We start from the raw sequence: 60,948 nt of genomic DNA on the forward strand, positions 1-60,948 counted from the left end.
GGGAAACAATTAATAACAAGCCTAATACAAAACACCACAGAGAAACAACCATTCTAGAAGAATTTAAACAAGAGAAAGACGATAATGTTCGTCACCCTCACGATCAGAGTTTTCATCATCCGTTGGCGAGGAGGTGGGAAGTTGACTAGCCAATAAAGGCATCTGCCGGGCGAGATCCTTATCCTCAGGAGTGAGAGCTGTAACAATCAGTCTGTGGATGAGGGATCGAATGCATGGAATACAACAGCAACCGCAGGTGACTAGGATAGCAACAAAAACTGAGATGGAAACTAGGATGGAAGCTACAAGGGCCTTATATTTGCCAAACATGTTAAGCCAAGAGTCCCACATGGCAGTATCAACGCCCGAGTGTTCCTTCATTTTAACAGTAAGAGCTGTGAGACCAGTAATAGCTTTAGTGAGGGAACCATCAGGAGCTGTGTTATTGGGGATATAGGTACAGCACTCCTGACCAAAAAGGCTGCAGACTCCGCCTCTTTCTGCGAGGAGAAAATCCGTTGCGACCCTGTTTTGGAAAGCCATTAGGGAAGTGGCAGATAACTGTGCATGCACAGCTTCAAAACCATCTCGAGTGTAATTAGCCAGCAGTTGCACATTAAAGTGAATGTAGTTAATTCTGTCTACATTCGCATTTATTTCAACCATCCAAAGTATCGAGGCCCATCCTGCTTTAACCTGGTCTCGCAGTTTATATTCATCGGGGACCCCACGGGGTATACCTACAGCATCAATATAGGTTGGATTATGAGCTGAACCTGGGATTAGAGAACGTTTAGAGCGGCGTTCAGAGGAGGATGGGAGGCCAACTTCGTGTACTTTTATAGAGAGATCTACTGGAGTGACTAAAACAGGTAAAATAAGAGTTATAAGAGCGCAAAGACCTGACGCATCCCGAGGGAAACCATCATATAACTTGTTATTGCCACACCACCACCACAAATCAGCCCTAGCCGTAGGTCGGAAGTTTGGTTTCATAACCGTCATCTCAGTGCACCAAGAAGAGTTCAAGCTACCTAGTTTTACTGCATTGCCAGTCAGGTTAATACAAGTGAAATTGTTCACAGCTACATCTGAAGAAAAGAAAGGTGGTTTATTAGAGACCGAGCGTTGAGTTTTAGGAAAGTGGTTTTCCAGATATGAGCAATGACCTCGTTTTGTATTGTTCATAAGATGCAGGAGGCATGCACTATTGACTGGCGCCGGTACCACCCGTAAAGTGGGGCGGGCTCCCATACAAACTATGCAGTCGGAAGCCGTCTTGTCAGCAGCTTGTTCAGCTAGTAGTAACCAGTTGTTTGTTGCTCCAGAAATACCGGTTAGAATTTGGAAGAGGTCATCTTTAGACATTTTATTTGTGTCTACAATGCGTATTCGGCCGTTTCTCCCCCCGTTTGTATATGTCACCGGAGGGCCATTAAAGGTGGGGTTATCATCTTTAACTACAGAGCTTGGAGCTGCACCAACGCTAGGGCATATTTCCATTTGCCAATACAGGGCGGTGCGATCAGTCCAAGGGGCAAGTATAAATTGTTGACAGGAGGTCAAGGCCAGATCCTTTAGGGTAAAAATTAAGCCTGAAAGATCCGGTTTTTTTGCTATTCTGAGCATATTTTGGTTTCTCCAGTGCAAAGCCTGACCCCTAGAGTGCTTGGACCAATCGAGGTCCGTTTCTGACACTAAACTGGACCACTTCCACTGATGCCAACCTCCCAGGGTTATATACCACACTGAGGAGGAGAGATGTACTGCAAGGTTAAAAAGATCCCCCCCTTGGTCTTTGGTGACGGGAGTGACTGGGAAGCTCGCGAAATCTATTTCGACTACCCAACTTTTATTGTTGGGGACACAGAGAGTAATCATTCTAGTCGTACTTGGGGTGCAGGAGGAAACCGTGTGTCGTTTTTTTCTAAATGGGTCGGGCGTGGGCAAAACTGGAGAGGAAGTGGTGGGCAAGACCCTAGGGGCTACATTTGTCAGATTGGGACTGTCAGAAGGGGGCGAAGCTTTTGAACTTGAAGGTGTCAGAAGTGTCGGGGGCCCTTCACAGATCAGGATTATGCCAATGGGAATGAGACCCAGGGCCAGGAAGCAAACAAAGACGCAACATCTTTGCCTGCCTGTCATTTCAGGGGGAAAGGGCCAAGACATGTTTACTTAGCTTGGATGTCGTCTAATAGAGGATGATGGGGCACAGAAAGGTGGTCCAGTTCCCCCCACCTCGCCAAGGGCGTGTTCTAGGAGTTAAAGAGCAACAAAAAGTATCAGTGACACAACTTTAAATGAGCTTTCAGCGGTTAAAACTATTGCAATGTAAAATGTAAATCTTAAAAACTCAAGCCAATATAAAAGCAAAGTCATAAAAGATGTTAAAAATAAAAAAAAATGTTTAGTTCAGTATGAAGAACACCCCCTTTTGTAACCAGCCGGCTTTTAGGTTGAGTTTTGGCTCCCTCAAGTGGTTGGTGATGCTGTTGCAGCTCCTTCTGACAGGTCCTTCTGCACCTCTCTCAAAGTTCTTCCTGGTTCGGTGGCAGCAGCGCACTGTGTGTAATGAAACCAGGTGTCACCTTTCCCTTCGAGCCTGACAGCGTGGGAGGTCCGCTCTGTTATGCGGTAAGGGCCTGTCCAGCGAGGCTCAGCCCACTTTCTCTTTGTGACTTTCAGGAGGACGTAGTCCATTCCAGGTGTAGCCACCTCTTTCAGCTCTTGCTGGTTTCTTTCAGCGACCTGTGAGGAATACTGGGCAACAAAACTGCGGAGCATGTTATAATATGTCCTCGGATCGAGGTCTGAATCAGCTTCATCCGACATTAACAGGCGAGAGGAGGGGCCAGGAAAAGGCCTGCCATGCTCCAACTCAAATGGAGTGTAACCAGAGGTTTGATTTACTGAGCATCTTATGGACATTAATGCAAGAGGCAATGCCTTAACCCAATCTAATTTGGTCTGTGCACAGATTTTAGCCAATTTAGTTTTTAGAGTTTGATTCATCCTTTCCACTTTCCCCTGGGACTGGGGGTGGTAAACTGAGCCAAACTTATGTTTCAAACCTAATGCGGCTTCAACCCTCTGCAGATCGTGGTTCCTGAAATGTGAACCATTGTCCGACCTTATGACCTCGGGAAACCCATGCTGTGGTATATAATGATTAATCAGACACTTCACCACAGTTCTACTGTTTTCACTTGCTGTCGGCCAGGCTTCTGGCCAACCTGAAAATGCATCCACAGCCACCAGCAGGTACCTGTAACCACCCACTCTGTCCACCATGTCTGTGTAATCAATGATTATTTCTTTCCCTGGGCAAAGTGGGATGGGGAAGTACCCTGCTATTGGCTTGAAGGCGGGCTTGATTCCAAATTGGTTGCACTCCTTACAGGTTTTAACCATGTATTTTGTCATGTCTTTTAGATAAGGGTGCCACCAGGCGGCTAAGTTCCTCATCATTTGTGCAGGTCCCACATGCCCCACTCCATGTGCCTCTTCCATTGCTGTCTGTCTGACCCCTGGCGGTAAAATGGGCCTTCCATCTGGGCCACGCCAAACATCTGTGTTTGTGGCCCCTCTTGTTACCCACAATGATTTTTCCTGGGGGCTGGCTTTGTCCTGTAACTCTCTGATTGTGGCTAGGCCTAGTTGTATGGGTGGTCTTTCTGGAGGGGGTGTGGCTTCTGGGTCCATTACCATAATCAGGGAGGGTAAGTAACCAGCTGTCTGCTTAGCTACTAAGTCGGCCTGTTTGTTACCTAATGCCACTAAGTCCAATCCGGCACTGTGTCCTTTGCATTTTACCACTGCCACCTTAACAGGTAACAACAGTGCTTCCGCTAATTCCCTCATTTCCATCTCATGTTTAATAGGCTTTCCGCTGGCTGTCAAAAAACCAGCTCTTAGCCACTGCTTGAGCTCCACATGCACTGCTCCCACAGCATAAGCTGAATCACTGTATATATTCACTTTCTGTCCCTTTCCCATCCTTAAGGCTTCAATCACCGCTCTCAGTTCAGCTCTCTGTGCAGACTGTTGTCCTGTCAACTGCTCTGCCTTCACTGTTTTCCATCTCATGTCTGTCTGTTCCACTATTGCCCATGCAGCCTTCAACATTCCACTTTCAGTTCTGAAACAACATCCATCTGTGAACCAATCTTTTTCTGCATCCATTAGAGGTTCTGCCTGCAAATCTGGCCTGATTTTCTCCTGTACCTGCACAACCTCTTCACACATATGTGGTTCCCCCGATCCCATGTGATCAGCCATGTTTATGCCTTCATGTGAGTAGGTGATGTGTGGTGCTTCCAAAATGGTACTGAGGCGTCTCTGCCTGAGTGAAGTGAGTGTGAAGGCCTGTGAGGAGACGTAGGCTACCACACTGTGTGATGTCAAAATTTTTAGTGGGTGGTTCATCACTATGTGTGCTGTTTTCTGAATGATTTTTGCAAGTCCAGAAACGTGTTGTGTGCACGGTGGGTGGCGTTTTTCAGTGTTGTCCAGCATTACGCTTACATATGTCAACACTTTTCTCTCTCCCCCTTTTTTCTGGAACAGGATACCATTGATATGGGTTCCAGTTCCAGAAACATCAAGATGAAAAGGCAAAGCATAATCTGGCACAGCAAGGTCAGAGGCGACAGAAAGCTGTTGTTTTAACTTTATAAACGCCTGTTCTGTTTCTGTAGTCCATGAGAGGGGAGCAGAGAGGTTTCTCATGCCTTGTTCATTTACCAAAGCGCGCAAAGGGGAAGTAAGGCCAACATAGTCTGGGACATAGGTCCTGCTGTAACCAGTCAGGCCCAAAAATGACAACATGTCTTTTACAGTTAGAGGTTTTGGATGGTGCAAAATGGAGTTCCTGTGTTCTGGGGACAAGGAAATACCGGACTGTGAGACCATGCGGCCTAGAAAAGAAACCTGTTTTCTTGCAATCTGTAGTTTGTTTTTGCTCACTTTAAAACCTGTGTTGGCCAGGTGTTGAAGCACCACTCTGGTGGCCTCCAAACAGATGTCAGCCGTGGGGGCAGACAGCAAAAGGTCATCCACATATTGTATTAACATACAGTCAGATGGTAGTGGGCTGGTTTGTAAAAGTTCTTTCAAACACTGATTAAACAGTCCTGGGGAGAGGGCAAATCCCTGTGGTAAGCGAGTGTAACGCCATTGTCGGCCTCTAAATGTAAATGAGAAAATGTCACGCAGTGACTCACGAAGTGGGAGGCAGAAAAAGGCATTAGCCAAGTCAATGCAGGTGAACCAGGCATGAGATGGTGGGAGGTTGGTCAAGGCAACATAAGGATTAGGCACAGGCAAAGTAGGAGTGCCAAGTAAGGCATTAATCCTTCTCAAATCATGTGCCATTCTGAACTTCCCCGTGCCTTTTTTCTCAACGGGTAGGATGGGCGTGTTCCACTTAGAGCAGGAGGGCTCCAAGACACCGGCAGTGACCAAACCAGAAATTGTTTCTGCAATCCCAGCCTCAGCCTCCGGTCTGTGTGGGTACTGAGGCTGCCACAAAGGGGTAGCAGATGACAGTTGAAAAGAGACTGGCTCCACATCAACTAAACCTACATCTGTGGGTCCAAGGGACCACAAACAATCTGGAAGAGAGTCGAGTAAAGGCGCAGCATCACAGTGGTCTGTGTGTTCTCTGCCATGTGACCCGCTGACCACTCCATGTTGCAGTGTTGAGGAATTAAAGCAATCATTTAAAATTTGGTATGTCTTGGTAGATGGAGAAAACAAAACCTGTGGGAGTTTTGTAGGTGTCCAGTCAGCGGCCGCAAGGGAACGTTTAACCATTCCACCCAGCTCCTTAGCCTGGTGTCCAGGATGTAAGGCCAGTGACACATGGGGAGCTGCCTCATCAGACATCATGTACCACTGTAATTGATCTGTTGTAAAAGTAACCGCTGCTGCCACTCCCTCCGGTGCCGCAAAAATGCACGACATGTTCAGAGACCAAGCCCGCCCCTCACACTGCTCTTGGAACATGTGCTGGTACCAGGTGGTGTCATGCCTGTCATAAAACAGTGTAACATGAGGTGGGTCAGGGGGAGGGACATAAGGATGTAGGAGTGAGAGCCACGGCCGCCATTGCTGAAAAGCAGTACAAACTCCTGGTTCAGCAGGTGTTTCAACTTCCAATAATGCCCAGTAGATGTCAGCAGAGTCCGTCAAACAGGAGGAGGGTTGCAGCAGAAACTGACCACCTCCCTCTGGCCCATTAGAACAGGGAAGCACAACCCCAGTAGGGAGAGTCACAGTTAGGCCTTGTGAAGAGCAGAGTATTGTGGCTCCTAATTTAATCAACAAGTCTCTTCCCAGTAAATTCACAGGCGCCTGTTTTGAACAAACATAGCTGTGTAACAAGGTCTGATCTCCAACCGTTGTGGGGAGGGGCACGGTGTAAGGCAGAGTTTTAGGTTCCCCAGATATGCCCACCACTGTAATCACTGTGTCAGTAAGTCTTTCACGAGCAACATCCTTAATGGTGGAGTACGTAGCTCCAGTGTCCACTAAAAAGCTGCTTCTTCTTCTATCTACAGTTATGGACAGCATAGGGTCCGCCGTTGTCCCTTCACCGTCCTGGGCAGTCTGTGGGGTGTCCTATAGCTGGGGACCACCCTCGTAGTACTCCCACCCCATCACAGGCATCTGTGGGGCCGGGGGCACTTCAACTAAAGCACCACGAGGTCCACCTCTGTGGCCAGGATGCTGATAGGGCCCACCACGGGCTCCCCTGCCTCTTCCAGCAGCCGGGTTCAAAGGGCACGCTTTAGCCCAGTGTCCAGGTTGTCCACACCGGAAACAAACATACATCTGGCCTCCCCTACCACCTCCCATCTGACCCCTTCCCCTGAAACCACCTCTGTTTCCTCCAAATGGGGAACCTCTCTGCCCATAAGGGGCCGGTGAGTGATAAGCACCATACTGGGGGGGCTGTGGATCAGTTGGCCATGGGTTCGGATACAAATCAGGGGCAACTGGACCAGGAGGGGGAGCTGCAGCGGCCACAAGCTGCTTTTTAGGCTTGTCACCTTTTCCACCCAGGTCGTTTTTAGCTTTCTGCAGCTGAACCTTCAACAGTTGCAACTGTAAATCTTCGACGCTCTCCGCTTTATCATCAGACTTAATCTGCACTTTGTTAAGATTAAAAATCAAATGTTTCTTCCAGATTGCAAAGTCACAGTCCTGCAAATCAGGATTATCCTCCATTTTCTGGCTTACTGACTCCGGAATGCCCCTCAGCACCGCCCTTCTAAACCACATGCTCTGTGAACAAGTCCTACTGGGGTGATGACCTGTATGGTTCACCCAGTCTTCAACAGCCTGATTTAGATAATGGGTGGGATTTTGCTTTCCCTCCCATTTAAATTTCTGTAAGGTGCCTTGATTTTTGGGTGGGAATTGTTTGCGCAGGGCCGGTCCAATAAACCTCAAGGCCTGCATTAGTGGCACCTCGTTCTCATGCGTGGTAGTACCCGCATTTTGTTCCAGGTCCGCTGCCTGAGATCGGGATGTGCACCTAGTTATAATAGCTCTAAAATCTCCCAGTGCGAGGTCCTGTCCAGCTGTGTATTTATCCAAACCAGCCAACCAGGCATTCCCTCCCTCCATTATGTCAGGGAGTTTGTCCACTAGGGCCTGGACATCTCCGAATGAATAAGGTTGATACACTGGTCTACGTTGCGCTTTAGTCTGGACCAGGGGAAACATGCCTGGAGGCTGAGGCACAGGGCCCTTAGATCTAGTCTGATATCCTAAACTGGGAGGGGTAGAGGGGGGTGTATGGTTAAGGTCACTGAGTTCATCATCAGTATCCTCAGTTTCTTCCCCGCCTGGTGGGGTATCAGTGTCAGCAAAAACGTGGGCTAAACTCATCTGTGTTTCCGGATCCTGACGGCCCACCAAAGACATGGTAACTGTGACATTTGGTGAAGTGCCAGGCTCAGTTTTTGCAGTAGCGGTCAGATCTCCCTTAACAGCGACAGGAGTGCTGGCAAAGGGGTTGGACCGGGAAAGAGGGGCTGACGCAACACGATTTTTCACCTGGACCACTGACCTATGTTCATTTAAGCAGCTGCGTAATGCTGCTTCTTGATCAGTTAATTGTTGTTCAGTGGGTTCCTGTCTGTTCATTCGAACCGCAAATGGTGCGCTCGCAAATGGGTCAGTTAGGCCCTCAGATCCGGTTCCAAAACAATGGGACATGGAAGAGGGGGCTCTACTACTAGCTGAGGATGTCGCCGACAGAGAGGAGCTTCCTGGGCAAAAATGCTTGGTATCTATGGGAGTTGGAGCTACGGGCGGTTCTTCTCCAATAGTCATTATTCCACCAGAGATATTAAGTACCGGATATATGCCTGCTGAGGGAGGAGTTGAGGCAGAATAGGGAGGTGGCTGAGACCTATTTTTCTTCATGTGTGGTTTTGCAGTTTCCCATAAACACACCCAGTGATTAAATTTAGCTTTGCGGCCTGCGTGCTTATCTGCTTCCTTTCTGTGTCTCACCCCGCTCATCACACCTGCACCTGCTGCTGCTGAGTTGGCTTCTTCCTCTTTCTCTTTTGCCTGCATAGCCTTATTCTGCCAAATTATTCCCCAGTTACCACTACTCCCCTCGTCCTTTCCCTTTTCTTTCATTAACCTTTCAGCTGTTTTCCTCAATGACTCTTTCTGCTTTTTTGCTTCTTTAGGCTGGTGTGTGGAGTTGATGACTGTCTCAACACATGTTAATTGTTCTCCCAATGTGCTAAGAATAACACCGGGACCCCAACCATCATCATTAGTTTCTCGATCTAATTCTCCATCCATTTTACTGTCAATGGAGGAGTGTTCTTTTATTGATTTTAAAGGAGAATTTGGGCCAGCTGGGTTTCTGCCTCTGTTAGGCACTAACAGCTGGGGCGCTGCTTTAAAGGTGAGTCAGCACTGAAATATCCCTTCAGGTGTTACCAAGCTTCTACCAAACCGGAGTCTGGCGGGTAACCTTGCCTAGAGCTTCCTGATAGGGGTGCTAGTTGGTTGTCACCTTGTTCACACGTCTCATTCACACTTCATACATTACCTGCAGTCACTCATTACCCTCCTTATGTATGTAATAAATGTGTAAAAAAAAATTCTATGTGTGGTGTATTATTTTAACCAAAAGAGGAACCTAGTTCCTTTAATTGTGTAATCTGTGAACAACGGAGAACCAAACTGTCCTGCCCAGTGTTCCACAGCAAGCATTCAGCGTGTATTTATGTGTGTCCAATATCAAACAGAACATCAAAACATTTAAAACACTAAAATCATCGGGGTTTTAAGAAGAGATCCGTTTTCTCCTATTGATCAAAGGGACCCCTCCTTTGGACTCCAACCAGTACTTCTCCTTTTTAAGTTTTAGAGGATCTTTTCTAATAAAGTCCTCTGGGCCTTCCTAACCCTTCTGTAGTTTAGAGAATATTACTAAAAAATATTCTCAAGGCCTTTAACCTTTTAATTTGTTTAGAAAGGCGTTACTAATAAACCCTTTCAAGGTCCCAGACCTGCACTGAGGTATTTATCCGACACCGGAGAGCAACCCGTCGGCTGCAACCGTGGTCAGACCTCAGTTCACTCTTATCTTTATTCACTTATTCACTTATTTCTTATTCACTTATCTCTTATTTACTTGTCTGATTCTCAACAAGCCTTAAGTAAGCCAGACAATTTTGGTTATGAATTACTAGGAGTTTGGACACTAAGTATTTTTATAATGTTCAATATAGCAGAAATAAAAGGTCTGCTTACCTTGTTTTTGTGTGCACACAGCTTTTGTCCAAACTCCGTTCACTCAGACCACTGCCGATGTCCTCCCATCCGTTCCAGTTGCCCTGGAGCGGATCCTGTTCCGTGACGCCAATTGAAGGATATAAAAAAAACAACAACAGCAATAGAATAATATTAAACACAAAGTGAACCCGTCTTCCTTCATTAAATAGGTTCTTTTAGATGTTAAGGAGGAATTGACTTAACCAGGCTGGCGGAGAATGAAGACAACCGGACACCTGCTGCAGATGGGGAATCAGTGAACTTTTTATTTGAGACAGAGACAACCTCTCAACACAGCTCACATCAGGAGATTCCTCATATTTGCTGTGAGGATGGGTATATATTCTCTAAAACTTACAGGAGGGGGTTGTGAGGAAAGTGCTGCATTAGCAGAAAAACAACTCCATAAAAGGAAAGCGGCCTTGGGTGTTCTAGTCTCTTCGCTTGCAGATATCTTGCACCTGCAGGATGAGGCGATCGCTTCTTATCGCTCTCAAGGCCAAAGTCGTGAGCACATTTTTATTACACAGTTGCACAGTAACTTTAAAGCTGAACAATATTTAAAGCTGAATAATGTTTGATCAGATTATATTTTCTTCAACAGGTCCCCGAGTTTTGTGTTGTAAAACAGTTTGTGTGTGTCCTGTTTTACTTTGTAGGGCTGTGTCTCGTTATGCCCATTAGTTCCAGCTGTGTCCCCTCCTGTGTGCCGTTTCCTGATTACCTGGTGTGTGTATTTATATTTTGTGTCTGCCTGTGCTTCTTGTCGCGTCATCTGTGTTTCTCTGTGAATCTCCTGTGTAGTCTACATTGTTCCATGTTTCTTCGTGTCTTTCTGCTCCTCGCTCTATGTCCTCCATTTCGTATTAGTTTTCCCAGTTTAGGTTTATGTTCGGTTCTGCCCACACCTTGGTTTTGTGCACTGTAAATAAAACCCACTTGCACCTCCGCCATTGTCTGCTATTGGATCCTCCTTTCTCACCCTCCACACGACTGCCGCCCCAGCCGTGACAGGCTTAACTTTATATGGACTGGCGCCACCCTGCAATCAATATGCAGGTGGGTTCCCAATTAACCTAGTGGCGCAGCCGAGAGCAAGCGCAGTAGAGCGAGCGAGGGAGAGAGAGAAAAAGAAAGGCGAGTAGCCCATCCGGCTACACTTACAAATTAAATGCAACTAAATCCCATTAAATTTGTATCACTGTTGACTTAAAAGATTTCTTGTCCAACAACACAATAAACAATATAAAAAGTGTATGTAAATATGAATACAAAATAATAATGAAAAACACTTCTTGTAAAGCGTTAAATCAGCGTAACGATTATTTTTAAACGCAAAAAATTGATCAGCCAACATACTGGAAACTGTTCTCCTGAACAACAAACCACCACTACTGCAGCTGGTGTTATTTAATGTTTTCAATGTTTTCAAATCAACATTTCATATTTTTTATTTTATATATGTATCTGTTACACGATTTAAACTTTAATAACTTCACAACCAATAAAAGCCTTGGATGTAATCCTTTTGAAACTACGTTCACATAACTTTGTATTGCAATTTACATTAATGATATTGGCTGTTGAAGCTAAAGGTTTCCCGAAGGAATTTTTCTGCTGTTTTCTGACCAGCGCATGGATTGTTCCCAAGATCGTTTGTGTCTCGGCATTTTCTGGATCCTGTTGATGTCTGCTTGATGTCTGTGTAAAAGGTTAACATCTGTGTTTAAGTTGAAATGTGTGGCTGGTAAATCTGGATTACACTAATAGTTAAAAAGTTAAGAGATAAAAAGGCTTATGGGGATGTTAGTTCAGTTTATGTCTTCATACAAGGAAAAAAGGGAACCCCCCAGTTATAATTTGGTCTTTATGGAAGCCCGTTTCCGCCACTAAAAAAAAAAAAAAAAGCTAGTATCCATAACTCGAAATTTCGAGATAATAACTCAAAATTTCGAGAAAATAACTCGAAATTTCGAGTTACTTTTCTCAAAATTTCGAGTTAGCTCTGTCAATCAAAAATATACGTGAATGAGGTCGCTTTCTTGTTACCCGAAAGCATATGGCGCAGGACCGCGCACTCAAAAACGGATCCCAACAAATTAAAGTATGTTTGCTGATAGTAACACCATGTGATTCAGCTAATAACACATCATTTGTGAAGCCAGGCTGAAAACACTCAGCAATCTGTGCATTCACGACTGGATGTAATACCGGTAGCTTAGCTGTAGCATTTGTAGCTGAGGGCTTCAGTTTCCGGGTAACATGGAAATGACGTCATTCACGTAGATTACTGATTGGCAGCGCTAACTCGAAATTTCGAGTTGCTTTTCTCAAAATTTTGAGTTAATATGTCGAAATTTCGAGATAATAACTCGAAATTTCGAGAAAATAACTTGAAATTTCAAGAAAATAACTCGAAATTTTAAGTTATGGATCCTTTTTTTTTTTTTTTTAGTGGCGGAAACGGGCTTCCATAGGTCTTTGTTATATCGTTCAGTGTTAAATCAGTATTTTCTAATTACACTTTACATCTTCCATGGCATTACTTAAAAAATACCACTAGGTGGCGCATAGCGGCCGGGAGGAGCGTAAACCCCCCTGGGAGGCAAATCTGCAGAATAAATCCTGCAGTTGAAACGTAAACAAGTTCATGATCTGTGCCTCTTTATTTCAATATACAGGTGGGTTACTAGTCCTCAAAATGACTAATAGGTAACACAGTAGAAGAAATAAGACTGTTGTGAACTCGTGAATGAAAGTATACCGTTATAAGCTGCAGGATCTAGGATCGCACCCCTCCCAGGCACCTGTCACACCAGGGGGGCAACATCTGCTTAGTCGTGGTCGGCTTTGATGACCTCCGCCGTGAAACCTGAGGCCGCTGCGTCGGATTTCTCGACTTGGTGAAGCCCGTGCTCCAGCTCCTGCTCCTGCTCCTGCTCCTGCTCCTGCTCCTGCTCCTGCTCCAGCTCCAGCTCCAGCTCCAGCTCCTGCTCCTGCTCCAGCTCCAGCTCCAGCTCCTGCTCCAGCTCCTGCTCCTGCTCCTGCTCCAGCTCCTGCTCCTGCTCCAGCTCCAGCTCCAGCTCCTGCTCCTGCTCCTGCTCCAGCTCCTGCTCCAGCTCCAGCTCCAGCTCCTGCTCCTGCTCCAGCTCCTGCTCCTGCTCCAGCTCCAGCTCCAGCTCCTGCTCCAGCTCCAGCTCCAGCTCCTGCTCCTGCTCCAGTTCCAGCTCCAGCTCCAGCTCCAGCTCCAGCTCCAGCTCCTGCTCCTGCTCCAGCTCCAGCTCCAGCTCCAGCTCCTGCTCCAGCTCCAGCTCCTGCTCCTGCTCCAGCTCCAGCTCCTGCTCCTGCTCCTGCTCCTGCTCCAGCTCCTGCTCCTCCTCCTGCTCCAGCTCCTGCTCCAGCTCCAGCTCCTGCTCCTGCTCCTGCTCCTGCTCCTGCTCCTGCTCCAGCTCCAGCTCCAGCTCCTGCTCCAGCTCCAGCTCCAGCTCCTGCTCCTGCTCCTGCTCCTGCTCCTGCTCCTGCTCCTGCTCCTGCTCCTGCTCCTGCTCCAGCTCCAGCTCCAGCTCCTGCTCCTGCTCCTGCTCCTGCTCCTGCTCCTGCTCCTGCTCCTGCTCCTGCTCCTGCCAGGATTGGCCTGGTGAGTGACAGATCGCTTTTGAACGACACTTTTGATCTTCGGGACTTTTTCGGTTCCCGTGATCTGGATTTCCTGTGTGTGACTGAGACGTAGCTGAGTGGTGGCGAGTCCAGTGCTCTGTCTGAACTTCTACCAGTGGATTGCTGCTATTTTAACTCGCCACGGACGTCAGGCGGAGGTGGAGGCACAGCGGCTATTTACAAAAAGGATGACAAATGTAAGCAGTGTTTTCTGAAGCCTTCATTCTCCAGCTTCGAACTTACCTCGCTTGAGGTGAGTCACACAAACCCGGTTTTCTGCGCCTCATCTATTGCATGGAAATAAAACAAGAACTTCATAAACGACTTCCATTTTTTCCAGCTGGGATTATGCCCAACTATGATCATGTTCTTATTGCTGGCAATTTTAATATACGTGTGTTGTCCTGATAAACCACTGGTAAAGGACTTTTTGGGCCTTTTGACTCTTTTAACCTGGTATAGTCCGTGCCTGGCCCTACACATGAGCACGGACACACACTGGACCTTGTTCTTTCATGTGGTCTGCCTGTCACTAACCTGGAGATCTGTGACTCTGTGCTCTCAGATCATATGCCTGTGTTATTCAATGTTGCTTTTACACATACTGCAGTTAAATCTCGCGCTGCCGCTCTGCACTGTCGGGTTATTAACCCCTCCACTGCCACGCAGTTTTCTGTTGCTTTTAATCAGCCCTGTGGCCCTTCTGACTTTGTCTCCTCTGATACAGAAGACCTTAATTCCTGGTCTTATTCTTGCTGTCAAACTATCTTGGAATCTGTGGCTCTAGATATCATTTCAAACTCTAAGACTGCTGGAATTGCTACTAGAACACTGCCAAAGAGGCAAAAAGGGAATACTTTGCAAATATTATTTCTTCCAACAGTCATAACCCACTTGTGTTATTTAAAACCATTGAGGCTGTTCTTAATACTCCATTGAATGTCTGTTTGGAAGTTTCTGCTAATATGTGCAATCATTTTCTGAGCTTTTTTATAGTAAAGGATGTCACCACCAGGGCTCTCATACAGCTTCTGACTCTGACCTCTCTGTCTCTGTTGTTTTTACTCAGTTTGAGCTTGTGACTCTCTTGATTTTAGGGGATGTGGTTCATCATATTAGGCCTGGCAAATAGAACTCTTTCTGTCAGCCTTCTCAGTTTTGTATCATCTTCTGCTCAGAATGCAACATTTTCATTATTTATTTATGATGAAATTAAAAAAATATTTTCCCAAAAGTTTACATAATGAATGACATACGACACAAAAGCAAATGTACTATGTACTAACTCATATCACCATCAATGAAAATAAGTTGGGGGTTTCTTATTATTATTTTACAATAATTTCAGTTCAAAGTAATTCAGTGAGTGCTGTCAGGGAACATGTTAACTATCAGGAAGGAGCAGTTAACAGGAAATTAGCCCACTTTAAAGTCCAGAAAGAGTAATTTATCATTTTTATAATATAATTCCATCCAAAATAATTTGAAACATATGCTGTTGGGTAAATATCATGGTATGCTAACTATATTTAAAAAATAAACTGGGTTGCACCAGCTACCTTGACCTCAAAACCTTTTTTCTGAAGATTAGTATCTATAAGTTGCTGCACATTCAGGACATAGATGTTGCAACACAGATTGCTCATTGCCATTCATTAACTAAAATACACACACACACACACACACACACACACACACACACACACACACACACACACACTTACTTTCTGTTTTATATGCTAGTGAGCTTATTTTTTAAACATTAGCTGTGAAGCAATTTAAACACACATGACTTTAGCCTGTACAAATACAACTGACTTGACTTTAGTAAAATACATAAAACGAATGTTACAGACAGCTTAGAGCAAAGAGATATAGGTGTGTTTTGTGCAGATTTTCAATATTTTCAATATTTTCAAACTTGTACTAGCACTGTCCCTTTGCCTAATATTGACATGCTTCTAGTTTTCAGGCTTTTAGTGCCTTTTCATGCTTTATTACATGAAATGGATGATGTTAGGGAGAAATATTTTCATGTATGGTTAAGATGTCCTTTTATACTTCTATATTTTTTGTAGAATAGAATAGCCTTTATTGTCATTGTACAGAGTACAACGAAATTGGAGTGCCACTCCCTTGGTGCAAGATTCAATAATAAATATAAATGTAAAATATAAAAAGTACAATAAAACAATCGCAAGTACTCAAACAATAGTAAGTATGATATATACAGGATAGCAGCATTAATATAATGACAGTATGAATAGCAGCATAATATAATGGCAGTGACGGTATGGTATAGCTAAGCAGGTTAAATTGTTTTGTGCTTATTTACTACGGTGATAGCTCTGGGAAAGAAGCTATCCCTGAATCTGTTTGTCCTGGTTTTATGTGACCTGTACTGTCGGCCTGACGGTAATAGTTCAAACAGTTGATTGCTGGGGTGAGAGTAGTCCTTGATGATATTGCCACCGAGAGTTTGCAGTGACCTCCAGGCTGGGCAGAGAGCAGCCAGTGATCTTCTGGGCTGTGTTAATGACCCTCTGCAGTACTTTCCTGTCCGCAGCTGAGCACCCTGCATACCATGTTGTTATGCCGTACGTTAGGATGCTCTCTATGGTGGCTCTGTAAAATGTCACCAGCAGCCTCTCCTCCAGGTTGTTCCTCCTGAGCACTCTCAGAAAGTGGAGACGCTGACGTGGAGACGAGCAGTCGGATGTGTAGAGCGTAAACAGGAGGGGACTCAAAACACATCCTTGTGGAGACCCGGTGCTGAGTGTGATGGTGCTGGACCGGTGGGGGCCGAGTCTGACAGACTGTGGTCTATTTGTCAGGAAGTCCTTGATCCAGAGGCAGATGGAGGTGGAGAGTCCCAGGTGAGACAGTTTCTGGACCAGGATCTCCGGGATGATATGATTGAATGCTGAGCTAAAGTCCAGAAAGAGCATTCTCACATAGCTTCCTCGGTGCTCCAGGTGACTCAGCGCAGTGTGGAGCGCTATGGTGATAGCGTCCTCGGTGGATCGATTTGTCCTGTAGGCAAATTGGTGGGGGTCCAGACTGGGAGGCAGACCGGCCCTGATGTGCTGACAGACCAGCCTCTCAAAGCACTTCATCACTACAGGCGTAAGTGCAACAGGCCTGTAGTCGTTTGGGCTGGCCACAGCTGTCTTCTTGGCGATGGGGATGATGGTGGAGGTTTTGATGCAGGGCGGGACGGTGTTTGATGACAAGGAAAGGTTGAAGATTTTAGTGAAGACTCCGGTCAGTTCGTCAGCACATGCTCTGAGAACCTTTCCATGTATTCCATCAGGACCTGCCGCCTTCCTGGGATTCACTGACCTTAGAACACACCTCACTTGGTGCTCCCTGAGTGTTAGTGTGCCAGTGCTGGGGGCGGGTGGAAGTGGTGTGGCAGCTGAGGGCCTGGTCGTCTCAAACAGCGTTAACAGCGTTCTCTGCAATAAGAAAGAGAGAATTTATTGTGTCGGTTAAAGCTGATATCAGCATGACAATAAAACATCCCTGATAACAACTGAGGTAAGGTGTTTTCTCACACGGGGCACTCTGTCAAGTGAGATCTTTCACTGTAAGCCAATGACTGTTGCCACGTGGAAAGACTATCAGGAGAACAAATCAGGGAGTGCCAATTCTTAACCACGGCTCTTTCCCTGTGTCATTCTTTCAACCAATCAGACAGATGCACATTCTCATGTAAATCTTTCTATAACTGCTAAGATAGTTTACTCTCTTTTGGAAGTTGACTGCTTGCAGACTGTATGTTAGAGAGTTATTTCTGGGATGCTGGGATGATAGCTCCCTCAGGACTTAAACTCCGGTCAGAGAGTGGGGCACAGAGAGTGATGTCCGGATATACTTTAATGGAAGTTAACAGCAGCTCAACAGTACAGCAGTAGGCATACTTAACGAATGTGGGAGGGGTGGACAGACGTGTGGTTCTGAATAACAAGAAACAAGGAGAAACAATTTTCACATGTAAACAACAATCGTCACTTCCCAACATCATGCCAATATAATGAACTGTAACACAAATAATCAGCTGAATGCTCTGACATAAGAAAGTCCCACAATCCCATTTGAACAGGCAGGAAACAAGAATATCTGCATATCTCAGGCAACAGAAAAGACCTAATGCCCCCAAATTAGGAAAGGTCAGCAATTACATGGTCTTCAGTGCCCTCTAGTGGCTAAATAACCCAACTGCGGTGCACAGATCCAACCCGCAACGAATGCTACGGTGGTAAGTCACATGCCTCTATCAATCTCGATAAATCTCCTAGCATAAACCCCCTGTAATTAACGTCAAAGTACAGCCCGTGCTATAAGTGGGAATGGACTCGTAGAACTGGAGGGATTTTGACTCACATTTGCACAGGAACGCACACGTCTGGAGATCGCTATTCCCCCGCACTCATGGAGAAAAACATGCCTAGTGCTCCTCGGACTCGTGATACGGCAGGACCGTAGCAAACAGTAAGAACAAAGTGGAACTTATCGGCAGAAATTAACACTGCACTTATAGCGATGCGATTGAAATAGAAGGAGACTTTCGGACACACTGTAGTTTTCTGAACAGAAGAGATCCATGTATGTGCTGATTTTTGATCATCCAATGCTTTAATAAATACACCAAAAGATGAAGCGTTTTGACTGCAGGTTCCTAAAAGTGGATAAATGATCATGATAACAATGGTGATAGCAAGACAATATAAAAGACTTTAAAATATAAAAACAAAAAAACATAAATGCATAATTTTGCCAGTTACTTTTTATTTAACCTTTAGCAAACAGCCAAAAAACCCCAGAAAGTGCCCAGATTAAGCTTGTAGTGCAGAGAATATTCCATTTATGACACCATTAGCTCATTATTACAGGAAATACTCAAGTTAACATGTTTCCTCTCAAGTCTGCAGCCTCTCCTGTGAGACTGACAAAGAAAGCAGCTTTACTTCTTGCTTTCTTTGACCAGTTGTTCCACTTCCTTCATGAAGTGCAGGCAGAGCTCATCCTGCCACGGCAGAGCAACACACTGAACCGCCACAGGTAGACCCTCGCCACCAGTCACTGCCTGAACACAAAAACACACTCCTGTCACTCAATGCTCAGCAGCTGAACGCACCACAGTCTCCTTCATCCACCTACTGTGATAAAAAGAAACTCTATAAATATTGGAGCCGCAATAGACTGATCTGGTTCAGTTCTTGGTTCTGTGTAAAGTCATGTTAAGTACATAGAATTGAAGTGAATGTCCAGAGTAATACATCACATTTTTAAATAACATTCCACAGAAAAAAAATTGCATTTCTTAATTTAGTTATTACAAGATAAAACTGATACTAAGGGAAAAATTAGATTCAAGCAAGTAATGTTTATTATTACTTCAACATGCACAGATGAGTAATAGGGAACATCAAACGATGAGCTCTACATAGCCCGAGACAGATGTGCTACAGCAGCTGATTGAAACCACATTAAAGTACACTGACGCACATTCACAAGTATACAAAAAAAAAATGTATCTGTATTTTAGACTTTACATCAGGGGCTCCTGACTTGTTGTTGCTGCATGAAAAGCTAGCCTGACACTGAGTCTAAGACACCAGATTTATGTGTACGCGTGTACATCTGTGATCTCACGTATTGTCAAAGTGCATGCAGCTGAATTTGTGTAGACCCACCAGTAATAAGTAATGGTGTTGGAGCACAGCTGATGTGCTGAAAACCGTGTGCTGTTCATGATCCTGGAATTATAACTGTTTAAGTGGAGTATAATAAAACTTTAAAAGCACACTTTTACTTAATAACTTTTATCAACATAAATACATTGTTTAGTATGATGTCCTTCAAAGGTCTGATTCTTCTGAGGATCAGTGCTGTCCTCCTCCCTGTCTCTCCATTTTTTGGCCGCTTCCCTTTGAACCCTATTGCACAGGCTGTGAAACTGAAGAGCTGGAAGCAGTTTTGTTGCCGCTGGCATTGTGTGACTCGTTTAGCTTGAAGGTTACAAGTCACCTCTGACTTCATTGAATAAATTTAGCATTAAGTGGTTTGGTAGTCAGTTCCTTGGAATGGTTAGTCTGCTTGCCTATCGATCTTGCTTATCGGTTGCACTTGCACATGAGATACAATCAGCTGATTTCAATTCATATGCCGCAGGGCGAAAATAGTGACACAGTCTACAACGTGGATATAAACATTACTTTTATTTTAAATTGCAGAAAAGAACGAGCGTTAAGTTACAGTGAAAACGTCCAGAACAGAAACAACTGCAACAGTTTTTAATCTACTGCACAATATTTTGAAGGCATTTATCTGCTATAAAAAGACAGGCCAGGAAAATCTGATTCACATTCTCTGTATTTTATCCTCAGTTACTTTGACACAAAGGCATCTGCTGTGATGCTTACACTTCTAATAAAGTCTCACATGTGTCAGCTTTGTTTTTATACATAGATATAACAATAGGAATATGTACTGATAAATGATCAGAATTATAATATTTCTGGATGTCTGCGATAAAACTGAATCAACATCGATACGCAGCACTAATTTTACTCTTACTGCACTTTCTTTACAAAAATCTACTTTATGCCTTTTTAATGCTAAAACCCAGTTTTGTCCTGAGACAACATGTTAGTAAATCTGGCTCTATGTTCTCACTCAGTCTTATCTCACTGGTACATGTTGCCTACCTCTTTGAAGAGTTTGTCCCACATGTCCTGATAACAGCCCTTATAGTTCTTGAGTTCCTCCTCATCCTTTGTGGTCACTGTGGAAACAGTGACTACACCCGCAGGAAAGGTAAGGAGATTGTAGAGCATCGTGTAGCTGGCAGCAGCTGAAAGTGTAGAAAACAAAAATAAAGAAACATAAACACCATTCTTAGCCTTTACAAATGCAATTATTGTTTAATTTAAATATAATTTAGTTAATGCAGTAATGCCTTTGCTTTGCTCTTTATCCAGATGTTGTAATCCAGGTTACCTTTTAATCAAGTAATGTCTGGAGACAGTTTCATGACTCTTACTGTGCTGCACTCTGTCCTGTAATGCCCAGTTTTCCCAGCAGTAGACAAAAGCAGTCGTCCTCATCTTTGATGAAATGTCTCTTTTTCTTCACTTTTTTAAGTCCTGTCACACTCTTGTATTGTAACATGTAACTGTTTTGTTTCTTATATGTATCCGGTTCCCCAGTGAGGAAACTCTCTGAATCCACTACAACATGAATTACACCTTTAGCTAAACTTCATTGTTTAATTTAAATATAATTTAAATAGAAGTACTAAACACAATAAAAATTAAACTGGAAAAATAAAGCGGTTGTTTTCTTAGTCCCTGCAATCTTTTGCCTTTTATAGTTTACAGCTATCATAATCAGCCATACTTAAAAGTTTGCCACAGTATAAGAAGTTGTAGGCTGGACCAGTCACAGGACACAGCAGCACATCGATGTTGCAGCTCCTCCAATGTGCTATTGTCTCTTGAATGTAGTCCTAAAGAAAACACAGGAAATCTCAATTTCATCTTCAGGCTTTCATACGTGACCATGCATCATCAGCTGACAGTACCTCAACAGCAGCATGTTGCTTCCACAGCTCTGGAACAGATCTAAGAATGAAGCAGAACGTTTGGATACAATTCCTAGCACATGGAAATGTAACAAAGAAACGATTCAAGCACAAAAATGAAAAATTTCAAGAATAGTTTCTCACCCAACTCCACAAAGAGCATCAAAGTTGGCAGAAACACGAGGAAACTGCCAAAAAAAAATCAGCATCATTATAAATGTTTTATCAGACTGAACTGTGAAGTTAACTGTTAAACCAAGGACTCACCACGGGTTTGAGCAAGAATGAAATGGTTTTCTTCAACCACTTGGGAAAGCCGCAAGGAAAAACCTGAGGCTCCAGACAAGGGTCCACAGGTCCCCCTTCCCTAAAATGAAAGAGATCATTGGCACAGGAGAAAACAGTCTGTTCAGAGACACTGAACTGAGAATTACTGTAATGGTTTCAAAAAGAACCACAACCCCATGTTGTTCATAAAGACAATGGCAGCATGGTGATGTTTAGTGGTTAGAACTAAAAAGAAACAAAATCTCTAAATGTTAAATGATTTAAGTTTAGAAAACAAATGGTACTAACTGACTTATTAAATGGAACAACTCACAGTTTTTGTAGCAGGGTGGTAGCTCCATCTGCAAATACACCCTTTAAAAATAGTTCAGGGATAGTTTGATCCATCTTCAGTGGACAGTAAGGGACGAGCTAAAGGCACAAATGACAGGATTAATGACCTATGACTCGTAGGGCTATGCGATATGTCGAAATATACCAGATGACGATATGAAAACATCTATCATTTCAAATTATATGCTATCATTTGTCATGGTGTCGCAAAATAAACTGTTTACAGCAATATTTTTTCATCGGGACACAGAGAATACCAGCTTAGCCAGTGAAAATGAGGCAACACCAGGTAGCTCCAAATGGAAGGACCAGTCAAAATAAATCAAGGACCTTATTACCTCTGAAGCATGGACATGGTTTGGTTATGAAAGGACTGACGCGGAGCGGAAAACTGTACTATGCAAATTGCGCTGCAAACCGCTCACCACCACAGACTCAAACACGACAAACTTTTTCTACCACCTACACAAGAATCATGTGAAAGCGTATGGAGCGAGTTTATGGATGGGAAGCAAAAAAGAGTCGTCAGGTGCTCAAAATAAACTTTAGACTCAAACATTAGAACAGGCTTTTCCCCGCAGCACGCCATGTAATAAATACATACAAATAGAAATTGGAGCCCCTGTCACAACTTATGTTTAAAAATGTATAACTTCATGCATGGCTCAAAGTACTCGACTCCAGGTACACAACGCCCAGCTGAAAATACTTCACGCAAGTCGAGTTGCCCGAGATTTACAGAATTTACAGAAAATGCCCTGTTTTGTGATATCTATTGTTATCAGGATGAAAAATGTCCTATATTGGGATATGAGATTTTGGTGATATCGCACAGCCCTAAATCACATACGTGGCTTGACAGTGATCATAGTGTGTGTGGTGACGTCTTACTGTGTGCCCTGCTTGCTCTAGCAGAGCTTTGACCTCTCTGACGCCTCGGGCCATGCTTGGAGATGGATGCGTGTAGCCATTGCTTTCCAAATAACCGATCCTTAGAGGTCTGGAGCTTCTGTATATCTAAGGGTGAAGAATTTTCATTTCCTGAGTCAATTAAATATAATCAGATGTTTTTGCGAAGTTTAAGATTACAGCCTGTAAAGCGTAATATAAAGTGAAGGATTAGGACAACTATGTATCGGTTTAATTTGTAGTTTTTAACCAAAAGAATAATCATTAACAGATTATATGAACCTCACAGTACAGGACACACCTCCATGTTAAAAGGTAATGGTGGAACAGTGGGGTCCAAAGAAAACATGTGGTCACAAAGAAGTGCCTGCATGCACAGAGCCAGGCTGTCCACATCTCTTGCCATGGGTCCAGGAGATGACGACACTAGTTTCATACGAAATATAAAGCAGTGACTCAAATATTTGAGACCGTTTGTGTCTGTGAAATATTGCTATACAGTGGTTATGTAACTACATTTACTTTATATGTAAAGTACATATGTTTCTTACCCGACTTTTGCCCTCGATAAATTGGACGAAGGCCCTGTAAACTAATCATTACACAAAAGTGTTAACAAAGACAAGAGTTTAACTCAGTGTAACTCAATGTGTAATAATTTTCCAGGAAACTGACTGAATGAGACCCACCTGAGCCGACCTGCAGTTGGCTTGAAACCACAGATTCCACAGAAGGATGCAGGAATACGGATACTGCCACCTATATCAGTGCCTATACCAAGCAGAGAGCCCCCTCCCCCGATGAGAGCCCCCTCCCCACCAGATGAACCTCCAGAGGTCTTCTGGGGGTTATGAGGGTTCACAGTCTGCCCGTAGATAGGATTACTGCAGTCATAGCTGTCAACAGACAGTTAATGAGTCTCTGAATATTATTTTCATTCATATTTTCATTATTTGCACATTTGGAATGGACAAAGGCAACTTAACACATGCACTCAGTTTTAAATGTGCTGTAGATTTTTATGTGAGTAACTGATAAAAGATGTACTTTAAAAGAGCTTGAGGCAAGTTGGTTCTCACAAAGGGAATAGCTCCTTGTTTCTTCAGGACTTGAACGAGCACACTGTCCTTTTCAGCAGGCTGGTCCAGGTTAATGACCACACCACAAGAACAGTCATGATTCTAGTGTTGGATTAAAACAAAGATGATAATGTTACATCAAATACCTGAGCTATGATGCTCGAGAATACTGTACCATACTTATAAATACTGATGGGAAATACTTTAACTGTAACTGAAATTTGCATTGCATAACCTTTGTAATACCTTAAATGTAATATTTTCTTTGACGCTAACTGGAACTCCGTACAAGAGACCATCCTTGTTGGAGCCAACAGTTGTCAGCTGGTCCAAACTCTCCAGCAAAATTTCAGTGCAGCAGTTCAGCTTTTTGTTTACAGCCAGAGTCTGTTGGAAAGGAAACAAGCACAGACAGTTTGAGATTAACTTATTCACCTAAAGGGATTTTAATCTTTGTAAAATATTAAACTCTTGTTGGAAACACAGACATTACTTGACACATCAGTCTGTGTTGCTTATATGAATATTTTTATCCAGTGTGTCTAAACTTTAACTGTAATAAGACAATTCTGTGTAAAAAGAACTAAAAAGCAGTGAGTTATAAGTAGGAGTAATGTCAAAAATAAACAACATTAAGAAAAGTCTGACTAATTTAAATGATTACTTGTTTAAAAATGACTTTTGCTGTATTTGATCTATTATGAAAGATTTGTGTCATGCTGGATATTGAACCTTTTCCATGTAAGAGTAAAGCACATCCTCGGGGCGCAGTAAACCTTCGTTCAGCTGCTGTGTCAGCTCAGACAGGGAGAGCGTCAGGATGAAAGCAGAGTCAGTTGTCGGATGCTAGGAGACACAGACCCACACAGAATCATTATGTTATTATTTCTTTTAAAGGCTGCAACAAAGAGACGGAACCACATCCATGTACAGATTCAGGATTCTTCCTTCCACTTTTTTTTTTTACAATCTTTCTCAAACACAGCAATGAGTTCACTGCACTTAAACGGTTTGCACAGTCATAACTTTCATTTTCATGCTCAAGCATGGAGACATTGCAAAGTGCCAGTATTTTGGTATTTAATAACTACACCTCTGCCAGGTTAAACTAAAAGCAGATCATTAGCTGAGATTATCGATAAAGAGAAACTAGAAAAATCCCCAAAGCTCTGAACTCTCACCGACTGTTTGTACCGGAGCACCGCCTGCTCTGCCCGCTGCAAGCTCTCATCTCTCCTGTTTCTGGCTCTCTTGATCTTTTCCTCCGCCTGTCGGAGGCTGTTGATCTTTTTCACCCGCACAACCAGGTATCCCACAATGCAGGCAACACCAGTGAGCAGAGCCGCTGTCCAGTTGTCCATCTTCACTCTCTTAATAAACAGTTCAGTGTTCTGCATGATTTTCGTCTTTGTCCTGGGGCTGCAAATGGGTTTAAATGCCACATGGTCCTAACACACAGCTGTTTAAACGCGACAGGCTTGCCTTGTTTTAGCTGTGAACTAAAGTGGGCGTGGTGAGCATGTAGGGTTGATTAACTTCAGGACAGACAAAAAGCCTTTTTTAGTTACTCATTAACCAGTAGCCACCAACAACTAATATGAGCGTGAGAAAGAGTGATTAACCCACTAACAAAAAATCAATATGCTATGTAATTAATAGCATAACACATAAACTTCATTCAACACTGTAAAATTCATTAGCTCCAAGAAATTATGGATACAACTACAAATGTAGTTATTTGGCTTATATAGTGATATATATCATTATCGCCTGAAATGAAAAAGCATATCGTGATATGAAAAAATCTTATATCGCCCAGCTGAATTAACAATATAGCTCCAAGCTACCTCATTGAGCTACTTAGATTATACACCCCTGCTAGAGTACTAAGATCATCTTCCCAGTCACTCTTGGTACTGCCGAGATCCCGGCTGAAGACTAGAGGTGACCGAGCGTTTGCCTTGGCTGCACCCAATCTATGGAATAACCTCCCCATCGCTGTCCGCGAGTCTGATTCCATTCAATCCTTCAAATCGTGGTTAAAAGCCCACCTATTTAGCCTTGCCTTTTTCTACCAGTTAATGCTTGTTAGTTAGTTTAATGCTTATTTCTATCTCCGGTCTATTCTTAACTACTTTTAATCATTTTTAAAATTTTTGACTGTTTTATCCTTTACATATATTGTTCTTTTATGCTTTTATATTCATTTCTTTTGCTTCTATGTTTTTAATGCCATTTAACCTGCTAGCATGTTGGTACTTTGCCATAGCCTGTTACGAACTTGCACGTTCATGTGTTTGTTTTGTGCAGGTGATGTACCTTTTTATGTTAATTCAGCTGTGCCAGGGCCCTGCTCCGATTGGTGCGTGGATACACCGCCCCGACGTGACTGGTTCCAGCTGGAGGACCCGCCCATTAAAAGGAGTCTGGAGTGCTACTGCAGGAGAGGTCCTCGCGTTTCTCCTCATGACCCAGCAGTGTAACTGTGGCAGCCGCTGGCTACAGTGCGGCTTAAAAGTTGTGGAAGTGGAGTGAGTAGGGGTGAGCTGCCGTTTCTTTTGATCACCCGTTTTTTCCTGTTTTGAATTAGTTAAGGAGGTCAGACTCTGTCTTTACTTTTGACTTTGTTTTGGTAAGGTCAGGGGAGCGGGATTTGTGTAGATTTGTTTTTGTTTATTATTTTGGCCTTGGCTCACCCTGAAGTGTTGACACTCCCGTTTTGTTGTTCCTTTTTTTCACTTTGTAAATAAATCACATTATAACGAACGGATTTGTTTCCTGTGGCTGCTTGGGTCTTGGGGTGGGAAGCGAGTGCCTCACTCATGTTATTGCCTGGCCCTAGACGGGTCGTAACAAGCCTTCATCCTTCCCTGTTACTTCATCTTACCCTCTTGTATGTTAAGCACTTTGGTACACCACTGGTTTTAAATGTGCTGTATAAATAAAGGTTATTGTTGTTGTTGTTGTAAACAAAAGCAAATGTAGTATGTACTAATTTGTATATGTATACAATGTAAATCGTAGAATTATGTGCACAAACAGTAATATTACTTTACATACTTATTATTTAATGCTAATTCTTAACATTTTTACACATGTACTAGCACTGTCTCTTTGCCTACTGTTGACATGATTCCAGTTTTCGTTCTTTTAGTGCCTTTTCATACTTTATTACATGAAATGGATGGTAATACGACAAAAGACCTACAACAATAAGAACAAAAAATGTGTAATTTTAACAATTGCCTTTTATTTAACCTTCAACAAACAGCCAAAAAACAAAAAGTGCCCAGATTAAGCTTGTAGTGTAGAGAATACTCCACTATTTATGACACCATTAGCTCATTATTACAGGAAATACTCAAGTTAACATGTCTCCTCTCAAGTCTGCAGCCTCTCCTGTGAGACTGACAAAGAAAGCAGCTTTACTTCTTGCTTTCTTTGACCAGTTGTTCCACTTCCTTCATGAAGCGCAGGCAGAGCTCATCCTGCCACGGCAGAGCAACACACTGAACCGCCACAGGTAGACCCTCGCCACCGGACACTGCCTGAACACAAAAAAACACTCCTGTCACTTAATGCTCAGCAGCTGAACGCACCACCTAAATGTGTAATTTACTAAACAGGGCAAAAGAGCACAATCCCCAAATAGTGCTGAAAGGTGTTTACCTAGAAAAAAAATGGATTTGCTGAATTCATGGGGAAGTCATGTGTGTACATGTGTTCATCCGTGATCTCACGTATTGTCAAAGTGCATGCAGCTGAACTTGTGTAGATCCACCAGTAATAAGTAACGGTTGTTGGAGCACAGCTGATGTGCTGAAAACCGTGTGCTGTTTACACTCCTGGAATTATAACTGTTTAATTGGAGTGTGATAAAACTTTATTAAGGAAAAATGTATTTTTAAAGTTTATCAACATAAATACATTGCTTTAATGTCCATCAAAGGTCTGATTCTTCTGAGGATCAGTGCTGTCCTCCTCCCTGTTTCTCCATTTTTTGGCCGTTTCCCTTTGAACCCTATTGCACAGGCTGTGAAACTGAAGAGCTGGAAGCAGTTTTGTTGCCGCTGGCATTGTGTGACTCCTTTAGGTTAGAGGCTCCAGGTCATCTCTGAAGCTATTGAGCAAATTTAGCATTAAGTGGCTTGGTAGCTCTGTACCTTGGAATTGTTAGTCTGCTTGCCTATCGATCCTGCTCAATGGTTCCACTTGCACATGTGCTGCAATCAGCTGATTTCACTTCATATGCCAGAAGAGGAAAATAGTGACGCAGTCTACAGCGTGGATATAAACATTAAACACGTGCAAATGGATCATTTACAAAAGTCTCTGAGCCCCCACTTCTTAACTGAAGTCTTCTTACTGCACTCGCTTTGGAAAAATCTATTTTTTTTCATGCCAAAAGTTTGTCCTGACACAATGTGTTAGTAAATCTGGCTCTATGTTCTCACTCAGTCTTATCTCACTGGTACATGTTGCCTACCTCTTTGAAGAGTTTGTCCCACATGTCCTGATAACAGCCCTTATAGTGCTTGAGTTCTTCCTCATCCTTTGTGGTCACTGTGGAAACAGTGACTACACCCGCAGGAAAGGTAAGGAGATTGTAGAGTATCGTGTAGCTAACAGCAGCTTAAAACGCAGAAAAGACAAAACAATTACTTACTTACTTACTCTATATCCAGACCCAGGTTACTTTTTAAATCAAGTAATGTCTGGAGAGTCGTCCTCATCTTTGATGAAATGTCTCTTTTTTTCCTCTTTTCAAAGTTCAGTTGTATTATAACGTGTAACTGTTTTGTACACTAAGGAGCTTGGAAATAAAAGTGTCTGGACTTCTTTAGGTTTCTTGAAGACGTTTCACCTCTCATTCGAGAAGCTTCTTCAGTTCCAAGAGCAGCTGGTGGAGAGTCCCAGATTTTAAGCCCCATGGAAGTGTCCCCAAGAGGGTCATGGACCACCCATTGATCCTATACCTAATCACACCATCCAAGGTGTGGAAACGGGTGTAAGTCACAAGCAGCAATGACGTTTTTCTTTCCAAGCTCCTTAGACTACAGTGACCTGGATGACTGAGTTCACAGACATGTTTTGTACACTGTCATTCTTTTTTTTTATCATGTCTATCCAGTTCCCCAGTGATGAAACCCGCTGAATCCACTACAACATGAATTACACTTTAGCTAAACTTCATTTACAAATAGAAGTACTAAACACAATAAAAATTAAACTGGAAAAATAAAGTGTTTTTTTATTAGTTACTGTTATCTTTTGCCTTTTATATTTTACATATCTTTGTAATTTTCTGAAACTATTAAAGTAACAATATCTGATCTAATTTGTGACTTTTGCTTCACACTTTAAACATCTTTAAAGTCCTGTAATTACATTTTTTTGAAAACAAAGTGATAAATACAGAAACTAAGTTGTCTGTCATACTGAGTTAATCATACTTGAAAGTTTGCCACAGTATAAGAAGTTGTAGGCTGGTCCAATCACAGGACACAGCAGCACATCAATGTTGCAGCTCCTCCAATGTGCTATTGTCTCTTGAATGTAGTCCTAAAGAAAACACAGGAAATCTCAATTTCACCTTCAGACTTTCATACGTGACCATGCATCATCAGCTGACAGTACCTCAACAGCAGCATGTTGCTTCCACAGCTCTGGAACAGATCTAAGAATGAAGCAGAACGTTTGGATACAATTCCTAGCACATGGAAATGTAACAAAGAAACGATTCAAGCACAAATGAAGAATTTCAAGGATACTTTCTCACCCAACTCCACAAAGAGCATCAAAGTTGGCAGAAACACGAGGAAACTGCCAAAAAAAAATCAGCATCATTATAAATGTTTTATCAGACTGAACTGTGAAGATAACTGTTAAACCAAGGACTCACCACGGGTTTGAGCAAGAATGAAATGGTTTTCTTCAACCACTTGGGAAAGCCATAAGGAAAAACCTGAGGCTCCAGACAAGGGTCCACAGGTCCCCCTTCCCTAAAATGAAAGAGATCATTGGCACAGGAGAAAACAGTCTGTTCAGAGACACTGAACTGAGAATTACTGTAATGGTTTCAAAAAGAACCACAACCCCATGTTGTTCATAAAGACAATGGCAGCATGGTGATGTTTAGTGGTTAGAACTAAAAAGAAACAAAATCTCAAAATGTTAGATGATTTACGTTTAGAAAACAAATGGTACTAACTGACTTATTAAATGGAACAACTCACAGTTTTTGTAGCAGGGTGGTAGCTCCATCTGCAAATACACCCTTTATCAAAAGCTCAGGGATAGTTTGATCCATCTTCAGTGGACAGTAAGGGACGAGCTAAAGGCACAAATATCAACACTGAGGACCTATGACTCATATCACATACGTGGCTTGACAGTGATCATAGTGTGTGTGGTGACGTCTTACTGTGTGCCCTGCTTGCTCTAGCAGAGCTTTGACCTCTCTGACGCCTCGGGCCATGCTTGGAGATGGATGCGTGTAGCCATCGCTTTCCAAATAACCGATCCTTAGAGGTCTGGAGCTTCTGTATATCTAAGGGTCAATCTTTTTTACTTCCTCAGTCAATTAAACATAATCAGTTTGCAAAGGTTAAGATTACAGCCTGTAAAGTTAGTTCTGTATCTCAGGACATTAATAACAGGTGAGGTAAGAGTAATATAAAGTGAAGCGTTAGGACAACCATGTATCCGCTTAATTTGTAGTTTTTAACCAAAAGAATAATCATTAACAGATTATATGAACCTCACAGTACAGGACACACCTCCATGTTAAAAGGTAACGGTGGAACAGTGGGGTCCAAAGAAAACATGTGGTCACAAAGAAGTGCCTGCATGCACAGAGCCAGGCTGTCCACATCTCTTGCCATGGGTCCAGGAGATGACGGCACTAGTTTCATACGAAATATAAAGCAGTGACTCAAATATTTGAGACAGTTTGTGTCTGTGAAATATTGCTATACAGTGGTTATGTAACTACATTTACTTTATATGTAAAGTACATATGTTTCTTACCCGACTTTTGCCCTCGATAAATTGGACGAAGGCCCTGTAAACTAATCATTACACAAAAGTGTTAACAAAGACAAGAGTTTAACTCAGTGTAACTCAATGTATAATAAATTTCCAGGAAACTGACTGAATGAGACCCACCTGAGCCGACCTGCAGTTGGCTTGAAACCACAGATTCCACAGAAGGATGCAGGAATACGGATACTGCCACCTATATCAGTGCCTATACCAAGCAGAGAGCCCCCTCCCCCAATGAGAGCCCCCTCCCCACCAGATGAACCTCCAGAGGTCTTCTGGGGGTTATGAGGGTTCACAGTCTGCCCGTAGATAGGATTACTGCAGTCATAGCTGTCAACAGACAGTTAATGAGTCTTTGCATATTATTTTCATTCATATTTTCATTATTTGCACATTTGGAATGGACAAAGGCAACTTAACACATGCACTCAGTTTTAAATGTGCTGTAGATTTTTATGTGAGTAACTGATAAAAGATGTACTTTAAAAGAGCTTGAGGCAAGTTGGTTCTCACAAAGGGAATAGCTCCTTGTTTCTTCAGGACTTGAACGAGCACACTGTCCTTTTCAGCGGGCTGGTCCAGGTTAATGACCACACCACAAGAACAGTCATGATTCTAGTGTTGGAAAAAACAAAGATGATAATGTTACATCAAATACCTGAGCTATGATGCTCGAGAATACTGTACCATACTTATAAATACTGATGGGAAATACTTCAATACTCCCAACCCCCTGAGCCACGGTCATCTGCAACCGGAAGGTCGCCGGTTCGATCCCCCAGGGCATCTGTGGCTACAACTGTAGCTTGCTTCCACCAGTGTGTGAATGTGAGAGTGAATGAATAGTGGAATTGTAAAGCGCTTTGGGTGCCTTGAAAAGCGCTATATAAATCCAATCCATTATTATTATTATTAACTGTAACTGAAATTTGCATTGCATAACCTTTGTAATACCTTAAATGTAATATTTTCTTTGACGCTAACTGGAACTCCGTACAAGAGACCATCCTTGTTGGAGCCAACAGTTGTCAGCTGGTCCAAACTCTCCAGCAAAATTTCAGTGCAGCAGTTCAGCTTTTGGTTTACAGCCAGAGTCTGTTGGAAAGGAAACAAGCACAGACAGTTTGAGATTAACTTATTCACCTAAAGGGATTTTAATCTTTGTAAAATATTAAACTCTTGTTGGAAACACAGACATTACTTGACACATCAGTCTGTGTTGCTTATATGAATATTATTATCCAGTGTGTCTAAACTTTAACTGTAATAAGACAATTCTGTGTAAAAAGAACTAAAAAGCAGTGAGTTATAAGTAGGAGTAATGTCAAAAATAAACAACATTAAGAAAAGTCTGACTAATTTAAATGATTACTTGTTTAAAAATGACTTTTGCTGTATTTGATCTATTATGAAAGATTTGTGTCATGCTGGATATTGAACCTTTTCCATGTAAGAGTAAAGCACATCCTCGGGGTGCAGTAAACCTTCGTTCAGCTGCTGTGTCAGCTCAGACAGGGAGAGCGTCAGGATGAAAGCAGAGTCAGTTGTCGGATGCTAGGAGACACAGACCCACACAGAATCATTATGTTATTATTTCTTTTAAAGGCTGCAACAAAGAGACGGAACCACATCCATGTACAGATTCAGGATTCTTCCTTCCACTTTTTTTTTACAAACTTTCTCAAACACAGCAATGAGTTCACTGCACTTAAACGGTTTGCACAGTCATAACTTTCATTTTCATGCTCAAGCATGGAGACATTGCAAAGAGCCAGTATTTTGGTATTTAATAACTACACCTCTGCCAGGTTAAACTAAAAGCAGATCATTAGCTGAGATTATCGATAAAGAGAAACTAGAAAAATCCCCAAAGCTCTGAACTCTCACCGACTGTTTGTACCGGAGCACCGCCTGCTCTGCGTGCTGCAAGCTCTCGTCTCTCCTGTTTCTGGCTCTCTGTATCTTTTCCTCTGCCTGTCGGAGGCTGTTGATCTTTTTCACCCACACAACCAGGTATCCCACAATGCAGGCAACACCAGTGAGCAGAGCCGCTGTCCACTTGTCCATCTTCACTCTCTTAATAAACAGTTCAGTGTTTTGCATGATTTTCGTCTTTGCCCTGGGGCTGCAAATGGGTTTAAATGCCACATGGATCTAACACACAGCTGTTTAAATGCGACAGGCTTGCCTTGTTTTAGCTGTGAACTAAAGTGGGCGTGGTGAGCATGTAGGGTTGATTAACTTCAGGACAGACAAAAAGCCTTTTTTAGTTACTCATTAACCAGTAGCCACCAACAACTAATATGAGCGTGAGAAAGAGTGATTAACCCACTAACAAAAAATCAATATGCTATGTAATTAATAGCATAACACATAAACTTCATTCAACACTGTAAAATTCATTAGCTCCAAGAAATTATGGATACAACTACAAATGTAGTTATTTGGCTTATATAGTGATATATATCATTATCGCCTGAAATGAAAAAGCATATCGTGATATGAAAAAATCTTATATCGCCCAGCTGAATTAACAATATAGCTCCAAGCTACCTCATTGAGCTACTTAGATTATACACCCCTGCTAGAGTACTAAGATCATCTTCCCAGTCACTCTTGGTACTGCCGAGATCCCGGCTGAAGACTAGAGGTGACTGAGCGTTTGCCTTGGCTGCACCCAATCTATGGAATAACCTCCCCATCGCTGTCCGTGAGTCTGATTCCATTCAATCCTTCAAATCGCGGTTAAAAGCCCACCTATTTAGCCTTGCCTTTTTCTACCAGTTAATGCTTGTTAGTTAGTTTAATGCTTATTTCTATCTCCGGTCTATTCTTAACTACTTTTAATCATTTTTAAAATTTTTGACTGTTTTATCCTTTACATATATTGTTCTTTTATGCTTTTATATGCATTTCTTTTGCTTCTATGTTTTTAATAGTGATGGGACGTTCTGTATCGAGGCTTCGGAGCGTGTGTCGAGTAATGGAGGGGGCGTTTCCGCGAAGCGCGTATCGAGGCTTGCTTCATTTATGGGAGGAGCTGAAAATGATGACGTCCGAAGCCTCGCTGCCCGGCTGTACCACGTGACTGGTTCATGAAGCGGTTCGAACTTTGCCGCAAATAATCATTTTCCATACTGCCAGCATAAATATACACAGTATACTGCCATCACTACACTATAGGTGTTTTACACACTCCTTTTGTTGTTGACATTTACAGGCTGTGTGCAAAATGCCACACTCTTCAAATTCATGCCAGCTATTATTTTTACGTCCAGTAGGTGTCCTGCTAGAGCAAATGAAGCTTCATGAAGCTTCGCGTTGGGGTGAACCAATTGGATGAAAAGCTTCAGTGCTTCATGGGGCTTCATCTGCCCATCACTAGTTTTTAATGCCATTTAACCTGCTAGCATGTTGGTACTTTGCCATAGCCTGTTACGAACTTGCACGTTCATGTGTTTGTTTTGTGCAGGTGATGTACCTTTTTATGTTAATTCAGCTGTGCCAGTGCCCTGCTCTGATTGGTGCGTGGATACACCGCCCCGACGTGACTGGTTCCAGCTGGAGGACCCGCCCATTAAAAGGAGTCTGGAGTGCTACGGCAGGAGAGGTCCTCGCGTTTCTCCTCATGACCCAGCAGTGTAACTGTGGCAGCCGCTGGCTACAGTGCGGCTTAAAAGTTGTGGAAGTGGAGTGGGTAGGGGTTGTAAATGACCCAGATTATTTGTTTATTTGATATTTTTCAAATAGTTAAATCCCTGAACGAATTATACTTTATAATATAGATTAAACTCTTATTTTGAAATTCGGAACGGGCAACTTCCGGGAAGGAAGATCGTACCGCAACTGCTTGCCACAGAAAGAATTAATGAGAAGGTTATCGTTTTCCATCCATCTTAAAATTAGCATCTAGCTGGAAGGCAAACAGGTATGTTTGTGTGTTGTATTTGTTGTTTACATTTCGGACAATTTGTAAATGTATTACTTGATTGTTAATAAGTTTATGAGCGATCTAGCAGGCTGATGCTAGCACCTCCTGTGCCTTTTCTGTGAATTGATTAGCATAACAGAAACGTGGTTATATCAAGTGAATGTTTATTTGTTTTATGTTATGATTACAGCTCTTACGATGTGTCTATGGCAATTTGTGAATAAATGGGTTGGAATACCCCACCATGGTCCATCCGTAATGATCATTGAGTGCATCGTCTGAATAAAGTCCGGCTGGAATGCTACAGTAAGAGCTGATCCCCCGCATCATCCTGCTGCCATCCTGCACCACAGAACCACGAGGACGAGTCACGGAGCTGTGTTGCTATTCGTCTGGGATTGACAAGACATTTCACGGAGCAACTCAGTGCCATTCTATGGGTCTTCTAGACAGAGACTTTATAATCATCATGCAGCTGGCTTAATGGTTTGATGTGACGGTCAGAAAAGGTATGGAACATTTCATTCTAATCGACAAGGAAAGGACATTCATTCTCATCAGTGGTGGTTAAAGGGAGAGAGAAGGTCGTCAACTACTGTGGACATCTGCTGCATTAAGACACAACGGACATGAAGTAATAACAAGTGAAGTAATTTTGTTTATTGGTATTTACCACCACTACTGTATATTTATCATTCTTTCTACTGACCAAAAAGGGGGTGAAAGAGGGGCATTTAGTTCAATTTGTAACTGTACAATAGTAATGGTGTATTGATCTGTGTTTAGCATAAGAGGTTTACTTTACCACATCAGTTTGCAACAGCTAGCAGGTTGCATTTATTATTTTATACATTTCTTCTCAATGTTGTGTTGGTTATCCGCTTCTATTTCAACTTGGTTTAAAGTGCAGAGATTCTCCTCCCATCTGTTAATGCAGCCTTTAAGTTATAGTAACCACAAGCAGCTCATTAACTAAAGCCTGCAAATTAGATAAGTAAATAACATAAACATGAAGGAAATGGAGACTCCCTCCTCACAAACAGAACTAGAGCATCAGATAGTCGACCTGCAGAATAAAATCAAAGGGCTTAAGGCGTCTCTTGAAGACACATCAGAAACTACGGAAATAGAACTTTTGGAGAAGGAAATTCAACGCAGAGAAGAAACGTTGAACAACTTACAAGGTGAGCTTAAGGAAGGCCTCCGACGTTCCACTCGAACAAAAATCCCAACTCCAAAGGCGCTCGAAATGCAGCAGGAGGAAGCAAGAAAAAGGGAAAGAAAGTTCATCTCAACGTACGAAAGATGGAAGATTCGAGCCCGAGAGTCAAGAGAGCAGCTCAAGTCAGACATTAGTAAAGGCGAGCTGGCATCTTTGATGGATTCTTTGGAGAAAGAGAAAGAAACTGTGTTAAACACTTACCTTGAAATACGAAGTCACATTACACCTTCTCCAGAATTAAGACGTCACGTTGACAGTTGTGAGGCAGTTACAGCCGAAATTATGAAAGTTACCTACGAGAGAATGTCAGATCTCGATGGTGATTATGATGCAGAACAAGTACATTGCCGTCTCAGGGAGCTGCTTAAGAACAGCTACGCACGCTCCATCTATGGATCCACTGCATCTAGAGTGACAAAGTCAATCCGTAGTCACAAAAGCACTACTCTAACACTCAAACAGGCGGATGCAGCAGCAGAGCTAGCTGCTAAGGAAGTCGAATTTGAAGGGTTGCTGGAAGAAGAGAGACAAATGGAGAAGATAGAGGAACAGCACAGAAAAATGGAAGTAGAAAAACGCAGACTTGAACGCCTTCAAGCAGAAAAGAATTTGAGGGCTGCTCGGGCCAAACTGCAAGTCTACAGCCAGGTAGCCTCGCAGGAAGGCAGTCTCCATTCCTCTAATAGTTCAGTGGGAAATCATCATGTTCCCCCTGCTATCAACCCTCCAACTCCCACCGTCACAGCATCGCCACCCGACCTAAACGTGTCATCCCTTGCCCAAGCCCTACAAGACAGTATGGCTCTAAATAGACTTCCAGTTCCAGAGCCGTCTGTATTTAGTGGGGACCCCATTCAGTTCATTGAGTGGAAAACTTCATTCATGTCACTTATTGACAAAAAGGCCATCTCCCCAGCAGACAAACTTTATTACTTGAGGAAGTATGTAGGCGGCCCAGCTCGTAAAACATTAGAAGGAACTTTCTATAGGAATGACAGCGACGCTTATAAGGATGCGTGGAACAAACTGGATAACAGATATGGCCAAACCTTTATTATACAGAAAGCCTTCAGAGATAAGCTCACAGATTGGCCAAAGATCCAACCAAGAGATGCAGAAGGATTAAGAGACTTCTCAGATTTCTTAAACGCTTGCCAAGATGCAATGACACATGTGAAGAGCCTCGAAATACTGAACGACTGTGAAGAGAATAAGAAGCTAATCCTTAAACTACCAGAGTGGATAGCATCTCACTGGAACAGGAAGGTTACTGAAGCCTTAAAGGGCAATAAGGAATTCCCCAGTTTTAAGGACTTCGCCACATTTATGGCGACAGAGGCAGAGATTGCTTGCAATCCAATCACCTCAGCTTATGCCCTCCGCAGCTCTGAGTCGAGCACTGCAAAACAAGGCAGCAGAGACCCTAAGAGGAACAAGGCAAGCGTTCTAAACACACAGACTGAGGCTGACACCGAGAGGCTCAAGCCAGTTAAAGGAAAGGAAAGGTCTCCTTGTGCCTTCTGTCAAAATAATCAACACAGACTACATGGATGTCCCAAGTTTATTGCTAAAACTCTGGAGGAGCGTCGAGATTTTGTCAGAGAACATAAGCTCTGCTATGGCTGCACCAAACCTGGACATAGTGCAAAAGACTGTCGACATCGACACTCATGCAACACGTGCAAGGGTAAACATCCCACTTGTTTACACGATGACAACTTTTTAAAGAAGGAAAGAGTTCTGCCACAGGAAACCACTATCCTGAGCAATGCCGGCCAAACGGAGGCTGCTGCAACTTCAATGTCAGTGATTACTGGACAGCCAACTAACACATCAATGATTGTGCCTGTGTGGGTGTCAAAAAAGGATACAGGAACTGAGAAACTGGTTTACGCCTTGCTGGACACGCAAAGCGACACGACGTTTGTTGACCAGGAACTGAGTGATGTATTAAAGGCAGATTCCTGTCCAGTTAAGCTGAAGTTAACTACGATGATTGGACGCGACGTGATCGTAAAGAGCCAAAGAGTCTCAGGGCTTTGTGTTCGGGGTTATCGCTCTTCCCTCCTCATCGACCTTCCTCCTGCTTATACCAAGGATTGCATACCAGTAAACAGAGCCCATATCCCAACATGCGAGACAGCTAAAAGGTGGAATCATCTCTCCAAGGTCATAGAAGAGATTCCACCTCTACAGGACTGTGAGGTTGGTTTATTGATAGGCTATAACTGCGCATGAGCAATGGCACCAAGAGACGTCATAACGGGAGGAGACGATGAGCCTTATGCAATTCGTACCGACTTAGGATGGAGCATAGTTGGTGGTACGTCGACATGCCCCGACACCTCAAGTACGGCGGGACAGTGCTTCCGAGTTGCAGTCAGGGAGCTCCCACCAGTCACTCCGGCAGATGCCATTCGCATTCTAGAGTCTGACTTTAAGGATGCTAAGGAAGACGGCAAACCAGTGTCTCAGGAGGACATCCTGTTCCTGGACAAACTCAAGAACCACATCGAAAAGAACAGTCTAGGTCACTACGAGATGCCGTTGCCCTTTAAGGAGAGACCTACCTTACCTGACAACAAACAGCTTGCAGTCATACGTCTGAGCCATCTAAAGAGGAAGCTGTTAAAGGATGAAGGGTACAAAGAACAGTATATCAAGTTCATGGAGGAGGTCATAGAAAGGGGTGATGCAGAGGAAGTCCACGATGATGGGAAAGAGGGCGAAAAATGGTACATACCTCATCACGGTGTATTCCACGACAAGAAGCCAGGCAAACTGCGCGTGGTGTTCGACTGCTCTGCCAAGTACCAGGGAACCAGTTTGAATGATCATCTGCTCACTGGTCCTGACCTGATGAACAATCTCAACGGTGTACTTCTTCGCTTCCGGTTGCACTCCACTGCATTGATGTGCGACATAGAGAAAATGTTTCACCAATTTCATGTGAAGAAGTCAGACCAGGATTACCTGCGCTTCCTTTGGTGGAAGAAAGGAGATCTCGGTGCACAGCCCCAAGAATACCGTATGAGGGTGCATATCTTTGGCGCAGCCTCATCGCCTGGCTGTGCAAACTACGGATTGAAGCATTTGGCTACAGAAAATAAAGACCGATACCCATTAGGCTCTCAGTTCATTCTGAGAAATTTCTATGTCGACGATGGAGTCACAAGTACAGACAGCTCAGAGAAGGCTATCAAGTTAGCAGAAGAAGCCAGAAAACTTTGTGCCCTGGGTGGTCTTAGGCTCCACAAGTTTGTGTCCAATGACAAAGCTGTCCTGGTAAGCATACCAGCAACTGAACGTGCATCAGACATTAAAGACCTCAACCTTGCCTTTGATAACTTACCTTCAGAGAGAGCGTTGGGTATCCAATGGCACGTCGAATCAGACTGCCTGAAGATCAGCACCAACCTTAAGGAACAGCCTGCAACACGTCGAGGCATATTGTCCATTGTTGCATCCCTGTACGATCCCTTGGGTCTCATAGCCCCCTTTTTGCTCATTGGAAAGGAAGTGCTGCAGCAGATGTGCTGCCATGGAACAGGTTGGGACGACCCTCTAACCAACGAACTTCGTCCACGGTGGGAGAAATGGAAAAACGACCTCAACAACTTGGAGAGGATAAATATACCCCGAAGTTATGCCCCGGCAGATTTCGGAAGGGTTATTAAACGTGAGTTACATCACTTCTCCGACGCAAGCACTACTGGCTATGGACAGTGTTCATATCTAAGGCTTAGCAATGAAGAAGGAGACATCCACTGTGCTTTAGCAATGGCCAAATCTCGCGTCGCCCCAACAAAGGTCACCACGATCCCAAGATTAGAGTTGACGGCTGCAGTCATCTCTGTGAAAACCAGCAATGTTTTGAAGGAAGAACTTGGATATGCAGACATTGAAGAGCATTTTTGGAGCGATTCCAAGGTTGTACTAGGGTACATCAATAATGAGGCTCGACGTTTTCATACATTCGTAGCCAACCGTATCCAGAAGATACATCTCTACACGAATCAAAGGCAATGGAGATACGTCCCTACTGACCAGAATCCTGCGGATCGTGCTTCTAGAGGTTGTTTTGTCCATGAGCTAATATCATCGGACTGGTTTACCGGCCCTGCATTTCTATGGGAAAAGGGAGTTGACCTCTCAGAAGAGGTGGCTCCGGAACTGTCAGTCGGAGATCCAGAAGTTAAGGAAACACGGACTCTAAACACGGAAACTGTAGAACAAGATTCTCTTACTTATCGGCTGGCAAAGTTCTCATCCTGGACTCGCGCCATCTGTGCAGTGGCTCGCATTCTTCGAAGGATCAACAAGGATAAGTCAATCGGCCTCTCTACAGTGCAGGAAAGAGAAGAAGCCGAGCGCCTCATCATCAAAGATCTGCAGAGACAAACATATTCGGAGGAAGTGCGGCTACTGAAGAAAGGTTGTCAGCTGCCACCTCATAACAAGCTACATCACCTCAACCCCTTCTTGGACAACAATGGTGTGATTAAGGTGGGAGGTCGACTCCGTGATTCAAACCTTCCTCTCTCAGTTAAACACCCTACCATCATTCCAAAGGAACATCATGTTACAAGGATGATCATAGCATACTGTCATGAAGAAGTCAAACATCAAGGCAAGGGAATGACTCTCAGTGCAATTAGGACAAGAGGTTACTGGATACCAGGAATTGGCAGGACGGTTGCATCCTATCTTCGCCGATGTGTAGTTTGTCGGAAGCTTCGGAGACGGACAGAAGAACAGAAAATGGCCGATCTCCCTCCAGAGCGAGTAAATCCATCTCCACCCTTTACCTACTGTGGAATGGATTGCTTTGGACCCTTCTATAGCAAGCAAGGACGTAGTGTGCGAAAACGATATGGTCTCCTTTTCACCTGCTTCTCCTCCAGAGCCATCCATATTGAAATGCTGGAGGATCTATCTACAGACTCATTCATAATTGGACTGCGCTGCTTCATTGCTATGCGTGGAGCCGTGCGCCAGATCAAATCTGACCAAGGCAGTAACTTCCTAGGAGCCAAGAATGAACTGCAGGAAGCCCTCACGGAATTAGATGGTGATAAACTGACGAACTTCCTTTCTAAGAAGCAGTGTGACTTCATCCTAAATGCTCCTGGATCAAGTCATGTTGGTGGAGTGTGGGAGCGTCAAATTAGAACAGTCAGGAGTGTTCTCAACGCGACCCTTGGACTCTCACCTGGAAACCTACCTGATGCTTCCCTCCGAGCATTCTTCTATGAAGCAATGACGATAGTTAATAGTCGTCCTCTCACTATTGAAAACCTACATGATCCCAACAGTCTTGAGCCACTGACACCAAACCACTTACTTACCCTGAAGTCTACCATGGCCCTTCCTCCCCCCGGCAAGTTCATAAGGGAAGATATGTATGCGAGAAAGAGATGGCGCCACGTACAATATTTGGCCGAGCAGTTCTGGAGCCGTTGGCAGAAAGAGTACTTAGCCAACATTGCCTTTAGACAACGCTGGCACACCCCAAAGAGAAACCTGCAGATCGGGGATATAGTCATAATGAAGGATGAAGACTTGCCCAGAAATGAATGGAGGTTGGGAAGAGTCGTAGAGACTACAATGGACAGAGATGGACTGGTTAGGAGAGTGAAGCTCTGTCTAGGTGACAGGAAACTTGGCAAAAATGGTGAACGTCTTACTAAGCGGTCAGTGCTCGAACGGCCAGTTCAAAAACTAGTCTTATTGTTGGAAGGTGACTAGTCCATTCCTTGCATACTATGCTTCTGTTGTTTGGTCATTATTTGTATTATGAAATCATTGTGTTCTTTCTTCCTATGTTTATGGAGTTATGTTTTTGAACACTAATGATTTGGTGGGAGTGTAAATGACCCAGATTATTTGTTTATTTGATATTTTTCAAATAGTTAAATCCCTGAACGAATTATACCTTATAATATAGATTAAACTCTTATTTTGAAATTCGGAACGGGCAACTTCCGGGAAGGAAGATCGTACCGCAACTGCTTGCCACAGAAAGAATTAATGAGAAGGTTATCGTTTTCCATCCATCTTAAAATTAGCATCTAGCTGGAAGGCAAACAGGTATGTTTGTGTGTTGTATTTGTTGTTTACATTTCGGACAATTTGTAAATGTATTACTTGATTGTTAATAAGTTTATGAGCGATCTAGCAGGCTGATGCTAGCACCTCCTGTGCCTTTTCTGTGAATTGATTAGCATAACAGAAACGTGGTTATATCAAGTGAATGTTTATTTGTTTTATGTTATGATTACAGCTCTTACGATGTGTCTATGGCAATTTGTGAATAAATGGGTTGGAATACCCCACCATGGTCCATCCGTAATGATCATTGAGTGCATCGTCTGAATAAAGTCCGGCTGGAATGCTACAGGGGTGAGCTGCCGTTTCTTTTGATCACCCGTTTTTTCCTGTTTTGAATTAGTTAAGGAGGTCAGACTCTGTCTTTACTTTTGACTTTGTTTTGGTAAGGTCAGGGGAGCGGGATTTGTGTAGATTTGTTTTTGTTTATTATTTTGGCCTTGGCTCACCCTGAAGTGTTGACACTCCCGTTTTGTTGTTCCTTTTTTTCACTTTGTAAATAAATCACATTATAACGAACGGATTTGTTTCCTGTGGCTGCTTGGGTCTTGGGGTGGGAAGCGAGTGCCTCACTCATGTTATTGCCTGGCCCTAGACGGGTCGTAACAAGCCTTCATCCTTCCCTGTTACTTCATCTTACCCTCTTGTATGTTAAGCACTTTGGTACACCACTGGTTTTAAATGTGCTGTATAAATAAAGGTTATTGTTGTTGTTGTTGTAAACAAAAGCAAATGTAGTATGTACTAATTTGTATATGTATACAATGTAAATCGTAGAATTATGTGCACAAACAGTAATATTACTTTACATACTTATTATTTAATGCTAATTCTTAACATTTTTACACATGTACTAGCACTGTCTCTTTGCCTACTGTTGACATGATTCCAGTTTTCGTTCTTTTAGTGCCTTTTCATACTTTATTACATGAAATGGATGGTAATACGACAAAAGACCTACAACAATAAGAACAAAAAATGTGTAATTTTAACAATTGCCTTTTATTTAACCTTCAACAAACAGCCAAAAAACAAAAAGTGCCCAGATTAAGCTTGTAGTGTAGAGAATACTCCACTATTTATGACACCATTAGCTCATTATTACAGGAAATACTCAAGTTAACATGTCTCCTCTCAAGTCTGCAGCCTCTCCTGTGAGACTGACAAAGAAAGCAGCTTTACTTCTTGCTTTCTTTGACCAGTTGTTCCACTTCCTTCATGAAGCGCAGGCAGAGCTCATCCTGCCACGGCAGAGCAACACACTGAACCGCCACAGGTAGACCCTCGCCACCGGACACTGCCTGAACACAAAAAAACACTCCTGTCACTTAATGCTCAGCAGCTGAACGCACCACCTAAATGTGTAATTTACTAAACAGGGCAAAAGAGCACAATCCCCAAATAGTGCTGAAAGGTGTTTACCTAGAAAAAAAATGGATTTGCTGAATTCATGGGGAAGTCATGTGTGTACATGTGTTCATCCGTGATCTCACGTATTGTCAAAGTGCATGCAGCTGAACTTGTGTAGATCCACCAGTAATAAGTAACGGTTGTTGGAGCACAGCTGATGTGCTGAAAACCGTGTGCTGTTTACACTCCTGGAATTATAACTGTTTAATTGGAGTGTGATAAAACTTTATTAAGGAAAAATGTATTTTTAAAGTTTATCAACATAAATACATTGCTTTAATGTCCATCAAAGGTCTGATTCTTCTGAGGATCAGTGCTGTCCTCCTCCCTGTTTCTCCATTTTTTGGCCGTTTCCCTTTGAACCCTATTGCACAGGCTGTGAAACTGAAGAGCTGGAAGCAGTTTTGTTGCCGCTGGCATTGTGTGACTCCTTTAGGTTAGAGGCTCCAGGTCATCTCTGAAGCTATTGAGCAAATTTAGCATTAAGTGGCTTGGTAGCTCTGTACCTTGGAATTGTTAGTCTGCTTGCCTATCGATCCTGCTCAATGGTTCCACTTGCACATGTGCTGCAATCAGCTGATTTCACTTCATATGCCAGAAGAGGAAAATAGTGACGCAGTCTACAGCGTGGATATAAACATTAAACACGTGCAAATGGATCATTTACAAAAGTCTCTGAGCCCCCACTTCTTAACTGAAGTCTTCTTACTGCACTCGCTTTGGAAAAATCTATTTTTTTTCATGCCAAAAGTTTGTCCTGACACAATGTGTTAGTAAATCTGGCTCTATGTTCTCACTCAGTCTTATCTCACTGGTACATGTTGCCTACCTCTTTGAAGAGTTTGTCCCACATGTCCTGATAACAGCCCTTATAGTGCTTGAGTTCTTCCTCATCCTTTGTGGTCACTGTGGAAACAGTGACTACACCCGCAGGAAAGGTAAGGAGATTGTAGAGTATCGTGTAGCTAACAGCAGCTTAAAACGCAGAAAAGACAAAACAATTACTTACTTACTTACTCTATATCCAGACCCAGGTTACTTTTTAAATCAAGTAATGTCTGGAGAGTCGTCCTCATCTTTGATGAAATGTCTCTTTTTTTCCTCTTTTCAAAGTTCAGTTGTATTATAACGTGTAACTGTTTTGTACACTAAGGAGCTTGGAAATAAAAGTGTCTGGACTTCTTTAGGTTTCTTGAAGACGTTTCACCTCTCATTCGAGAAGCTTCTTCAGTTCCAAGAGCAGCTGGTGGAGAGTCCCAGATTTTAAGCCCCATGGAAGTGTCCCCAAGAGGGTCATGGACCACCCATTGATCCTATACCTAATCACACCATCCAAGGTGTGAAAACGGGTGTAAGTCACAAGCAGCAATGACATTTTTCTTTCCAAGCTCCTTAGACTACAGTGACCTGGATGACTGAGTTCACAGACATGTTTTGTACACTGTCATTCTTTTTTTTTATCATGTCTATCCAGTTCCCCAGTGATGAAACCCGCTGAATCCACTACAACATGAATTACACTTTAGCTAAACTTCATTTACAAATAGAAGTACTAAACACAATAAAAATTAAACTGGAAAAATAAAGTGTTTTTTTATTAGTTACTGTTATCTTTTGCCTTTTATATTTTACATATCTTTGTAATTTTCTGAAACTATTAAAGTAACAATATCTGATCTAATTTGTGACTTTTGCTTCACACTTTAAAGATGTTTAAAGTCCTGTAATTACATTTTTTTGAAAACAAAGTGATAAATACAGAAACTAAGTTGTCTGTCATACTGAGTTAATCATACTTGAAAGTTTGCCACAGTATAAGAAGTTGTAGGCTGGTCCAATCACAGGACACAGCAGCACATCAATGTTGCAGCTCCTCCAATGTGCTATTGTCTCTTGAATGTAGTCCTAAAGAAAACACAGGAAATCTCAATTTCACCTTCAGACTTTCATACGTGACCATGCATCATCAGCTGACAGTACCTCAACAGCAGCATGTTGCTTCCACAGCTCTGGAACAGATCTAAGAATGAAGCAGAACGTTTGGATACAATTCCTAGCACATGGAAATGTAACAAAGAAACGATTCAAGCACAAATGAAGAATTTCAAGGATACTTTCTCACCCAACTCCACAAAGAGCATCAAAGTTGGCAGAAACACGAGGAAACTGCCAAAAAAAAATCAGCATCATTATAAATGTTTTATCAGACTGAACTGTGAAGTTAACTGTTAAACCAAGGACTCACCACGGGTTTGAGCAAGAATGAAATGGTTTTCTTCAACCACTTGGGAAAGCCGCAAGGAAAAACCTGAGGCTCCAGACAAGGGTCCACAGGTCCCCCTTCCCTAAAATGAAAGAGATCATTGGCACAGGAGAAAACAGTCTGTTCAGAGACACTGAACTGAGAATTACTGTAATGGTTTCAAAAAGAACCACAACCCCATGTTGCTCGTAAAGACAATGGCAGCATGGTGATGTTTAGTGGTTAGAACTAAAAAGAAACAAAATCTCTAAATGTTAAATGATTTAAGTTTAGAAAACAAATGGTACTAACTGACTTATTAAATGGAACAACTCACAGTTTTTGTAGCAGGGTGGTAGCTCCATCTGCTAAAAAACCCTTTATCAATAGTTCAGGGAAAATTTGATCCATCTTCAGTGGACAGTAAGGGACGAGCTAAAGACACAAATATCAACACTAAGGACCTATGACTCATATCACATACGTGGCTTGACAGTGATCATAGTGTGTGTGGTGACGTCTTACTGTGTGCCCTGCTTGCTCTAGCAGAGCTTTGACCTCTCTGACGCCTCGGGCCATGCTTGGAGATGGATGCGTGTAGCCATCGCTTTCCAAATAACCGATCCTTAGAGGTCTGGAGCTTCTGTATATCTAAGGGTCAATCTTTTTTACTTCCTCAGTCAATTAAACATAATCAGTTTGCAAAGGTTAAGATTACAGCCTGTAAAGTTAGTTCTGTATCTCAGGACATTAATAACAGGTGAGGTAAGAGTAATATAAAGTGAAGCGTTAGGACAACCATGTATCCGCTTAATTTGTAGTTTTTAACCAAAAGAATAATCATTAACAGATTATATGAACCTCACAGTACAGGACACACCTCCATGTTAAAAGGTAATGGTGGAACAGTGGGGTCCAAAGAAAACATGTGGTCACAAAGAAGTGCCTGCATGCACAGAGCCAGGCTGTCCACATCTCTTGCCATGGGTCCAGGAGATGACGGCACTAGTTTCATACGAAATATAAAGCAGTGACTCAAATATTTGAGACAGTTTGTGTCTGTGAAATATTGCTATACAGTGGTTATGTAACTACATTTACTTTATATGTAAAGTACATATGTTTCTTACCCGACTTTTGCCCTCGATAAATTGGACGAAGGCCCTGTAAACTAATCATTACACAAAAGTGTTAACAAAGACAAGAGTTTAACTCAGTGTAACTCAATGTGTAATAAATTTCCAGGAAACTGACTGAATGAGACCCACCTGAGCCGACCTGCAGTTGGTTTGAAACCACAGATTCCACAGAAGGATGCAGGAATACGGATACTGCCACCTATATCAGTGCCTATACCAAGCAGAGAGCCCCCTCCCCCGATGAGAGCCCCCTCCCCACCAGATGAACCTCCAGAGGTCTTCTGGGGGTTATGAGGGTTCACAGTCTGCCCGTAGATAGGATTACTGCAGTCATAGCTGTCAACAGACAGTTAATGAGTCTTTGCATATTATTTTCATTCATATTTTCATTATTTGCACATTTGGAATGGACAAAGGCAACTTAACACATGCACTCAGTTTTAAATGTGCTGTAGATTTTTATGTGAGTAACTGATAAAAGATGTACTTTAAAAGAGCTTGAGGCAAGTTGGTTCTCACAAAGGGAATAGCTCCTTGTTTCTTCAGGACTTGAACGAGCACACTGTCCTTTTCAGCGGGCTGGTCCAGGTTAATGACCACACCACAAGAACAGTCATGATTCTAGTGTTGGAAAAAACAAAGATGATAATGTTACATCAAATACCTGAGCTATGATGCTCGAGAATACTGTACCATACTTATAAATACTGATGGGAAATACTTTAACTGTAACTGAAATTTGCATTGCATAACCTTTGTAATACCTTAAATGTAATATTTTCTTTGATGCTAACTGGAACTCCGTACAAGAGACCATCCTTGTTGGAGCCAACAGTTGTCAGCTGGTCCAAACTCTCCAGCAAAATTTCAGTGCAGCAGTTCAGCTTTTTGTTTACAGCCAGAGTCTGTTGGAAAGGAAACAAGCACAGACAGATTCAGAGAAACGTTTTCCCCTGAAAGAAGTTTTCATGCTTCAAGGGGATGAACATTCCTGTCAAAAATAAAAAAGAGAGACAAGTCCTGAAAATTAAAATAGTTACTTGATTACTAATGATTACTTCTAAAAAATTAGCTTTTGGTGTATTTGAGCTATTATGAAAGATTTGTTTTGTTATATTAAGTGAACCTTTGTGTCATGTTGGATACTGAACCTTTTCCATATAAGAGTAAAGCACATCCTCAGGGGTAAGTGAGCCTTCCTTCAGCTGCTGTGTCAGCTCAGACAGGGAGAGTGTCAGGATGAAAGCAGAGTCAGTTGTCGGATGCTAGGAGACACAGACCCACACAGAATCATTACTTCAAAAAAACATTTAAAGCAAGAATTTAAGACTTAGTATCACCTCTAATTTTGCATCCTAGTCATGGAACAACCTTCAGAACACATTAAAGCTCTCCCTGACAGAGTTCATAACACTCAAAAAGACTTATGTAACCGAAGACTGTTATTGCCATTTATAAGCTGGATCATATATTTTTGTATTATTTTGTCTCTAACTACTTATTAAGTGTTTTGATGTTATATTTGAATTGTAACTTGTAACAATGTAAGGGTTTGACCTCTTGACCAATTTATCCTTGAAAAACTGATGTTAATCTCAAGGGATTTTTCTGGTTCAAAAATAAATAAAATAAAATAAATTAAATTAAACAAAAAAAGCATTGAACCAGGATTTTTCCTTTGTCTGTGTTCCACCTCTGAATACTTAATTACTTATGTAATTAAGTAATACCCTCACCCTGAGGCTCTCTTACGCCCTACACGTATAATTAATTTTGCAACTGTGGAGAATTTTTCTGTCTTTCCTGAAACTTGCCTCCTCCATTCCTGACTGTTCCCTATCTCCCATGGTTGATGATTTTGCTAGCACCCTTTTTTCCACATGCTCCTCCATCCTCAATACTGTTGCCCCTGTTAAAATGAAGCGCCCTAGATAATTTCCCGATGTTGGCTAAACGATTCTACACGTGACAGTAGTATCCCCCGTGGCCAACTCCGTGATGCCTTGGGTTCCTTTGATAGTTTCCTCACCGACACTGTTAGTGACCTGGGTGTGTTTTTGGATAGCTCTTTTAAATTCGACAAACAAGTGTCTGCTCTTGTCAAATCTTGCTTCTATCAACTGCGTCTTATTAGCAAGGCCAAACATTATGTCACGCCTTTGTGACATCTAGGTTAGATTATTGCAGCTCCCTTTACTTTGGTCTTAACTCTACTCTTCTCCATAGACTACAAATTGTTCAGAAAGCGGCTGCGCGTCTCCTTACTGGTAGTGGGGGGCGTGTCTCTATTAACGCTGTCCTTGCCGACCTGCACTGGCTTCCTGTTAAGTATCACATTCAATTCAAAATCCTGCTGCTCACCTTCCGAATTATTAACAATATAGCACCAAGCTACCTCATTGAGCTACTTAGATTATACACCCCTGCTAGAGTACTAAGATCATCTTCCCAGTCACTCTTGGTACTGCCGGTACTTTAATTTATATATTTTATCTTATTCTTTCCCAGTTAAATTTACCCTTCAGTCTAATTTGTGTTGTACAGTTATTTCATTTTTAACTTTAATCTTTATATTTTATTTTATTCCTTCCTAGTTAAATTTACCCTTTTTAATTTTCATATTTATTTCCTATCTTATTCAGAGCCTTTTCTTCTTTTCTTTAGGTCACGAGCAGTTGTCCAAGCATTTCACTGCATATCGTACTGTGTATGACTGTGTACGTCACAAATAAAATTTGAATTTGGATTTACCAAATTGTTTGTCCATAGTTCACCAGGTTTGAACTAATATCTCCAAAGATTAACTTAAACAATTCAAAGTCCAGGGCTCTGAACTCTCACCGACTCTTTGTAGCGGAGCACCGCCTGCTCTGCCCGCTGCAAGCTCTCGTCTCTCCTGTTTCTGGCTCTCTTGATCTTTTCCTCCGTCTCTCGGTGGCTGCTGATCTTTTTCACCAGCATAACCACGGATCCGACAACGCAGGTAGCACCAGTGAGCAGAGCCACTGCCCACTTGTCCATTTTCACTCCCTTAATAAACTGTTCAATATTCTGCAAGGCTTGCATTTTTGTCCTGTTGCTGCAAACTCGACTAAATGACAAGTGGACTTTACACACGGTTGTTTAAATGGGACAGGCTGACCTTTGAGCAAAATACATAGGCGCGTTAAGCAAGTAATAGCTCCTACTTTAATAAAACAATGACGCTCACTCACTGCGCGTGCGTACTTCCAAATACTCTGTGAATGACAGAGTAAACAAAAACAACAAATATGTGTTGAAGTGCGTGTGCATCCAAATTAATTACAGGAAGTCCATTTAAGACTTCTCCTTAGAACGATCACCTAAACATTTTCACGTAAGTTCTGTATTTTATAGTGATTATTATCATTTTTATATTAGGATAAAGGAGAGCCGACCGCTTACTCGCCTCTTTTCCCCTTTCTGCACCGCATCAGCTGTTAGCTTTCCGTGACCCGGAAATTATTCTCCCTCCGGAACAACGGATATTAGTGTTTCGAGTTTAGTTACTTTTGACATTATTATATATATAACTATATTAACAACAGTTTCAACCTTTATTATTGTCACGATGATCATGTCATAATTCCGTTTAATATATGAAACATTTTACAACAAAAAAACAACAACAACAAAAAAATCAACAACAACCCCAAAAGCCTTTAGGAAACAATCAAAGACCAAAATAAACACAAAATGAATAGACTGTACTTGTACTACTAAGATTCATCCACCATTTATGACTCGATTAGCTCATTATTACAGGAAATACTCAAGTTAACATGTCTCCTCTGAAGTCTGCAGCCTCTCCTGTGAGACTGAGAAAGAAAGCAGCTTTACTTCTTGCTTTCTTTGACCAGTTGTTCCACTTCCTTCATGAGGCGCAGGCAGAGCTCATCCTGCCACGGCAGAGCAACACACTGAACCGCCACAGGTAGACCCTCGCCACCGGTCACTGCCTGAACACAAAAACACACTCCTGTCACTTAACGCTTGGCAGCTGGACACACCACAGTCTCCTTCATCCACCTACTGACAAACTCTGAAACTACTAATACATTGTGTGTATATCTGCATGGCAACAAGGAATGTGACAATATTTCTAGTTACAATAGTCTGATACGTTTCATTTCTTGGTTTTGTGTATGGATGGGCCTTTTACATGTTGGTGTTAAAGAGTCTGTTTAATCATTATACCCACCACCACCACACTGGACATCTCTAAGTACATAAATGCTCCCGGAACCATAATGTAAAGTCATGTAAAGGCAGCTGATTTCCCTATCGCTTATACAGCATTTTCTTTAATAAAATGCAAGAAAAAAAATGCTGGTTTCAATGTTCCCAGTCTAAGGGCTTTTTAACTTTAAACATATTGTCAAAGTTTTGGTCATCTGTTTGTTAATTTGTTGGTTATTTAGTGGAGATGCTTTTGAGTGCCCATTGTGGTTTCTCAATCCAACTATTAGAATAAACAACCAACACTGTGAAAACACTTAAAAAAATTCTCTTACCCAATCGGTAACATTCAGAATAAAATTACGTGCCTCACAAATGTTTCACATGATGTTACTTATCAGGGCTGCAATATAGAGCTGTTGCATTAATTTAATTGCCATTTTGAAATACACAGAGGATTTGGGGAATGACATCAAGTAAAAGGTCCACTGATCTCTTACTGACACTATTGATTGGTCACCCATATTGGACATTTAACATTAGTGAAACAGGTCAACAGCTGTAAGTTCTATGGCATCATAACATTATCGTGGTCATCACAGTTCTATCCTGTTAAAGAAGCTCAGAAATGACCTCACTTTTAGAAAACCTAAGAGCCCTAACTTCCACTAACAAGCCAGGCTGGTCCAGGACAGAAAGATGCAGGTGACTGAAACCCCCCCAGAAATTTATTCTATAATAAATTCATCTATAGTTTAGGCTTCACATCCGTGTCTCCTGAGAGATTATGCCTGCATGAAAACCTAGTCTTACAGTAGATCCAGCTCCATATATTTCACCAGTCTTCCCTCACTGGTATGTTTCACTTACCTCTTTTAAAACCTTGTCAAATTTGTCGGGATAGTGCTCGAATTCCTCCTCATCCTCTGCAGTCACTGTAGAAACAGTGACTACACCGGCAGGAAAGTTTAGGAGATTGTAGACAAATGTGTAATTGGTATTGACTGAAAAAAAAAAACATTGAATGATGAAGAATACGGAAAGAGAATTCTTTCTTTAACCAATACAAATTTTGCTGCCATTTCATCAACTCATGATTTGGAAATTTTAATAAAAATGCATTCACATTGCCATTTGTCTTAATGTTCTAATCTACATGTAATTCTCTTAACTGAGTAATCTCTATAGCAATGGTGGGCAATAAATTTTCCCAAGGGGCTACATGTGAAACTACAACTGCCTTGGAGGGCTGCACTAATAAGTGGAACTTTGTGAATCTTTAAACAAAACAGCTCTGGATGAATGTTGCTCTCCATCTGGCTTGAAAGAAATTGCAACTTTCCCATGAAAGCCTTCATCAAGTTGTACAAATGCCTTCTATTCAGCATCGCAGGGCTTTGGAATGTCTTTGCCTTTCTTATCACAACACCTCCCAGTGTATATTTCAATGCAAATGTAACAAAGTCAGCTCCAGTTCAAAATTTCAAAAATTTGTCCGTGTCAGGTTTGAACCACAGCAGAATGCTCTCCATAAACTTAGTACACCGCTCTCCTCGGGACTTCACTGAATACTAAGAGGGAATGTCTTGTAAAAACAAAAAGATCCCAAAATCAACACTACTTTCTGCATCATGTTTTTTTGTATGTCAGGTGACATCCTTCAGGGGTAACAGACTAGCATCTCTCAGAAATGGCTCTTCCAAAATAAATGACAGGAAAGCTGTAATCTCTGGAACATGTACATTTTAGAAAACTAACAGTCACCTAAAAATATTTCTGATCTTATTTGTGACTTATGTTTAAAACTAAACATCTTATAGTTTACCTTGAGATTACAATTTGTTGAGAACAAAGTGACGCACAGACTATGCTGTTTTATTGTACTCAGTGTACCATACCTGAGGTTTTGCCACAGTATAAGAAGTTGTAGGCTGGTCCAATCACAGGACACAGCAGCACATCAATGTTGCAGCTCCTCCAATGTGCTATTGTCTCTTGAATGTAGTCCTAAAGAAAACACAGGAAATCTCAATTTCTCCTTCAGACTTTCATATGTGACCATGCATCATCAGCTGACAGTACCTCAACAGCAGCATGTTGCTTCCACAGCTCTGGAACAGATCTAAGAATGAAGCAGAACGTTTGGATATAATTCCTAGCACATGGAAATGTAACAAAGAAACTGAGATTCAAGCACAAATGAAGAATTTCAAGGATACTTTCTCACCCAACTCCACAAAGAGCACTCATTCTGGCAGAAGTGTGAGGAGACTGGGGTAAAAAAAAGTTTCATCAGAATAAACTGTCAAGATCAAACTGATGTATGAATTCATATACATCTGTCAGAAGACGAAACAACGCACCACAGGTTTGAGGAAGAATGAAATTATTTTCTTCAACCACTTAGGAAGCCTGTATACAAAAATTTGTGGCTCCAGACAAGGGTCCACAGGTCCCCCCTCCCTAAAATTAAAAAAGGAATCCTTGGCACATGGGAAAGTAGTCTGGTCAGAGAAATTACTGTAATGGTTCCAAAAAGAAGCACAAGCCCATGTGCCCTATAGATAATGTCAGAATGGCGATGTTCACTGGTTAGCGCTGAAACAAAAATTACATTTCTAGCTATTAGATGATGTAAGTTAACAAGAACATATTAAGTAATTATTAAAAAAAAAAAAAAGATCCAACTCACAGTTTTTGTAGCAGGGTGGTAGTTCCATCTGCCAATAAGCCCCTAAGCCACAGCTCAGGGACAATTTCATCCATCTTCAGTGGACAGTAAGGGACAAACTAAAGACATAAATAATATTAAAGACATATGGCTCACATAACACACTTGACCGCAATCAGTGTGTGTGGTGACGTCTTACTGTGTGTCCCGCCTGCTCTAGCAGAGCTTTGACCTCTCTGACGCCTCGGGCCATGCTTGGAGATGGATGCGTGTAGCCATCGCTTTCCAAATAACCGATCCTTAGAGGTTTGGAGCTTCTGTATATCTAAGGGTGAATCATTTTGAGAGATGAGATGGTGAGATAGCCTTTATTTGTCAGTTGCAGTATCAGTATATGTATGTGTGTGCATGTCCATAGTTCAGCTGAGACAATGTCCTTCGCCCTGCCAGGCTAAGTAAACAGCCAAAACAGCTGTGTAAACAGCTGGCGCCAAAGGGGTATCCGCATAAGTGATGGTGGTTTTTACTTTAGTGCGAACAGCTCATTTGAATTTCAAAGCAGTTCTACAGTCCAACACTGGTCTCTTAATCTCCCGTTGGAGAGCCGCGAGCTTCGCCATACTTGCGTTCTGTGATGTTGTCATTTCTTGTGCTCAAGGAGCCAATTCTGAGAACTCACGGCAGTGTGCCTTCCCGAGATGTCATCCAATTTGCGCCCAGAGATGTTATTCCGGGCTAGCCCTTCCGAGATGTATCCAGTCTGCAGTCAGAGATCTTATTCTGAGTATTCACAGCAGCCGTAGCCTCTCCAAGATCTTATCCGTGCTGACTCAATAAGACCATTTTGAGAAACTCACGCCTCTCCCATCGTTCCAATCCCAGCGGGCAGCCTTGTGGGGGTTTGAACAGCCAGTTCCGCTTCCTTAATTCTTCGATAACTCAGGGCCAAGCCAGCTCCAATCAGCCAGAACCCTGTTACCATGGTTCCGAATAGGTAGATATCTTCAGCACTCAGGCTCACCCGAGCCCAAACTTCTCGTTGAGAAAGGGGTGTCAATTGCATTCAGAGACCAGTTGATCCAATCCATAATTCCTCTTTTAGATTTTAGAGAACAGACTGTGAGAGAGTGTTCCAGGGAAAATACAAAAAAAACCACGAGACTAGACAAGGACATAAGCAGGGAAGATAAGGGAGAGGAGAAAAAGTGCGCCCGCCTCCTCCGAGAGCCAAAGAAGAAAGGAAAAGATGGCCTTTAGTTAACTTGTTTTTAAATATAAATGTTAATGTATTGTTTATTCTAAGACATTAATACATTTAATAAGTGTGTTAAGACAATAAGCCATTTCATTAATTTACAAGTTTGAACATTTAGTAACTATCTGGTCAAAGTCCAGTAAAATAATCCTGAACAGTCTTCATTTCACCTTCAACTTTCAGGTTAACCTCCTAGCACCTGGCGTCCACATATGTGGACATCACATTTTGGGTTGTGTAGACCAAAATACTACATACTACAAGGGCCTGATGTCCACTTACAAGGGTGTTATACTGCCACTGTATGAGGCAATTACAAAAATTGTCATCAACAGACACACCTCCATGTTAAAAGGTAATGGTGGAACAGTGGGGTCCAAAGAAAACATGTGGTCACAAAGAAGTGCCTGCATGCACAGAGCCAGGCTGTCCACATCTCTTGCCATGGGTCCAGGAGATGACGACACTAGTTTAATATAAAACAAGAAGCAGTAAACCATATTCCCAGACTGTGGAACATTACAGCAGTTATGTAACGTCACATTTTACTTTGTTTAGTAAGTAGATATGTCACTTACCTGTCTTTTGCCCTCGATAAATTGGACGAACTCCCTGTGAACTAATCATTACACAAAAGATGAGATAAAAGTTTTTCTCAGCAATGTATAATAATTTTCCAGGAAACTGACTGAATGAGACCCACCTGAGCCGACCCGCTGTTGGTTTGAAACCACAGATTCCACAGAAGGATGCAGGAATACGGATACTGCCACCTATATCAGTGCCTATACCAAGCAGGGAGCCCCCTCCCCCGATGAGAGCCCCCTCCCCACCAGATGAACCTCCAGAGGTCTTCTGGGGGTTATGAGGGTTCACAGTCTGCCCGTAGATAGGATTACTGCAGTCATAGCTGAATGTGGCCAAAGACATATGGGTAATGAGTCCTTGCATATTATGCACACTTGTAATGGGCAAAGACAACTAAATAAGTGCACATAGTATTTAAATGTACTCCAGATTTATGTCAATCTCTGATAAAAGATTTACCTCAAAAGAGCTTGAGGCAAGTTGGTTTTCACAAAGGGAATAGCTCCTTGTTTCTTCAGGACTTGAACGAGCACACTGTCCTTTTCAGCGGGCTGGTCCAGGTTAATGACCACACCACAAGAACAGTCATGATTCTAGTGTTGGATTAAAACAAAGACAATAATTGTACATCAAATACCTGAGCTATGATGCTCAAGAATACTATACTCAGTCCTGTTTACACTGAGTAGGAGACGCTCTGTATCTCACTGTACATCTGTATAGTGACAATAAAAGCATTCTGTTCTATTCTATAACATACTTACTAATACTGATGGGTACAGAAGAGGATTAGGACCAACGAAAAAAAAGTGGGCACGTCTTTTTTTCTTCTTCTTTTCTCAGAATTCTGAGAAAAGTAGAAGAAAAAAGACGTGCCCACTTTTTTTTCGTTGGTCCTAATCCTCTTCCGTAGATGGGAAATACCTTAAATGCAATATTTTCTTTAATGCTAACTGGAACTCCGTACAAGAGACCATCCTTGTTGGAGCCAACAGTTGTCAGCTGATCCAAACTCTCCAGCAAAATTTCAGTGCAGCAGTTCAGCTTTTGGTTTACAGTCAGAGTCTGTTGGAAAGGAAACAAGCACAGACAGATTCAGACAAACATATCAATCTTTGTAAGCCCTCTGTGGAATATCGAAGTCTTTTTGGAAACTCAAATATTTCTTTGGCACATGAATCTGGTTTGCTTTCATAAATATGTCTATAAACCTTAACCGTAGCAAAGACACAAGTGTAAGTAATAAGAAATACCTAGTTAGCTGAGAGTATACCTAAAGTAGAACACTGATACAAGACTGGAAAATGAAATTGATTATTTAGTGTAGACATTATCTTTTGCTCTATTTTATCCATTATGTAAGCTCTGTGTTATGTTAGGTCAGGGGTGGGCAACTCCAGGTCTCGAGGGCAGGTGTCCGGCAGGTTTCAGATCTCACCCTGGGTCAACACACCTGAATCACATGATTAGTTCAATACCAGGCCTCTGGAGAACTACAAGACATTTTGAGGAAGTCATTTAGCCTCTTGAATCAGCTGTGTTGGATCAAGGACACATCTAAAACCTGCAGGACACCGACCCTCGAGGCCTGGAGTCGCCCACTCCTGTGTTAGGCAGTGAACCTTTGCGTCATGCTGAACACTGAACTTTTTCCATGTAAGAGTAAAACACATCCTCAGGGGTAAGTGAGCCTTCCTTCAGTTGCTTTGTCACTTCAGATAAAGACAGGCCAAGGATGAAAGAAGAGTCAGTGGTTGGATGCTAGAAGACACACAAAGAACCATGTCAGAAAAAAGCTGCAACAAAGAACTAAAACGGTATGGATCTACAGAATCAAGATTCTTTATTTGCCAGTGTTGCATCTCCCTACCAAATTGAATAAAAGACAGCTCGCTAATGATGAAATAAACAGCAATGAAGACGTATAGAAGGAAAAACCCATCGTAAATTGTGTAGACAACAATGTGAATAGAACCAGAACAGGCTCAAGAAAACTGAGCACTGACTTTTGTATGGACCTATCAGAGGGATGAATTGCTCAAAAGCATTTTGAGTAACTCACTGCATTTAGGCATGGAAGCATGTTCAAGATGACCTGCTCAGATTCATCAAAATTGTGAAGAAACGTGATTTATGTGACTAAACGTGGCATGACTGTCAGTGCCAGATGTTCCGATCTCAGTATTTTAAACGCTACTGATCTACTGAAGTTTTGAAAATGCCTTGTTGATGTTGATATACATATACTCAAAAGTTTAGTTACTTCTCGACAAGAACATCGACAGGCTCCTGTATTTCTTATTATGCTTATAAATGACATCACGGGCAGAAAAGTAGCTTCTGCAAGGGTTTCCTTAGAATAACAGAAAAACCATATTTACTTCTAAAGAAAAAAACAAATACCTGATTGTATTCGTTTTCGGATGGCTGCTTTGCTACATTAGTGCAAGATTATGCACTAATGTAACAAAGTTCAAATCTTCTTCTTGGTGTTATTGAGTTCACTGTACTCTTCTTCTGATTCTGGTCTCTAAATTCACCAGAATCTAATCAAATAGAGGACCTTTATAGTGTGTTGGAATAGGAGATTTGCATTATGGATGTACAGCCAACAACTCACCAAAACTGTGTTATGTTTTTGTGTCAATTTGGATCAAAACTCTAAGAAAACAACTAGTTGAATCTCTGCCAGGAAGAATTTGGGGGGTGGCTTTAAAAGAAAAGGCAATCTAATCCAGTAATAGCAAGGTGTCTCAAATAACTTCTCCACAGAGTGTAAATGCAAAAGACAATCTAGAAATAGCAGTAGGTTATTATCGCTGTGTTTGTCGGCTAAGTTTATTTTTTTTTGCTCAAGGTAAGCCTGCTGACAACAAAAGCTGTCAGTGATCTGATAAATTATGTCAGGTTCGAACTAAAAGCAGAAAATTCAATGTTAAACTTTCCCCAAAAAAACTCCTAAATTAAGGCTGAACTCTCACCAACTCTTTGTATCGGAGCACCGCCTGCTCTCCCCGCTGCAAGCTCTCATCTCTCCTGTTTTTGGCTCTCCTGATCTTTTCCTCTGCCTTTCGATGGCTGCTGATCTTTTTCACCAACACAACCACAGATCCCACTGCACAGACAACACCAGTGAGCAGAGCCGCCCTCTGACTGTCCATCTTCACTCCCTTGAGAAAATCCTGGATGTTCTGCAAGGCTTGCATCTTTGTCCTGTCACCGCAACTCCAGTTTTAAACGGCACAGGTCAGCCTTAGTCAGGCTTAAGTATGCTAATCAAGAGGGCGCTGTTGTGCCTAAATCGTTGTCAGGGACCAAGCAGTAAAGCATAAAGGACACAGCTGTTTTAATTCAAAAAGGGGGTTTTATTGACCCAAAAACATGAAGATATATTTAACAAAGCCAAAACTTAAACAGGAAGACCAATAAAAGAGGTCAACTCAATAGACTAAACTCAAGATAATAATTAACAAAACCTCAAACAAACATAAGATAAACTGACCTGCTGAAATGGGGGAACTTAAACACTGGTTTAGCTAAACCAAATGACACACACGGGGAAAATAAAATGGCTGCCATATAACCAACTAATACAAGTCAATTAAACAAACATGAAACACCCCCCAGGCAATGAAGCATGTGGTGCTATCCAATTAGGCTGTGAGTGGTACTTCAGGTCTCCCAGCCCTTTGCCACACCTTTTGCCAGACATAAACACACCAGCAATGTTTTGGTTCTATAACATTTTTCTATTATTACTTTATTATGAATTGTAGGTGCAAGAGTTTTAGAGTGTGGATAATTAAATAATAGATCAATGTAATAGCAAATTGTGCCTTGTTCTCAGATTCACAGCAAGTGGAGAGTGATAGATGAGATCAGGAGATGGAAGGAGGAAGAGAGGCAAGAATGATTCACAGGCAGAGAAAAGTTTGTTTCTCACAGTTTTGTTCCCTTATGGTTTCAAGCACTGTCACTAATCTTTGCATTTTATTATTATCTCATAACACTTGTTTAATCAGCTACCATCTCTCCTATGGACTTTTTAATGTCTACAGCAGGAGTGGGCGACTCCAGGCCTCGAGGGTCGGTGTCCTGCAGGTTTTAGATGTGTCATTGATCCAACACAGCTGATCAGGGCTGGACTGGGACAAAAAATCAGCCCGGGCATTTTGACTAGTTACCGGCCCACCATGGTATTATAGGAAAAGCCATAAAGCCTTTATAATAAACTTAAACCTACACCATCCTCCCTATTCTGGTATTCTAAACAGTACTTAGCAAAACTATAAAACAACCTAATTTATAATTACATATACCTCACTAATAGGGTTGCCAACTCCCAGCAAAAAAAGAAAAGAAAGGAAAATAGGGAACCACTCCCCCACCCTCTGCCTCAAGATGCTTTACTGACAAAACCGATTTTAATTTAATGCACGTATAAAACAAATGCACAGACATCTATTATTTTTCTCCAGTAATTAAATAGATTTAACATCTTTCTTCAACAGAATTGCAGACTGCACAGATGGTATCTTAACAAAGGAAAGAATACCATAACTTACTAGGGCATATACTAGACTTAATATTTACTGAATACAATAATGGATTTCTATACATTTTACATCAGATAAAAAGTTTGGTTGTAAGATTCAGATAATTATTTATTAAAAGGTAGACATCATGACCAGCAGCTTTACAGCTGTGGCTCCAGCAAACATCAGCTGATACTAGAAATTAATATTAAATAAATTCTAACAACAGCTGATCAAGCTTAAACGTGCTGCTGCTGTTTACCGCGACATCCGCTGGTTTCCTCTTTCTGGCGCAAAGTGGGCGATAAATAAACAAGAGAGAAAAGCCGATCAGCTGATCATTGATCAGTTTCATGATTGAAGTAGAAACAGGAGAGGGAGGGGGAGAGGATGAGAGAAGAAGAGGCAGCTGTGCAGCGTAAACACAGAATAACTCCAGCTTTGTGTCTTTTTCATTCTAGCTGAAGTCCGGGACAAACTGTTCCTTTTCACCTCAATACCAAACGCTTGATATTTTCTCTGAATACGAGACGATTCCGTTTTTTACGGGAGGGTTGGCAACTCTAATAATTAGCCTTATGAACAAAATAAAGTTCAACATCAGTAACATAGCACCACCCAGCTGTATAGAAACTCTGTCATGCTAGCTAGCACGCAGTACGAAAAAGTCAACACAACGAAAATAAACTCCACCTAAACTTGGTTTATATCTGACCCAGATGGACTGCAGGTTATAACTTCTTACCTGAAGTTCAGTTCACCTGACACTCGGACCAGCAGCCGCTTCGGGTCTCTTTTCCTCTTGCCTCCCTTTTCCTTCATCCACCTGCTGCCTTCCACCACTTGCTAATGTTATTGAATCTGTGGAAACTCCGCGATAGCCACCACACGAAGTAACGAATAACAAGCCTATTTAAATCCCAGTAACGAGTAACGCCT

At 42.2% G+C, this 60,948-nt stretch overlaps 8 protein-coding genes across 8 annotated transcripts; 2 read left to right on the forward strand and 6 right to left on the reverse strand.

Annotated features, from left to right (window-relative positions):
- Nucleotides 1-2,367: 2,367 nt before the first annotated feature.
- On the reverse strand, nucleotides 2,368-6,614 carry LOC113016798 (uncharacterized). The gene has a single exon (XM_026159935.1). The coding sequence runs from the start codon at nucleotides 6,571-6,573 to the stop codon at nucleotides 2,473-2,475; it is 4,101 nt and encodes a 1,366-aa protein (XP_026015720.1). The 5' UTR covers nucleotides 6,574-6,614; the 3' UTR covers nucleotides 2,368-2,472.
- Nucleotides 6,613-8,987, reverse strand: LOC113016802 (uncharacterized). The gene has a single exon (XM_026159941.1). The coding sequence runs from the start codon at nucleotides 8,827-8,829 to the stop codon at nucleotides 6,622-6,624; it is 2,208 nt and encodes a 735-aa protein (XP_026015726.1). The 5' UTR covers nucleotides 8,830-8,987; the 3' UTR covers nucleotides 6,613-6,621.
- Nucleotides 8,988-18,250: 9,263 nt separating this feature from the next.
- LOC113016807 (vitamin D3 hydroxylase-associated protein-like) lies at nucleotides 18,251-25,132 on the reverse strand. Its single transcript, XM_026159946.1, has 15 exons — nucleotides 24,846-25,132; nucleotides 24,397-24,510; nucleotides 23,911-24,051; nucleotides 23,633-23,766; nucleotides 23,275-23,481; nucleotides 23,137-23,177; nucleotides 22,887-23,011; nucleotides 22,568-22,693; nucleotides 21,657-21,754; nucleotides 21,323-21,422; nucleotides 21,200-21,243; nucleotides 21,056-21,095; nucleotides 20,872-20,980; nucleotides 20,181-20,326; nucleotides 18,251-18,556 (listed from the first exon to the last, which is right to left on the reverse strand). The coding sequence occupies exons 1-15, from the start codon at nucleotides 25,059-25,061 to the stop codon at nucleotides 18,434-18,436; spliced, it is 1,764 nt and encodes a 587-aa protein (XP_026015731.1). The 5' UTR covers nucleotides 25,062-25,132; the 3' UTR covers nucleotides 18,251-18,433.
- A 1,762-nt stretch (nucleotides 25,133-26,894) lies between these two features.
- On the reverse strand, nucleotides 26,895-32,924 carry LOC113016806 (vitamin D3 hydroxylase-associated protein-like). The gene is made up of 15 exons (XM_026159945.1): nucleotides 32,596-32,924; nucleotides 32,149-32,262; nucleotides 31,663-31,803; nucleotides 31,190-31,323; nucleotides 30,832-31,038; nucleotides 30,694-30,734; nucleotides 30,444-30,568; nucleotides 30,089-30,214; nucleotides 29,901-29,998; nucleotides 29,567-29,666; nucleotides 29,444-29,487; nucleotides 29,302-29,341; nucleotides 29,118-29,226; nucleotides 28,151-28,296; nucleotides 26,895-27,212 (listed from the first exon to the last, which is right to left on the reverse strand). Exons 1-15 carry the CDS (start codon nucleotides 32,809-32,811, stop codon nucleotides 27,090-27,092), a joined length of 1,764 nt encoding a protein of 587 aa, XP_026015730.1. The 5' UTR covers nucleotides 32,812-32,924; the 3' UTR covers nucleotides 26,895-27,089.
- Nucleotides 32,925-34,422: 1,498 nt separating this feature from the next.
- Nucleotides 34,423-38,104, forward strand: LOC113016800 (uncharacterized). Its single transcript, XM_026159937.1, has 2 exons — nucleotides 34,423-34,636; nucleotides 34,830-38,104. The coding sequence occupies exon 2, from the start codon at nucleotides 35,649-35,651 to the stop codon at nucleotides 38,097-38,099; it is 2,451 nt and encodes an 816-aa protein (XP_026015722.1). The 5' UTR covers nucleotides 34,423-34,636; nucleotides 34,830-35,648; the 3' UTR covers nucleotides 38,100-38,104.
- LOC113016799 (uncharacterized) lies at nucleotides 38,084-42,204 on the forward strand. Its single transcript, XM_026159936.1, has 2 exons — nucleotides 38,084-41,951; nucleotides 42,145-42,204. Exon 1 carries the CDS (start codon nucleotides 38,103-38,105, stop codon nucleotides 41,607-41,609), a length of 3,507 nt encoding a protein of 1,168 aa, XP_026015721.1. The 5' UTR covers nucleotides 38,084-38,102; the 3' UTR covers nucleotides 41,610-41,951; nucleotides 42,145-42,204.
- Nucleotides 42,205-42,952: 748 nt separating this feature from the next.
- On the reverse strand, nucleotides 42,953-50,247 carry LOC113016805 (vitamin D3 hydroxylase-associated protein-like). The gene is made up of 15 exons (XM_026159944.1): nucleotides 49,602-50,247; nucleotides 47,912-48,025; nucleotides 47,525-47,665; nucleotides 47,248-47,381; nucleotides 46,890-47,096; nucleotides 46,752-46,792; nucleotides 46,502-46,626; nucleotides 46,147-46,272; nucleotides 45,959-46,056; nucleotides 45,625-45,724; nucleotides 45,502-45,545; nucleotides 45,360-45,399; nucleotides 45,176-45,284; nucleotides 44,209-44,354; nucleotides 42,953-43,270 (listed from the first exon to the last, which is right to left on the reverse strand). Exons 1-15 carry the CDS (start codon nucleotides 49,824-49,826, stop codon nucleotides 43,148-43,150), a joined length of 1,773 nt encoding a protein of 590 aa, XP_026015729.1. The 5' UTR covers nucleotides 49,827-50,247; the 3' UTR covers nucleotides 42,953-43,147.
- Nucleotides 50,248-50,319: 72 nt separating this feature from the next.
- LOC113016808 (vitamin D3 hydroxylase-associated protein-like) lies at nucleotides 50,320-58,746 on the reverse strand. Its single transcript, XM_026159947.1, has 15 exons — nucleotides 58,456-58,746; nucleotides 57,122-57,235; nucleotides 56,399-56,539; nucleotides 55,934-56,067; nucleotides 55,590-55,796; nucleotides 55,465-55,505; nucleotides 55,228-55,352; nucleotides 53,831-53,956; nucleotides 53,653-53,750; nucleotides 53,324-53,423; nucleotides 53,188-53,231; nucleotides 53,043-53,082; nucleotides 52,859-52,967; nucleotides 51,831-51,964; nucleotides 50,320-50,740 (listed from the first exon to the last, which is right to left on the reverse strand). Exons 1-15 carry the CDS (start codon nucleotides 58,678-58,680, stop codon nucleotides 50,618-50,620), a joined length of 1,761 nt encoding a protein of 586 aa, XP_026015732.1. The 5' UTR covers nucleotides 58,681-58,746; the 3' UTR covers nucleotides 50,320-50,617.
- Between the last annotated feature and the right edge of the window lie 2,202 nt (nucleotides 58,747-60,948).

The sequence above is a fragment of the Astatotilapia calliptera genome, chromosome 23 (genome assembly GCF_900246225.1).
Source record: "Astatotilapia calliptera chromosome 23, fAstCal1.2, whole genome shotgun sequence".
NCBI classification, from domain to species: domain Eukaryota; kingdom Metazoa; phylum Chordata; class Actinopteri; order Cichliformes; family Cichlidae; genus Astatotilapia; species Astatotilapia calliptera.

What these genes read in the sequence shown, in the direction of transcription:
- LOC113016798 (XM_026159935.1), bottom strand. Translation starts at nt 6,573, where the DNA reads ATGCTGTCCATAACTGTAGATAGAAGAAGAAGCAGCTTTTTAGTGGAC.
- LOC113016802 (XM_026159941.1), bottom strand. Translation starts at nt 8,829, where the DNA reads ATGGATGGAGAATTAGATCGAGAAACTAATGATGATGGTTGGGGTCCC.
- LOC113016807 (XM_026159946.1), bottom strand. Translation starts at nt 25,061, where the DNA reads ATGCAGAACACTGAACTGTTTATTAAGAGAGTGAAGATGGACAACTGG. An exon ending in TTATCGAGGGCAAAAGTCGG is followed by an intron (nt 23,012 to 23,136) that starts GTAAGAAACATA and finishes GTATGAAACTAG; the next exon opens with TGTCGTCATCTCCTGGACCC. An exon ending in ACCACCCTGCTACAAAAACT is followed by an intron (nt 21,423 to 21,656) that starts GTGAGTTGTTCC and finishes CTTTCATTTTAG; the next exon opens with GGAAGGGGGACCTGTGGACC.
- LOC113016806 (XM_026159945.1), bottom strand. Translation starts at nt 32,811, where the DNA reads ATGCAAAACACTGAACTGTTTATTAAGAGAGTGAAGATGGACAAGTGG. An exon ending in TAGAGCAAGCAGGGCACACA is followed by an intron (nt 29,999 to 30,088) that starts GTAAGACGTCAC and finishes TTGTGCCTTTAG; the next exon opens with CTCGTCCCTTACTGTCCACT. An exon ending in AGCAACATGCTGCTGTTGAG is followed by an intron (nt 29,227 to 29,301) that starts GTACTGTCAGCT and finishes TGTTTTCTTTAG; the next exon opens with GACTACATTCAAGAGACAAT.
- LOC113016800 (XM_026159937.1), top strand. Translation starts at nt 35,649, where the DNA reads ATGAAGGAAATGGAGACTCCCTCCTCACAAACAGAACTAGAGCATCAG.
- LOC113016799 (XM_026159936.1), top strand. Translation starts at nt 38,103, where the DNA reads ATGGCACCAAGAGACGTCATAACGGGAGGAGACGATGAGCCTTATGCA.
- LOC113016805 (XM_026159944.1), bottom strand. Translation starts at nt 49,826, where the DNA reads ATGCAAGCCTTGCAGAATATTGAACAGTTTATTAAGGGAGTGAAAATG. An exon ending in AAGAAAATATTACATTTAAG is followed by an intron (nt 47,382 to 47,524) that starts GTATTACAAAGG and finishes TTCCAACACTAG; the next exon opens with AATCATGACTGTTCTTGTGG. An exon ending in CCAACTGCAGGTCGGCTCAG is followed by an intron (nt 46,793 to 46,889) that starts GTGGGTCTCATT and finishes TGTAATGATTAG; the next exon opens with TTTACAGGGCCTTCGTCCAA.
- LOC113016808 (XM_026159947.1), bottom strand. Translation starts at nt 58,680, where the DNA reads ATGCAAGCCTTGCAGAACATCCAGGATTTTCTCAAGGGAGTGAAGATG. An exon ending in CATTACCTTTTAACATGGAG is followed by an intron (nt 53,957 to 55,227) that starts GTGTGTCTGTTG and finishes ATTCACCCTTAG; the next exon opens with ATATACAGAAGCTCCAAACC. An exon ending in TTGACAAGGTTTTAAAAGAG is followed by an intron (nt 50,741 to 51,830) that starts GTAAGTGAAACA and finishes TTTTGTGTTCAG; the next exon opens with GCAGTGACCGGTGGCGAGGG.